This window comes from Mastigoproctus giganteus, chromosome 2, assembly GCF_048544385.1.
Source record: "Mastigoproctus giganteus isolate SK-2022 chromosome 2, ASM4854438v1, whole genome shotgun sequence".
Classification (NCBI taxonomy): domain Eukaryota; kingdom Metazoa; phylum Arthropoda; class Arachnida; order Uropygi; family Thelyphonidae; genus Mastigoproctus; species Mastigoproctus giganteus.
This window is the reverse complement of record NC_143576.1, coordinates 149630241-149702329: the sequence shown is the minus strand read 5'-3', so window position 1 is coordinate 149702329 and position 72089 is coordinate 149630241. Positions and strand designations below refer to the sequence as shown.

Below are 72089 nucleotides of genomic sequence, written 5' to 3'. Positions count from 1 at the left end.
ACCCCACGTAAAATATTTTTGGCACTTGACGCACATCGTTTATTCACCCTTTCTCTCTTGTTCTAGACACTGTACAACGTAAATATCATTGGTAACTCTAAAAATAGTCATCCAATAGGCAATTTCCATCGGCTGTCAGTAGCTCTATAATTATAATTATCCCATGGATATTTGCAGAGTTACTATAAATAAAACGTTATTGTATTACAGCAGCGCTGCCCATTTCATTTATGAATCAAATCACTAAGCGAACTAATCCACAGTTAGTGTTGGATACCAGATTTTTGAACCATCTCTTTCAATTTATATCTTTGGTAACTTAAGACAGCGCAAAAGCGTCTATTGTGTGTTGTTAAGACAAATAACGTTCACTCGTCACAGTCGCAGTGCAGAGATCACTGTACAGAGGAAATTAGCATTGCCATTATAATGCAATAACCTTTGATACACTATAGCGTACAGAGATACATGATGAGGAATGTTCGAATTCACGTAATATAATGAAATGTAAGCTGCTCTCTGACCTGTGGTCAGGGTCAGAGAGCAGCTTACAGGATTCCGCTAAGGATGTCGGCCATTTCGGAACATAAAGAGAAAATTTAACTAATGTGTGTGTGTGTGTGTGTGTGTGTGTGTGTGTGTGTGTGTGTGTGTGTGTGTGTGTGTGTGTGTGTGTGTAATAGCTAAAGCTATGAGGCATCAGTATATTGGTCGATTTATCTGTTTTTTTTGGAGAAAACCATTTAATCCTTGCCAGAGGCCGAATAACTCATTCCGTTGAGAAAAGCCTATAAAAGGTTTTCAAATCATTGATGTGATTCGAACTCAAGCCTTTTCCACTCTGTGTGTAGAGGATGGTGAGATGGTGATTATACTTGCTACCCGCGAGGTCATTGCTCATCTGGCGTGAATCATAGTACCATTACACAACATTCACGGACAGGTAACTCGCAATTGGTCAAAACCATCGTTCTCAAATTCTAAGAACAAAATATAAGTTTTGGACATAGAGTTCATCAAGTTTATCAGTTTTAGACATAGACTTGAAAACTACTGCTCTATACTGGAGTATAGACTCCAGTTTGTTATTGGAATAACTAATTGGAGAGCCATGAAATAGACATCCATTTCTACCACGTGCTACGTATGTTCATGTCAATGGGTTGGCATCCCATATACCTCTGGGTAACTACCCGTTCACTGCGCGGTGTTACTCAATTGAAAATAGATAACAGTATCCTTCTGTAATGGGGAAGCGTTACTTATTTGATGTATAAGAAGGAGAACTCATTGTGAAGGGTTTCACAAATTGAGATGTTACAACAATGATGTCAATGCACAAACTTCGGTTTGTTTTTCAACTAGGTAGTAATGATGCAAATGCACTGACTGATGTCATAGTTTGAAACTTTGAGCCCTAAAATATTTTCAGTATACGAGGTGTTAAAGTTATTGAAAACTCTGAATTGACGCTTCGCTGCAGCCTTTCTCAGTTATACGGTAAAGCAGCCATTTTTGCTTTATATAAAGAAAACTTAAAAAATCTTCGAAATAGCAAATACTCCAATCTTTTTTTACAGCTTCGTCAAAAGTTCGAAAAAAAGGTACGTTTTCTTAAAAGTTTTGAAAAAAATTAAAAGTTAAAATGTTCAAACTTAGTGCAGGAATCATATCAAATATGATTCCTGCTCCAGGAATCATATTTGGTATAAAAAGTTATTACAAACGTTGTAGAATCGCACTATCCATAAATGAACATTTTAACAACATAACAAACATTTACTTATAGTTTGATTTTGGCAGTGATCGTTATTTAGAGAAGAAAAGAAGATAAATGGGATCAGTTTATTTTTATTTTAACATTCCTCTTGCATTACCTCATCTACTGGATTAAATTTTTATATTTAAGTTCCACGTATATAAGAAGCGAATATAAAAAGCAGTCCGAACCTATTAAAGTCAATTACCCACGCACTGGAGCGACATGCACTTTTTTAAAGCCTACCATTTTATCTTAATGAAACGGCAGGCTTAATATTAGTAACAACTACAAGGACTAATAGCTGTCTTCTAGTTTTTCTATAAATATGTAATGGAAGCCCTTATTTGATTAGTGTTTTATGACATGCTTTGTAAAACTTATTGGGAAGTGGCTAGCTTCAAGAGAAGAGTTGGGAAATTCTCTTAACTCGAATATATCAGTTACTAAAATAAGTATATTTTCTCTACACTAAGGCACAAACGGAAATCTCTCGTAATTAAAATCAAACAGTAAGGAACTGAAAATTAAGAAGGGTATGTAAGAAGAAATATTTTAAAAATCTTTATTGTCTCTAATGATGGAAATTTTAAGCTAATTCATAAGAAAAAGTTCTGAGTATTCTAATGTAAATTTTGAAATAAAATTGAAATTGCATCGAAGGACATTTCAGCCCCTGCACTAGCATCTATGCAAATTTGTTCAGTGTACATTATACCAAAAGGTAGTCGGACAGGAGATAAACGTAAAAATTTTCGATTTTTAAACTTCGCTACGTTTCTTGCAAATATTTAATAGCTTGTAGTAATTCTTGCCTGCATTTGGCCAAAATAATCAAATATATATCACTATCGGTGCACCTTTGAAATTAATTTCAATTCGTAACACAATACGTCTATCTGTTAATAAAAATCTAGTTTTAAAAAGTTTTTTCTCCCTCAAACTCGGGTTTTTCTTCCAGCCACACAGAACATCGACCACAGAGCACATGCAATTTACCATCTCAAAGAAATCACGTGACTGCCTTAAAAATAACTTATTTTATTTGTCTTAATTTCGCTGTTCCTGAGATTAAACCCTCCCTTTATCTCTTCAGTGTCCTGAGGACAGTCTGCTGTTTACAAGAGCAATGTTGGTATCAGTTTCGTCCAGAAATTGTGTTTATCTCAATTAGAACCTTAAGTCATGTGTACCGACACGGCTTACGTATGCATTAGGGTTGCATCCGCTAAGTAATAGGAAGGGGTTCCCACGAGAGAAACAACGGAGCACTGCACTAAAGACCTGTCAATGAGTATAATTAAATAGTCATTTGCATAAATAGCTAAGAGAGGATAGATAGCAACAGTAGTTTAATCGTCCAGAATCAAGAAACGTACAGAAATCTCCAAGGATTCATAGTTTAAATATTGAATTTTTGTGAAGTATTAAATTGTAATGTATGGATCATCATACTTGCTGGAAGTAGTGAAAAATAGGTTGGGATGCAAAACGAAGTCATTATCAAAAATTGAGGCAAAGCAACTGAGTATCTTTTTAGTATAGAAAGTCAGGATTCGGGTAGAAAACGTGTATTAAATATTTATTCTACGGAATAACGATTTACCTCATTTAAATTTTGAAACTACTTTTCACACTTTAAACAGTGTTTATTTAGGAAAAAATCTTTCCAATGTTTTTTCAGCACTCCTCAGTGCTTTCACGTCTTCATTTCTTAGCTATCAGATAATGATAAGAGCATTATTTTCCTCGAGTTTTTCCACTTGTGACCCGTTAGATCATGGGGAATATGTAAGGTCAGTTAGGTTAGCACTCAAATTTCAGATATTCCAATTCCCCTCTTTGTAAAATCAAAAGTTTGGTGACATTTTTCGACATCATTTGCAGTGATGGACTCTACAGCCTTTTTCTTTGATTTTTTGTTTTTCCTCGTGTTGTATGCTTGCTTTTCTCTTCGCTCATTTACGGACAACTGAAACGATATTGAATCTGAGAAGAAATACTAAAAATAGCTATCTAGAAAATGCGGAAGAATACGAAGACTGAAATCGTTGAATAACAAATCTACGATTCTTAAATCAATGGACTAATGCGGAAATTCATCAAAGCTAATGCTTTGGCTAATGGCTTTTTGTTGCTTTTAGGAAGTATATTAAGATGAAAACAAGCAGCAATTCTCAAAGTTAAAGGTTCCAAACCATATTTTTAACTTGAATACAAATACTAATGAAAAAAAAAAAAAAAAAACATCCAGTAGGATATACTGCGATCCATTGTAAGGATTCAGATTTTTACAATGAGGTCTTATTTTTTAAGATGAATTTTCATATTCATCAATACAGTTGTTTCTTTTTTTTTTTTTAAGGATTCTGCCTGTTTCTTTTTTACAAGTAATTTGACCAATAAACTGTTTGTTTTTGAAATTCCTAATAGGGGTTCTTCAGGTCATCACAGTGAAAACGTGCCCACCTGCTCATCAAAAACATCCCAAAAATGGTCAAATCGTGATTTTAAATCCATCAGGAAACAAACTGAGATTATGAGACTGAATGATTCTGATCTTCTCCCTTTTCTCTTTTCTGTCTACGAACAATTTCCTTTTTATTAGGGACATTTTTTTTTGAAACTTCTAATTTATTTTTCGTTCCTTTATTAAAACGCAATTTGAAAGAAATAGAGAATGTGAGACTGATATAAGCTATCCATTGCTGTTTTAGACAGTTTCCTTGTCTCTCCTCTTTCCTATCAACAAACTGTTGGCTTTCTCTACTTTCTATAAGATGCCCTTTGATGGAGATTTCGGATTTTTTTTTCATCCCAAAGTTAAAACTACGTCATGGATAAAATGACAGACACTTTCAATAAAAAGCAATATACGTATCCATTAAGGACAGTGCTTTTATTTGGAGTAGGCAACTCATAGCAAATTGCCTACGCAATGTGAGATCGATGTACTAAGTGCTGAATATAGTTTTCTTCTTAAATATTGAAAACTGTTCCCTATTTCTTTTATTTAACAACTTTCTCTATTCACGAACATAAATGAAAACAAAAATTGGCATATCGCTTAAAAATTGATCCAATTTGGATCCGTGAGATCTCAGGTCAGAAAATAAGTCATCAGCAGAGAAATCTTCCATCAGCAGAGTACAGGATCTAGGCTTGAGTAATTTCATTTCATTTTTTTAATTAACATAGGAGTATATACAAATATACATACACCGATGAACCAAAACATTATGACCACCTACCTAAGATGATGTTGGTCCTTCACGTGCAGCCAAAACAGCCCGGACCCGGCGAGGCATGGACGCTAAAAGATTTCTAAATGTGTTTTGTGGTATCTGGTACCAACACCTAACCAGCAGATCCTTTAACTCCTGTAAGGTCCGTGATTGAGACGCCGCAGATCGAAGTTGATGTTCCAACACAAACCAGAGATGCTCGATGGGATTGATGTCGGAGGAATTTGGAGGCCAGGGAAATACCTAGAAGTCTTCCTCATGTTCCGCGAACTAGTCTCGAACAATCCAGGTGGTGTGGCATGGCGCATTATCCTGCTGAAAGACGGCACCGCCAGAGAGGAAGACCGTTGCCATGAAAGGGTGTACGTGGTCAGCAATGATGTTTAGGTAAGGGGTAAGGTATGTTGGTGTCTAGGGGCACCAGGGGTTTCCTCCATCTCCGCGTTGCTTTCATTGTAGGTGTATCAGTTCACTGGAAAGGCCAGAGATTTAAAAGTGTGTGCATTTTGTATATGTGTAGAGTTGTGTATCGTTGTTCATCTGGCCGTTTAGCCACTGGCCCCTACTGAGGCCCAACGTTGCCCGCACTTGGACTCGTCGTGGCAGACCAGGTATACAGTAGTTTGAAATTTTACTCTGGCAGGCCCTGCCACCTAGTTTCCTGTGATTAGGGGCTTTAAACAACTCGGTAAGGGTGAGCGCTGGAATTAGAAAAGCCAATTGAGGTTTATGTGGTTTAATTTGGACGAAATTAAGTTTTGCAGTTTGTGTGGGATTATACGCTGGCGTATTAGGCAGAGTAGGGGGAGACTGAAGGGTGGGGAGAAAGACAGGAGTATGGGGTTGATAGAGAAGGCGACTCCAGGAGGTTCAATGAGGGAGGTCCGTGCCCCACCAGGAGACGAATAAGGGTTGGCAGAGGAGGAGAGGAGATAAAACTGTCTCCTCCTCCCCGCTAGGGGAATCGGAGTAAAGGTACCAGGCAAGGCAACCCGGTACAAATCGCCATCAGGCATTGGCAGTAGAGAGCACGTGAAGAGTCCAAGCGATCTGAACCGGATCTTTGTTGGTGATCATGTTCAATGTATGAGTCAAATCCAGTCGTAATGTCATACATGAGGCAAGTCTCGCTCAGTGTGCATGTTATGAGGATGCTGCCTTGGGTCCTGGTGATGACTGGACCCTGGGTATCCCATCAGAACATCGAACAAAGCATGGTACCGCCGCCACCGACTTGTTTTCGTCCCACGGTCCATCCAGATGCCATCACTTCCCCAGGTAAACGATTCACACGTACCCGGCCGTCCACATGGTGCAACAGAAAACTTGATTCACCGGACCAGACGACCTTCTTCCAATCACTCAAGGTCCAGTTTCCATGCTCGCTTGCCCATTGGTGCTGTCGCAGGTGAACCCTGATTAGCATGAGCACTCGGAGCGGCCGGCGGCTACGCAGCCCCATTTTCAGCAGGTTCGATTTACTGTGTGTTGCGACACATTACTTCCGTCATCTGCATTCCAATTACCGGAAAGTTGTCACAGTCGCCCTTCTGTTGCCATGTACCATCCGGGAGAGCCTTCACTCACCTGGAGCATCGATGAGCCGTGGTCGTCTAACGCCTCGCCTGCGTCTGCCGGGGTAACACAGTGGTATCGTCACCGTCCTCCTCACACCAGGTAGATAGGCTCGGGTTCGAATCCCGTCGATGACGCGAATAACTGTAATGGGCTTTTTTCACTTCGTGGCTGAGTTAGTCGGTCTCAAGTGTGGTTAGCAAGGTTGTTTCCCCAGAAACTAGGGTTTTTCGTCCAACAAAACAGACAAATCGACAATAGAACACACGCAATTAACAGACATAAGAAATAAGAAACACAGCACGGCAGACCATAGTCAAAGAGAGGAATCTACACACCTTAGCACAACTTCTATGTGGCCAAATGGATTCGCCTGATATCTGGGATGTTTCTGCAAACCCTCGGACCTCACAAAGAACCCGGTGCAGTTCAAAGGCTTTTCTGAATTTACCACTTTTTTTTTTGTTTGTTTGTTATTTATTCATTTTATTGTTTATTATTTTATGTATTGATGTTTACCTTGTTATGTATTTGCGATCTGTTTTGATCACTTGCAATTCCAATGAATGTATTCACCTGGAATTTGCATAATGTACACCCTTCTAGCCGAACCAGTATGTTCCAGGGGCCCACTGATGTGAAAATAAAATAATATTAATAATAAAAAAAGATGAATTTAATTATTCGGGTGGCCTAAAAAAAAAAACCTCGCTAGCGATTCGTGGGTTTTCCCTCCTCATACCACTGGGAAGGTGACTCCTGGTCTTCTCCCCCCCCATCGCCGGCTCTTTTCCCCTCTGGTAGGGCATGGGCCTGTTCCAAAGATTTGAGTGTCATCTTCTCTATGCACCCCTTATCTCTGTCTTTTACCTCCAGCCTTCAGTCTCCCCACCCCCTATCTCTAACTTGCAACTACTAGTGTCCAAATCATCTCTAAATTGCTTGTGCCCTACACCCAAAAATTTAATAACAACAAATCGCATAACTAGTACTCCTTTTGGCTGACCCCTATTTTTTTTTTTAGGTCCTTGCCACTGAAATCTCAGGAAATTAGGTGGCAGGACCTGCCAGAGTAAATAACTATAATACTGTGTACCTGGTCTGCCTCCACGGGGCGGAGTGTGGACAACGTTAGTTCCCATTAGGGGGGGCTCAGTGGCTAAATGACGAGAGGAACAACGGTACACGACACTACATATGTACAAAATCCATACACTTTTAAACCTCTGGAATTGACAGTGTTCTGTTTCACACCCACAATGTATAGTACGCGGAAATGGGAGGAAACCCCTGGTACCGTTTGACACTAAACACACTGTACACTCTACTCTCTCCTCATACCACTTTCGGTATGTACTAACCACGGCTGACCGTGAGCATCCCACCAGCCGTGCCGTTTCGTATATTCTCTGATCAGTCTGCTCGGTAGCACAGTGGTATTGTCACCGTCCTCCCCACGCCGGGTGGAAAAGGTCCGGATTCAAATCCCATCGATGACGCAAGAAACTTTAATGGGCTTTTTCACTCTGTGGCTGAGTTAGTCGGTCTCAGGCATAGATAGCAAGGTTTTTCCATCAGAAACTGGTTTTTTTTTGTCCAGCAAAACAGACAAATCGACCAGGCAACACACGCAATTTACAGACATAATACATAAACGGGTATATGTAAACATTTACAGCAGGTCCTAATATAATAATATGATTTTTATGTGCGCCACCTTAACAAAGCAACAGCAAAGTGGTACCCATCCTCAGCATGAGGAGGTGAGCCTGTATTAACCTAATTGTCCAAAATGGAACAGCCCCACACCCACCGATGGCAGTGCTAAATCGGTGGGTGCCTTTTTTTTCTCTTGTTGCTCAAACTAGAAAAAAAACAGAAAAAGAAAGAAAGAAATGTCACTGAAGGCTTCGTGAATTTCAGTGCTACTAAGGATAATCCTGAAAGGAAAGCAGGATGCGAGAAGAAAGCATCCATTCATAATGATTCTTTGTTGGAACTCGTCGTGAAAGATGTCAGTCACTACCTTCTTCTGTTGAAAACATCAACAGAAAGTGTTGAAAATGGAGACAGTTTCAATCAAAACTTTTACGTTATCAGGCGAGAACTGCGGAACTTTTTCCAGTAGGGAATTTCTAAAGTCACAATAATAAGGACAGTGAAAGACAACGTTCGCCCAGTCTTCTCGCTGCTGTCAAAGGCAAGTGTCATTATTTTCTAAACCGAACTGAAAAAGTTTCGATTTGATGGAACCGTGACCCGTGATGAGAAGAGACTTGTAGATATTTGGAGAGAACCAAAATGAAATTCGTCGATCAGAAGCAAACGGTGTATTATCGATAAACTTGTATGTGATTATACCCTTGACTGGCGTGGTCCAACGATCTTGCCAGATGTTGACAAGTTCCAACCAGTTACGACGTTTTTCTACTTTATATAATTTAAAGAGTTTGCAGTAATACCAGTAAATCCCATTGGCAATGCGTGCTTGAGATGATAACAGAACGATCTAAATAAAAGATGAAGATTTAACGGCAATGTCCCACCTATTACTTGTAGGGCATCCTTAGAAACTGTCCCGCAGGCACGTAGCATACAAAGCGGTATTCAACACTGAAGAGAGTACAGGTTAAGTCGAAATTTTACACTTTTAGCACTCTAAAACCATATAGGAGAACCATAAGTGACAATTGGTAGATTGGAAGAAACACATTTTGTAGCAGAGCAAGAGCGTCTTCCTGCTAAAATCTCAGTTAGATTTCTAAATTCTCACTATAGGCTTCCGTAATGAAGATGATTAGATAAAATACAAAATGTACTTTGTTCTTCCCTGGAACAACCAGTTCAACAATATTGAATTAGTTACAACTGATGTCTTAGACCCAAGAAAAGGTGTCTATTAAATATACGTTTATTACTCGCGATTAACTTTAAGAACAATAAAGATCTGTACATGTGTATGTGTACCCGGTCTATGGTAGCTCCCAGAAATAACCTACCTCCACCTAGTATGACTATGCTGATATACAGCACTCTGTAAAATGGGACTGACGTGTAAAAATCTGTACAATAAGGATTTATCAATTTGTACAATAATAAAAGTATTTTAGGCACATTCGCATCCAGTAAAACGTCTATTGCTTCACAATTTCCGCCGTCTGTTTGTCCTGAAGTCCTCACGTAAGATCTTTTCACCCGGTAGATGGATTTTTATGAATTTCTGTTGGTCTTTTAGAAAGATTTCTTGAGCCATTCCAAATGTCAATAAGCTCGAACATAAAGAAATTTAGCAATGCTTTAAAAAAAAAAACTTATTCCAAGTATTTCTTTATACAAATGGAAGTATGTTTAGGTTACTCGGCATTACTCAATGTGGAAAAGTTAGAAGAACACAAAAAAAAATTTCTGTTGATGTCTGTATATGTTTTGTTCTTCCTTTGGAAGGGTTCCAGGATCAAATCCAATTATTTTCAGCCCCTGTTTTTGGTCACTAGGAACTTTTAAGACATTCAATAAAGCCATTCAATAACGCCCTAAAATGTGAAGCAATACTGTTTTTCAGTTATGCTTCATCTCTATTATCGTTTCTATACTCAGTAATACCAAATTTGAATAAATACATTTGGAGGCTGTTACTGTACACGCTACCAATATGTTCTACCGAAAGAGGTAGTCAGTTTTCGGTTGCATGTTTCCTTTATCTGCTAAGGCCGATTTACAAATTTGCTTGCCAAACAACAGCCAGAAGTAGATGTACGAATTATAAGCTTTTCAAGGATAATGAAATATGATTCCAGTTATTTTTAAATAAAGTTTCCGAAAGTGAAAAAAAAAATCAGAATATCTTAAATTAAAAGTTCTAATAACACGATTAAAAAACAGAAATCATTTAAGACACTTGGAAGGAGGAGAACCTGTTTTTCTCGTAGATCTGAAAGGATAATTAAATGGGATTTCATTTAATTGTCTGTTCAGACCTTCAACTCGGAGGAATCCATATCACCTACAGTCGATTTATTTTGGAATCGACTATAAATGACTTCTCTCTTCAGCTCTAACGGTGGCAGATCGAGGTATTGGTTGCTGTCTTTATGGCCTGGAGCTACAGCACAAGTGCTGCGAGAAGCAGATAAATTTCAGGAAATACCTTCGAATATTTGCTCGAAGATAGATGGAAAAAGGATTAACCAATTAATATATTGTCACAAGTGTGCAAACTATTCCCAAAGAAAAAAATAAGCTAAGATAAACTAAAGATAAGCTATCACTCTTTTGTTTGTCTAAAATTCCTCCCTCTTTCTAGCGAAGAGATTAAATCACGCGGATTCAGGAAAATTAATGCGGGCAGCCTTCACTATATTAAAACTAAAATAACCGGATGTATCCTAATCTAAGAAAAAAAAAAAAACAGAAATTACACAATTTAAAACGAGGCTACAAAACCTACTTGAGATTAGAGTAAGTTCGTTTTTTTAATCTCATCTGAAACAAATTAAGTTATATTGCGAAACCATCAGAATGAATGATCGCATGAAAAAAGTGTCTGTTTAAAGTACGGTTAGATGGTGATGAGGCGATATTTATAATGACTAACCGGGGGTATAATCTCATACAAGAAAATGTAATTACTTCCACGATCGTAGTGCATTCGCCATTTGGTATCCAGCAACGAGGTGCAGCGGAGACGCTTATTTGAGAGAAAAACGCCAGTGATGACATTCGGGTAGTTCAAGATACTGAACACAGAATAGCTATGAATACTGGTTACGTAATAATCTTGGAAACTAAGATTTCTACTTCCTAACTTTACAATTTATTGGCGAATACGGGCAAAGAGCATCGGTTTCCGACGGAAACGAGAATAAATAAGTTTAATCTAAATTCGCTCTTCTTTGCGCCGCAGAAACTTGATTACAGATTTCCTTTCCATCCATTCCTTGGTATGCACATGGCACACTGGGAAATTCGTTGTGCATTGCCACAACGGCCAACACGCTTGCGGCATTGGAAAGAGGATCGCTGCTTCGAACTCCATTCCTAAAAACAGATGGAATTTCCTGTTTAGTAGAAAAGGACAGAACGTAACCGAGTCTCACTGTATTTGAGCTCTTTTATTGTTATTCTTTGGTTTTCACTTGACAGCTGCACACGATCGTTGATAGCTAAGTAAACTGTGATACGGTTATTGAAGGCTTGGAATTGGTATACATTTGCGTTGTACATCTACAAAGGCGCCGCTGTAACCGAATTTAAGTATTACGTACGCCGAATAATGCCACAAAATATAGAAAAATTATTTTACATCAGTATAGTGGTAAAGTCATGTAACCTTATTGGTCCAAGTACACACAAAAATATTACTTACATTTTTCTTCTGCAAGCAGATTGAACTTACTGATATTTTATAGTATACGTATCATATTGTATGGTTGTGTTTCTAGGTTGACAGCAGATAGCTTTTAGTGTGGTTTGAGATAGACAATATAGTTTTTTTTATGAAAACCCCGAACATGAGAGGCATTAGAATATATAGTACTTAGTACCGTGCATGGGTTGGAGGTTGAGAAGATGAAAGAAGATATTTGTTTGCATTAGACTTGATCTTCTGTAGATTGTAATTTTCAGGAAATACGTAGGAAGGAAGGTTGTTCCAGAAAACGGAAGTTGAATGAATAAACGAGAAAGAAGAAATGTTGATTCTGTGAGTTGGAAGTTGGACAATAAAAGGATGTTGACTGATTGTGGCACTTCTTTCAAATGTTTTGAAAGAGAGAGCGGGAATTATAGAAGCCAATTCAGAAGAACAGTGCCAGTGGAAGTTTCATTTGTATATGTAAGGGTGGCACCTACAATGTCAGTTGAGACCCGCCTCGTATAGCTGTGAAGAACAGAATCAACTGTAAAGGGACTGAAATGTGTTTATGTAGGTTTGTGTGTGTGTGTTCTGTTCTGGCCTCTTGGCTACCCAGAAGCATCAATCACCTGGACAGATAATTCTGGGTGCTTGTCCGCACAACGCAAACGTGGATCAGTCCAAAAAAACCTACTGTCTCAAGAGAGCCTCTGGCCCACCTAATGTTGCCAGAAGGTTGGCCAGATCCTCTGGGGGTCCATTCCAGAAAGAAGAGGAGAAGAGAAAAAAAAAAACACTCGTGATGCAGGTTAGGAAGAAAAAAAATTAAAGTACGAGTACCCAAGGCAGAGAACGTGAAGAAAAAAATAAAAATAATAAAAAATGAAATAAATGACTAAATAAAAATAATAAATAAATTGGCTGCACTAGGTAAGAATTCCAGGCAGATCGCGTGAAATAAAAAAAAAAAAAAGGTGGGGGCCGGCGAATATAGGTTCTTAAGTCACTGAAGAGATATCGTTAAGTGCAGTAACAACAATGTAGCTTTGCTTCCAGCGCTCAAAGACTTGGGCTTCATAGGATTGGAATGTCTTCAGATTGTAAGGTGTCTGGAGTAGAGGCTCTGGTCGATGTTGCGAGATACCTGGCATAGCCTGCAGCAGGGGTCCTTTTCAAGTAGTCGTACAATCTGCATTCGAAGAGAAGAGAATAGAAGTTTCCAGTTTTCTGGGCTGCAGCAGAAACAGCGATCAATTTTGAATAGAGTCTAGAATCTTGAAAAAAAGTTTCGTGGCGCCGCCCCAGATATGGGAACAATACTCCATGGTACGGCGGATATACGATTTGTACAGAGTTAACAGCTGTTTGGAAGATAAGTAATGCCGAGTCCGGAACAGAAAACCCAGGTTTTTAGATGCAGAAGAATTATGTGTAATGTGCTTATGCCAAGAGTGATTAGAAATCAGGGTAATCCTCAAGAGAGATATATCATTTTGCCTAGAAATCGGAGTGTTATCGAAGATAAATATAGGAGCAGAAGAATTCTTTTTTGGAAGATATAAGACAAGACTGAGTTTTAGAAGGAATGAAATCAACTTAGTTATCTTTGTCCCACTGGATAATTACTGGGGATCGGCAGTTAAGGAATTGGTAGTGGATATTCGAGAAGTTGAAGCTGTTTGAGCAGAGCAAGGTTTCTCAAACTGGAAGATAGAATGTAATGTGCTATCATCAGCTAAACTATGGATAGGATTTTTGGTCAATGGAAGAAGGTCATTGATATAAAAGAGGAAAATAGTGAGAGAAAGAACTGAACCTTGGGGGACACTAGCATTAGTGGAGAAGTTAGAACACAAAACCATCTACCATCATACACAGTGAGAGAGAAAACAGGGATATTCAATTACAAAAAAAAACAGTTGGTTAACCCTAAGATGGAAGCTTATTTAGAAGACCTTTTTTTGTCAAACACGATCAAATGCCTTTGAAATGTTAAGAGAAACTGCTTGAGTTTCAAAAACTTTCCTTTAAATTTGACCACAGATGGGTAACGTAAGCCAGAATATCACCAGTGGATCGAGTGGTAAGGGAATCAATACTGGTAATCGTTGATCAGATGGACGGTTTCTAGATAGTTTAAGAATTGGCGTTTAATTGATTTTTCCATTACTTTAGGAAGAGTAGGAGTATTTGCAGTGGGACGATAATTGGATGGGAGAGCTCTGTTACCCTTTTTAGGAACTCGCTAGATATGAGCAAATTTCCAAGTAGAAGGAAAAACACCTGTAGAATAAGAAAGGGAAAAAAAAGCGACACAGACATTAGTAATTTCAGGATCACAGGTTTTGAAGAAACAGCAAGAGAATGAGCAAGCTAAGTTACCAAACTTGTTTAACATGTGATTATAGTAGAGGGTTGCCATATGGTATGTCAGTATCACCTTCATTGCGACCACGGTGAGGTATTCATCCACTGCAATTCCAAGAGTGAATGAGGAAAAGCTCTTAGCTGAGAGCTCTCGAGGACAGCTTCGGCGAGTTCGAATACCGTGAGCGAAGCGAAGAATTCTTATAGAATTTCTTCACAACGTAGCTGAGTTAGTCAATCTCCAGAGAGGGACGGGTGGCATGGTTTTTTCTTCCCGGCGTCTCGGCGGGCTTTTTGTCCTGAAAATAGGAAAATTCGACCGCAAAATTCGCGCTGTTTGCAGACATATATGCTGATTCCTCATGGCCTTAGTTGCTGTGCTGCTTAACACACACACACACACATAGCTGACAAAACGAGTAGTCAATAATTTGATCTGAACCTAATCTTAGACCGATTTCAACAATCGCAGGATAAATATTTCTGAGATATGGTCAAACAGGGACCTATAGATTTGTGCGTCATTTTCCATGCACTGTCCACAAATGAAAAGGTACCTGTCCGCTTCACTCATTATGCACATGACATTGTCATTTATTGGTAATGCTCATGTCAACGCAAACTGCTGTTATTCTGATTATGAATGAAGGTAGTACACAATACTTCTGTTATGCAGCCACCTTACGATCCCACCAAGAACTATATTTCGTGATCCCAAGCTGTTCCAGCCTTATACTGTAACCTCTTATGCGGGGCAGAGTCAAATGTTTTGTTAAATTCCAAATGAATGATGTCGAAATTATTCCTTGTTTCCAATATATGAGTGACTCTATAAAAAAGAGCTAATAAAGTCGATTTTATCTTTACAAAACAGTGCAGTGTTTTCTTCTGAATTCCATTTCTAACTAATTGGCCATATATTCATTATTACTGCCTCCATAATTTCCCTACGATTGAAATCCGATAGACAGTTCTTTAGTTACCAAATTCGCTCTTAGAACAGCTTTTATGCAGTATATCGGCTATGCTTTTAAATTATTTTATTGGAGTCATCAAGAATTTCTTCTATATACCCATATATGTATTGTGTCTGTGAATTGCGTATGTCCTCTGGTCGATATGCCTGTTTTGCTGGACGAAAAAAACCCAGGTTCTTGGGGGGAGGGACCTTGCTGAGACCGACTACCTCAGCTACTGGGTGCAAAAAGCCCATTAAAGTTCCTCACGTCATCGGCGAGATTCGAACCTGGGCTTTCCACCCGGTGTTCAGAGGATGGTAACGATACCACTGTGCGCAGACATCGGCTGGGCTTTGGCGCTTTTCCGAACCAACGTTTCTCACCAGGTTCTAATGATTCTCTCTTATAATTATCCTTAATGGCTCGATCCATTCTTGTCGCCCCATTAATCAAACTTCACCAGAAAAATTCCAAACTTTTAACTTAACACTGAACTGAAACAAACCCATAGGGTAGGATACACTGCTGGCATTCTAGGTGCGGGATTCACAAACTTCAGGCTAACCCAACATGGGTAGGGTCCCTGCTGGCACCATGATGCCGGATTGTTAGCACGCCTCGGAGTGTGGGATTTGCAAAGCTCAGGGCCAAAGGCGCTCACACAGGTGCATCAGCTCCTGTGACTTTACAATTTTTACCCTAATCCTTCATCTAGTCTAAACTTGAGTGAATCAACTCTTATTTGTCTATCCACCCACACTCTTTCCCCTTTAATTCTTTCTTCTTCTACTGTACCCCATTCTTCATGCTCTTCTATTTTTTTCTTCTTTTTATTATTATTATTTTTTTAATTTGGTCTCTGTCAGGAAGCTCAGGCAACCCTGGCGGAGACCAGCTAGAGTATGATGGGCAGCCTGGCTCGCCTTCCAGTGGTGGTGGCGGGCAACGCGGGATCCTGTTAGGAGCCCTGCGACCAAGCAGCCAGAGACACAACAACAAAACATAATACTACTCTGACAGAAACCAGACATTACACTTATTCTGGCTTTTACAGAGATTCTGTACTACCTCACAAAGTACTATGGCACAGATATGGGAAACCACCGGTGGCTTCCCACCATATAGTTTACTAAACTATACGTTTTACTTTCTTTCAATAAAAACATTCCTCTCACAAGGATCGGGATAAATGAGAATTAATTAAACCTTAAGTGATATACTTTGCCCCAAAATTCCTGTACTCCTGAAAAGCGTTTGTACGAAGCAACAAAAATATTGTATATTATGGTGGGTGTTGAATAACAACAACAAAATCGAGACTTTTCAATGTCAGTAACAGAAGATTTTAATTACAAACTCGACAGCTGTTTCTGATTAAACTGATATTTTTAAGTTCAGTTAATAGATTTTATAAAGTTAATAAATTCTTACGTGTTTATAGGACGAAGACAGGAGGCAATTTTGGGGGAATATTTCCCACTATGATCGATTTGATGTCTCCGCTAAGGGTAGCATAGGTCCACCTCCTGGAGACTCAGGATTTTATCCAGAAAACATGCAGACTGACCATAGAATAGATGCAATTTACGAAGAACGTACTGATGACCCATGGCTCAAAATCAAAAGAATATATGGTTAGGAGATATTGGTCCAGTATCGTGAAATTGCAAGAGAAAGGATAGAAGGAGAGCAATAATATAAGAGTACGATGTGATTTGAAAATTGTATTCCATAATAAATCATTTTAACCATAATAAAAACGCGACAGTAATTCAATCAACATAAGGACAGGAACATCTATAAATTTTGTTTTATAAAGCAGTTTAATATTTTTGAAAATAGTTATGAAAGGAGCATTTTTGAAAATGTTATGAAAGGAGTATTTTTGAAAATATATCAAAGGAATATTTTTGAAAATATATCAAAGGAATATTTTTGAAAACATTTGTGAGAGGAATCTGGGATTCTTATTCCACCAAACTCCAATAATGTTCCTCTTTCTATAAGCTATAAGTAAAACTATTCAGAAGCTACGAGAGTAGGTGTAAGTAATAGAACATATTCTTTCTTCATGTACGACGAATTTGAGAAGATATTAATCAGTCGGTTTCAATATACGTACACTTGTGGTTAAAGTTTACAAGAAGCAAAGTCAATGGCAATTTATCAAACGTTTGTTTAATGCAATGGATCTCTTCGCCCATGACGTCAATTCGTGAATGTAATTAATGAGATTGCTTTCGAAATGCTCTGCTACACTTGGCTCAGTGAATAATGCAACCAACTGGCATTCATGAATATTCTGTCCCGTGTTTAGCTGGTCATGTGTATTTCACTGTCCTCTTACATTTTTAAATGGAAACAGGATCAAAGAGTGACTAAACAAACCAATCTTCTAAAAATCTTCTGCTTCTTTTGCTATCTGATGACATCATTATATTATTCCACGACATGCACGTAAATATGAGTTTCGTATCTTTTTTTTCTAGTTGTAGATATTAAATTCTACAATGTAAGGTTTACAGTGATTCCTTAACAGACTGACAAGGAGCTTCAGCGTACAAACCACATTCCTATCCACACCAACGAAAGGACACCATCTGCCGTCAACCTGAGAATATGGAAAGGTACTACCTACTTTGTAAGCGATCCAAACGATAAGAACTATAAAAATAATAAAATAGCTGGGCCCCCAAACTGGACAGGGTGTCAAAATTTATACTACTCCTCCTGCATTAACTGCCTGGACGCAATTTTTCTACAAAACCCACCACTGGGTGGGTTTATTTGAATTTGCGTGACATTACTTTTATAAAGTAAAAGAACACGTTACTTCGCATTATATGATAAAGTATTTTAATTAATAAAGTAAAAATTAAACATATGCTTGATGAAGACTAACACTGGCAATTTCTGTTAAAAGTTAAATGGAAATTCCATCAATTTATGATTAAAACTATGTAATACACGGAAACAATACATTTTAAAAAATTCAAGTATTTTAAATTTAATAACCGAGATATAAAATCATAAATTTGCGTATTAAGATTATTTCTATATATTTGTATATATTTTTTTCATATTAAGATTATAACTACATTTGCATATTAAATTATAACGATACATATAATTTAATAAATATTGTTAAACACAATTTTTTGCAGTTATATTAAATGACTTTTAAAAGCAAACTATCTGCTTCCAAATAAACTAATTTATTATTTATTTACATCAAAAATGCCCTCGCAGGGAACAAGTGGTTTTCGTCTTTTTGCATGTAGGCAAGTGGAAAAGGCTTGGGTTCGAATTTCGTCTCGTTAGAAGGAGGAATTTTTATTAGTTTTTTCTCAACTTGGCCAAGTTAGTCGGTGTCAGACGAAGGGTACATACTGTAGTTTCTTCTTCCGGAAACTCGCAAGGATGGGTTTTGCCAAGCAAACAGGAAAATAAACCAAAGAATACAACTCAATTACAATACAATATACTGAATTCTCATAGCTTTAGTTACTTTTGTGCTAAACCCACAGCCGATATCATAAACACAGTTATTTTAATAAACTACTTCGTTGTCTAGATCTCTCAGTTGCTTTTTTAAATTACTCTGAGCTCTAATGCTAGCCGCTATTTAAATAAACGAAATTACAGACGCTTCTACGTTTATTAGTTGGTATTTGTTTAATGCTTTTCAAGGCACTCTGGATTCTAAAAATAACGAAAGAGAAAAGCAGTATAATATCAAAATATCGCATGAAAGGAAGCTGCGTGTTTTGCTTTCCATATAATCTCCAGCCAACGTTTGATAATTCACTGAAAATCAATTTTCAAATGGGAATTACGACTGGGGAAGTAGCTGCTCGATTGAATAGAAGCAGTGTTAGCTCACAAATTCAGTCTGCTTGAAATTCCAGAATAGAAGCTGATGGTAACTCTCGGGATATACCCAAATTAACTGCGTGCAATATCGCAAACCGATTCAAAGCTGTTGTGAAACTTCACTGAAAGGGAGAGAAGCGATCACCTTAGTCTGCTACACTGAATTAATGCTATTACATCATCGTTGCTCCCCCACGAGGCGTGCTTTCGACGTATTACCTTCTCATCTGTACTATTCATGGTTTCGGAGAGCCACGTTGCATAGTTTACATTCTAAGGTGCCATAAAGTTGTCCACTTCCCTTAAAATCAGCCTGCAGTGTGATGAGAATCCTGTGATGTCAGGCATACCCTGATGAGGCATTACCCTCACAATAACATCAGGCTTAGTCGTGACTAATGTTCGACTCCACCAAATAGTTTCTAGAAGCGAGACTGTGATGCACATAACCAGCAATGTTTTACTTGTTAGAGCACCAGATAACCTCACCACAGGGACCGACGAAAGGAAAACCATTACGAGTAATACAATAGATAATATCGAGTAGGAACTAGTTAATTTATTGTATTGAGAAGTAAGAAAAAAAGCAAAATCGAATATTTTTGAAATTACTTATGGGGTTACTATTTCTAAACAATCTTGTTCATCATATGACTGTTCCTATGTTATGGATTTGTTACGTTAGCTTTTAGAGCCCTCGTTAATCGGGACAAGGACACAAGCAATTAATGGTCTAGCTGTTGTATTGGATATTTTAAAATATTTCTCATAAACTGCAACGAAACTGAAAAAAAATATATATTCCTTGAGATGAACATGTTCCTACTGTCACACTTCCAGCTTTAACGTCAATAATCCAATCTGTATTTGTTTGTATCAAAGACTAATTACCATAATTATGGTATTCATTGACCAAATATAACTAAATAATAAAAGAAATACGTCGTTTTCGGACATCTGTTCCCAAGATTCTGTCTCGTAGTTACACAAACAAAAAAAAGTGAATTTGAACCGTCGTACATGTTTATTAGCTGAAAAGTGACAAAATATACGCAGCAAAAGATATTGTGCTAGTTATATAAACTTTAAATAAATGTTTATTGAGAAAACTTTATTAACCCCACTTATAGCTAGTTAACACAGAAACAGATATTAAACGAAAATTGCTTGTTTGGTAGTTTTCTATTAACTACCTTGGACATAGTGAACCGGCTCATATAGTATCAGACGTGACCTCTATTAATTTGTGCCTTACAGTCTCCGTCCTTCCTCACCATTGGAACTTTTGTTGACTTTTTCTCCCACGGCAGCGGGACTAGACTATCTTACAAGAGGTTTTCACGCCCCAAGAAATCGAGCTTTTATCCATCCAAAAAAACAAAAAAAACTATTATTTTTAGGCCGCCCGAATAATTAAATTCATCTGTTATGCAGTGTCTTATGTCTGTTAATTGCGTGTGTTCTCTGGTCGATTTGTCTGTTTTGCTGGACGAAAAACCCCTCTTTCTGGGGGGGGGGGGAAACTTTGCTATCTACGCCTGAGACCGACTAACACAGCCACAGAGTGATCATTAAAGTTCCTCGCGTCATCGACGGGATTCCAACCCGGGCCTTTTCCACCTTGTGTGGAGAAGACGGTGACGATACTACTGTGCTACGCGCGCAGACTTCAGAATACCCGCAATTTACAGACACGATACACCAAAGTTTCAATAATCGTGGGTAGCGCAGTTGGTAGGATCTCCGTCCTCCCCACACTAGGTGGAAAAGACGTGAGTTCGAGTGGAATTTTTATGGGTTTTTTCCACAACATGGCTGAGTTAGTCGGTCTGAGGAGAAGGTAGCATGGTTTTTCTCCAGGAAACACGGGTTTTTCGACTACCAAACAGAAAATCGACTTCAGAACACATGCAATTTACTGACAATATGCATGCACGTAGCAACATGGCCTTAGTCGTTGATACTCCTAAAAACAAAAATTGCATGCTTTGTTTTTAGGGGCAAGAAATCAACGTAGAGTAACATCAATATATTGTACATAGCGTTGGTGGAGGGGGTACCACCGGTCGTTTCTGACAACTGCGCCATAAGTACTCTTGTGAAGTATACATTACTCTGTAAAAGCAAGACTGAAGTATTATGTATGGTATGCGAGTAGTATTATGTTCGATTCTGTCGTTGTGCTGAGTGTGGTCGCCTTTTGGCATTGGAGTAGTCAAAAACCACTGGATCTTACCCAATACGAGGACAGGATTAGCAGCATCCTCTCCAGGGTATACCAGGGTTAGTGTGGTCAGGTGAAATTCTACCCAGCCATGTGGCTTCGTTAACAGAGAGATCCTATCCCCCCACTTTTGTGGAGGAAACTCTACTCCCTCCACCTAAGATCGTTTAAGTACAGTCCCTAATAAAAGAAAATAATTGTTTTACTGATTGCTGATCAATATATACTCCAGCAAACTGAAAAGCGTATAAATCAATTGTTAATTTAACTGACCATTGCGATTATACAGTAATGTGTAATTCTGTAACAGCGTAATGTAAAAAATGGAAATATGTGTGAGCAATACGTTTCAAACTAAATCAGTTAACACGCTTACACCAATGAGGTTCCCGAAGCTTGAAATATAGAATAGAATATAGTATATAATCATAAATTATGAAAATCTGCCTACAAGGCAACTTATGGGGCAATTCAATATTATTATATTTTTAAAATGTGGAAGAAATTAATTTCAAATAAACGTTCGAGTTCTACAACTTCAGATCGAATGACATGACGGATAACTTATTGAAATCAGATTAGAAAGTTGGAGTAAGCTTCAGTTCATTACAAGATCAAATATCTAGAGAGTAATAATAATATGATTTTTAGCTATTAATTAGAGCAGTAATGCTTTAGCCCAGTTTAAGTTTTATATTGCTTTAAAGGTGTGTCAATTCAGTTATTTTTACTTGATAACATATTTAGCATTTTTGTACTCTTATCACTATCATTACGAAATTTATATTGCTTTCATCCAGTAGTTCTCGTCCTCACTGGTAGCCAGCGGATATAATCACATTCCTTCCCATATTACGTGAAAAATGTACGGGTTCGAATCCCGTCAATAACGCAAGGAATTTTTATAGGATTTTTCACTCCGTGGCTGAGTTAGTCAGTTTCAGGCGAGGGTTGCATGATTTATTTCTCGCGAAAACTTCGGTTTCTTCTCCAGCAAACAGTAAACCGACCGAAAAATGCATGCAATTACAGACTACATACTGTGCCTCATATCCTTAGTTGCTTTGGCGCTTAACGCACCACACACACACACACACATTGCTCTACATCACTGGAAAACTACGTTATCTGTAAATGTGCGTCCTCGCACGGGAAATAGCCTAAGAACTCGCGGTTTCAAGTTTGGCTCATCTTTCTAATTGCATTAACAGAAACTGGCTTTCAGCATAATGAGCTCAACTATTACACTCCCGTAGTTGTATTATTATTATCTCTTTCTTCTAGTAATGTTTTTTTTTTTTTTTACAATCCCGAGATGGTAAAAAAAAAAACATTACTGAAGGTTGTTATGTTGGTTACTATTATTGGTCAAGGAACTTTTTGACTGTCATATAGGTGTTCAGAATTACGGCTTTTTGGAGTTCCCAGTAAGTGGTCTCTGAGAGCCCTGTTTCTTCTAGGCAATGTTGGAGGCCTTTTGGAACCATGCCTGTGGTTGATACGATGATTAGGATGGTCATTAATAGTTCTACATGCCACATACCTTTGACTTCTTGTCTTAGATCTGAGTACTTCCTGATATTTTCCTCGTAGGTTTTCTGGAGATCGCTGGTGTTGGGCACCGCAATGTCGATCAGGTAGGTAGCCATTTCCTTCTTGTCGATGAGAGTCATGTCTGGTCAGTTGTGCGGCATCGTCTTGTCTGTTATTATGCCGCGGTCCCAGCATAGTTTGTCAGTAGGGTTCTCCAGTACGGTCTGAGGTTCGTCTTATAATACGGTACCCTTTCTTTGATCAAGTGATAACACTGCATCCCGCGGTGATGTGTTCAATTGTTTCTGGGACCAGGTACATCATCGACATGTGTCATCAGTCACTACAATGTCTTTCGTCCTGCCCAATGACAGATGACCCACGTTGACGATTATTATTGTTGCAAGAGACCCTTACAAAGAGCACACTGGTCTCGCTAGCTGCTGTGGTAATTTAAAAACTGTACTGTGATGACGTTATGGAAGCTGAACTGACTTATAATACACTTGAACTGTTACATTTTATAACTAACAGAGAGCATTTTCAAATGGACAGATGCCACCTGGGGTGGGGACTATGTGTTTCCGAAATCGCTTCTGCATCACATATATACCAAATATTGTCCAAATGCAGAACTAGTTGTTTCTTCGTATTTGCCTGAACAGACTAAGTTTAATTTGGGTAATCTTATATGTTAGCAACAGAAAATGCACGCTTAACATGTTGGCAGGGTTATGTGTCTTCTTCATGATTCATTCCGATGACAATAAAATAGCTCAGCATATAAAATAAAATGAAATTGAATTTTACTTCCAGCTTATATTATGGATTTAATAATCGCTTCCCCTCGATTTAATTTAAAAGCTTATCTTTTTCTTGTACTACATACATTCAACATTTTAACATAAAGAAATGAAGTAAAGAAATTAAATTCTGTTATTTAATTTTTCTTGTCTCTAACTGCAAGAAATGCATCGCATATTTTATCAGCGTGTGGTAGCGGAAATTAAAATCTAAAAACAAATAGGAAAATATGTGAGTGTGTGTAGCAAGACAGTGTTTACCTCATGATATTTTATACTGTTTAACTAATTTATACATGCCATTTAATCATTAAAATGAGGTTATAAATTAACGTCGTTTATTTTATTTTCAACTAAGTGGAAGCAATTACAAAACAGAAAGTTTTAAATCACTCCAAGTTCCACCAAGACAAACTCTCTTTATTTCTTTTTCGGTATTAAGAAATCTATGTTGTGGTCGTTTATGCACTTCCAGCCCATACACTTTTCTTTTATGATTCATTAGTGAAAGCTGTTATTCCTCTTTCCATGGGAAACTGTTTCCGACCAGCATGAGACCAAAGACATTGCAGCCACAGCCAGCCGATATGTTCGTCTTATTGACGTTATAATCCAACTTTTTATGTGTTAATACTTCGAACGGCAGATGATAAAGACACAGCACAAGGTGCGCGCAGTATCGAGACGGTGAGAAAGAGTTCTAAAATGTGGGCGAGAACATAACGGGTCTCTAGAGTTTGCGATAGGATAAAATAATTTACTTATCTTATTTTAGTGCTGTCGTACGTCTAGACAAACATTGCAGGTCCGATATAAGCTTTAAAAGCATCCGAAAAGGAATAAAGCGCATATTATCTTCACCATGTCCATCTGCCAGTCCGACTGCATTTATTAACTGGAATTCTAGTGGACGAATTTTCGTGAAATATTGCAATCGTTAACTGTATTCCGCAAGCGCAGGCTTGAACCACGGTATATTGAAAGAGCTCTTGACCACTCGCCTACCTAAGGTCATTGTGAACTATTACATTTTGATCTTCTAAAAAATTTGTCCACGTTTCTCAGATCTCATTAAAATTGGACCAAAGGAAATTTGGCACTTTTCATAAATATCTCCAATTATCATATATGCAAAGTTAACATTGCATTTACACCTAAATTACAGCTTATGTTATGTTAGTCCCTGGGAAATTTTCTAGCCCAATTTCGATACCATGTCATTTTCTTCCACTACTCAGACCACCAAAAATCTATATATCTGTATGTATAAATGAAATTTTTTTTTTTTATTTAAACCCCAAACACGAGAGGTATTAGAACCTATAGTACTTAGTACCGTGCTTGGGTTGGAGGTTGAGAAGATGAAAGAAGATATTTGTTGACATTGGATTTGAACTTCTGTAGATTGTAATTTTCAGAAAATACGTATGAAGGAAGGTTGTTCCAGAAAGCGGCAGTTGAATGAATAAACGAGGAAGATGAAAAGTTGATTCTGTGAGTTTGCAGTTGGACAGTAAATGGATGTTAGCTGGTGGCGGCACGTGTTCGGACTGTTTTGAAAGAGAGGGCGGGAATTATAGAAACCAATTCAGAAGAACAGTGCCCATGGAAGTATCTGTAGAAGAGGCATGCAGCAGAAACAGTACGTCTACGAGACAGCGAGTGGAGAGACTCTCTCTGTTAGAGAGGAATCGTTAATTAACCTAACTGCCCTTTTCTGAAAGGAATCAAGAAGCCTGAGAGAGGTTTTGGGGGCACCATCACAGTTGTGGAAACAATATTCCATAGTAGGGCGGATTTGCGATTTGTACAGAGTGAACAGCTGTTTAGAAGAAAAGTAACGCCGAGAGCGAAAGAGAAAACCAAGTTTTTTAGATGCAGAGGAAGCAATATTTGTAATCTGCTTATGCCAAGAGAGATTAGAAGTCACGGTAATCCCCAAAAGAGATATATCATTTGGCCTAGAAATCGAAGTATCACCAAAGATAAGCATAGGAGCAGAAGAATCCTTTTTGCGAGATATAAGACAGGATTGAGTTTTAGAAGGATTGAAATCAACTAAGTTGTCTTTGCTCCACTGGAGAATTACCCGGAGATTGGCAATTAAGGAATTGTTAGCAGATTTTCGAGAAGTCGGAGCTGATTAAGCAGGGCAAGATTTCTCAAAATGGAAAGTGGAATGCAATGTGCTATCATCGGCAAAACTATGAATAGGATTTCCAGTCCATGGAAGAAGGTCATTAATATACAAGAGGAAAAGAGTGGGGGAAAGAACTGTACCTTGGGGAACACCGGCATTAGTGGAGAAGTTAGAAGACAGAGAGCCATCTACCATCACCCTCAGTGAGCGATCAGAGAGAAAAGTACTAACCGTAACCGGCTAGTACTAACCGACAGATTCCTGCCAAAGCAAATGCTGCCCTCACTGCAAGCCATCGACGGGGACCTCCAAGAAGTGGTCAATAATAAAAAATACAGGAAGGGTATCCTCGTCGAACTGAAAATGTAAAACTGTGCTTTGTTAATAATCTGATTTATCTTTTTTTCTCATGTGTATCTCTTTTGTAAATATGTTTTGTTAACCCCTGGCACCACCATGCCGTGACGGGACTAATTGTATGTCTATCATTGCTGCAATTAAAGATTCTACTCTATTCTATTAAAACTGAATAACCAATTACAAAAAACCAGTTGTCAAATTATAAGATGGAAGCTTGTTTATAAGACCTTTATGCCAAACAAAATCGAAAGCCTTCGAGATGTCAAGAGTAACTGCTTGTGTTTCACCGAACTTTTCCATTGAATTAGTCCATTAATAGGAAACATAAGCCAGAATATCACCAGTGGATCGACACTGACGGAATCCATACTGCCGATCGTTGATCAAACGGAAGGTTTTTAGGTAGTTTAAGAGTTGGCGGTTAATTGATTTCTTCATTACTTTAGAAAGAGTATAAGTAATTTAAATGGGACGATAATTGGATGGGAGCGATTTGTCACCCTTTTTAGGAACTGGCTGTATATGAGAAATAAAAAGTGAAAAAAGGCGGCAAAGAACAGGAGTAAGTTCAGGAGTACAGGTTTTGAGAACAAGTGGAGAAATACTATCGGAACCTGAAGTTTTCTTAGCATTAAGATTCGTTAAAATCCTTCTGACATCCTTTTGACGGAAGACCACAGGAGGCATTGAATGGATCCTGTTGGGAATGGTGGGAGGTGTTTTACCAAGATCACTAATACATGAGTTGGAAGAAAAATGGCATGCTAGCAGGTCAGCTTTATCCTTGGCAGAAGTGACAACAGAACCATCTGGTTTGGACAGAGGTGGGAGCAGAGATGGGCAAAAGTTGCGGCCAATAGCTTTGGCGAGAGACCAGAATGCTCGGCTACCATTAGGGCAAGAAGCAAGTTTTCTACTCTTAGCCTGCTCAAACTGTATTTTGGACTGATGAATAACTACTTTACAATTGTTGCAAGCTTTAGTGTAGGCAGAAAATGAAACTGATGAATTAGAAACAAGCCAATTACTATATGCAACGTTCTTCTCTTGAACAGCCTTAGCATATTTATTGTAAAGCCACGGTTTAGATAAAGGACGAGATTTCAAAGTGGGGGGGTGGGATAAAGAATTCCATTCCTACAAGAATAATTTCACTGACACGATTTGAGCAAACGTTGACATCAGAAGTTTTGAAACAGTGATCTGAACAAGGAAAAGAAGAAAAGAAATCTCGCAGGTCATCCCATTTTGCATTCTTGTAATACCAGACAATACGAGGTTGGGAATAGCCATGAGATGAACGCTCCATTGGAGAAGAGACAATCACCAAGTTGTGATCTGATGTACCTAGAGGACCACTCACTTCAACAGTGTACTTGGAAGGGTTGTTTGAAGAAAAAGATCAAGCGTGTTGGCTGTATGGTTAGGATTGTCCGGTATTCTTGTAGGTAAATGAACAATCTGTGCAAGGTCATTAGTAATTGCAAAAGACGCAGCATCTCGACCAGCTGGATCGGTGTTACTAGAAAACGGAAGCCAGTTGGAATTGTGAACATTAAAATCACCAAGGAAAATTACCTCACTGTTATTAAAGTTGGACTGGAGAAAGTTAAGTTGCAAAGAGAGGAAGTCAAAGAGCTCCAAGTGATTAGTGGAGTTGGGAGAACGGTAGAGACAACAGATGAATTTGACACATTGAGGCAGAGAGATTTTAATTCAGAGAAGATCGAAAAGAGGAGATTCCAAATTACCAAGTCTCTGACAGGGAATATCGGAAAGGACATATGCACAAGTACCAGCTTTGAGGCGAAAGGAATCATACAGCGAATAATTTGGGCAACTGAGATGAGCAGTAGTTGAATCAACCGATAAGTGATATTCTGTCAGAAAACGTACATGGGGTTTGGCAGACTGCAAGTGGAAATGGACATCGATGAGATTAGAAGTGAGACCGCGTATATTTGTGAAATGAATTAGGAAGTGTTTCGGAGGTTTAAATCTTTTCGCAGATAAGCTTACTCTATTAGTTTGACAATTCGTGGTGTATTCAATAGTGATAAAAAGTGAGTGGGACATGCTGTATGAAGTAATGAAATTTTTGGATATGACGTACACATGATAAGAATATACCCAGATCCTTGACATGACGTGGCCTCGACAATGTCCCCCGCATACACAATACTCGGACTCCCTCCAGTCACTATCTGGCAGATTAGAGGTAGCAAGATTGTACGCTAGCTGATCAGAAGCCTCCTAAAGAGTTACCAATAGGTTCGGTTCGGTGTACTACCGGCTGGCCTGCAAACACCGTTTTAGAGCTGTACCCTCGAAATGTAAGGAAGATTGGATCTCGCGACGATGTTCATCATAACCTCAAAAGTCATCAATCATACTGCATGATGGAAGAGATGGGGAAGGGTTGACCGGAACTTAGCTCTAGAGACTAAACATGGGTTCCACCACTTTAAGCCTTCAATAAGCAAAGTGGTGGTATTGCACCGGTTGATGAGAGTCATCTACCACCAAGTACTGCCTGGTATCACAGAGGGGCAAACATTCCTCCATGTGGTGTGGGCGCCACACCTCGACCCCTGCTTACGTTGTTGCACGTCTGGTTGATCACCCACCGTGTGTTTGTGCGTGGAGGTTATTCCCAGGATTACTAACAGTCCCACCATCGTGAAGGTGCAAGCAGAGGATTTGGCTATCACAGACCGTCCGGGTTTCGCCGAAATTGGGTCCACTTGACTTGAGTGTCATCTGAATATCAAAATGAAATTTGTTTGGAGATTTTTGGGCATTACTTTAAATGAAAAGTCGAAGAGACACCAGTTTTCGGCAAGCCCTTCTAGAGATCATTATTCATTGATCCATGGAAGGGCTTACCTCAATTTCAGAGTCTCACAGTTTCGCTTACGGAGGCTTTTCTATAATTCGTAACCACAATTTCATACCTTTTCAAGATTTTAGGACTCATTTAGATATTCTTACCTGCCTTTCTGCCAGATTTCATATCGATAGTCTATTTCCTTTGTGCACTTACTTTCGAGCGCCCTTGATTTTTGTTATGCGGCAGTCAAATCCTCAGTTGGCATCTTCACAATGTAGGACTTAACCAGGGACATATCTCCATATGCAAGGTGTAAAAGCAATGAGCCTTTTGTACTGGGAGCAATGTTCATGGCTGATGCCACCACATGAATTGAAGGTAAAACCCGTCCTTATCGACCATAGCAACAGACTCTGCACAACAATCAGGTTCATACAAATACAAATACATGTACAACGTCTTCCCATCAATCTAATGCTAAACTGAAATCCCAAGAGATTCCTCAAGGATAAGAAGAGTGAAATGATTCTTTGGCTTGCTCTGACTCCAATCCAAGAAATACAAGGTGCTCGTTGTAACTGACTATATGAAACTTTTATTTTATTTGTATTTTAGTTTTTTTTTTCTGCAATTCTTAACTTTTTTTGTTTATTATCTATCTGTCTTATGTCATTTTCAGTCCCTTGTCCTTTGGTATTAAAAAGGCAAGAGACTGAAATGTTGTTTTTCTTGGTTGATTAAAGTCGTATGCTCAGATCGTATCGATGAAATTATTCTTTGTAGTGGTGAAATCTTTTATTCTTTATTCTACTCTAAACGCTTATTCTCTATTATCCAAATCACTATTTTCAATTTCTGCCTATAGTAAAGTGCGCAACATTTGTAAACAGGTTATTAATGAATTCAAAATCTATTTTAAAATAAATAAATAAGAGTATAACCATTTCTTCTCTCGAAAATGTAAGTGGCGCCTTGTGGTCTCTTGCCAAAGCTGTTGACCCAAACTTTTGTCCATCTTTGTTACTTCCGAATATTACGTCGTCAGCTACAGATAAATTACCATTTTAACTTCTAATTCTTACATAAATGATCTTGGTAAATCTTCTCTTGCCATACCGATCTTATCTCATTCAATATCCTTATTTACTGTGGAAAGGCATTAAAAGAATCCTGAGCAGTCGTGATAGTAAGAGGTTTCCTGGTCCTTGTGACATTCTTAAGCTTGTTCTTAAAACCTATACAACATAAAAAATAATTAAGATTTTAAGTTGCAGGTTATCTGAGTGGTAGCTCACATATCTGAAACGTTGTTTTGTATATAAATTGCGTTTCTTCTTTAGTCGGTTTGCCTTTTTCATGGACGAAAAACTCGAAATTCAGGAGGAATAAAAACTTGCTGACCTCTCCGGAACGAACTAACTCGGCCATAATGTGAAAACATCTGTGAAAATTCTTCGCATCGTTGACGAGATTCAAATACGATGTGGAACGGCGGTGATAATAATCACTGCGCAAAATCAACCTTTGGAACAGTCAACTCCTGTTTGTGTAGCATTTGCTGCCACCTTATTCCACTTGTGTTTATTCATCAGCATGAAAACTTGCTCATATTCCACCAATTTCTAAAATGGGTGAAAAATCCCTCCATCCAATCCAATTATTGTTCGAATGAATTTACCTGCACCGGCTCCCCCAAAGTATGGGAAAATCCATCGAATGCTAACTGTTCAAAGCCCATTATGGTTTCTGTCGGTGTTAATTCACTAGATATCTTGGTTTACGTTCCTCATCTTTGGAAAAATTCTAAGATAAAATGTTCACAGAAATGCAGAGAAACTAAGCAGTTGTTCTCAAAATAACTAAGGCATTAGATAGTTCTTAGCAGAAAGTTCTTCTAAAGAAAGTTCCGTCTTATGGTTTATCTTCGTTCTTTTTTTTTAAATGGGCAGGCAGTTTTCGCGTTGACCACTCACTGCATGTGATAGTAAATGGCTCTGTCATTTAACTTCTCAACTAGAGCTGAAGTTCCCCACGGTTCTGTATTTCATCTACTCTTTCCCTCCTGTGTATTAATACGATCTTCATCCATTGATTGGATAAAGATCGCATTAATGATTGGATGCAATACGATCCATTTATTGGAGAACCTGTCCATAGTGTTGGTAATAATAGTTCACTGCAATCCATGTTCCACTTTGACGGTTCTGCTCTGCAAAACAGCTACAAGTTCTAGATTAAATTTATATCACTAGTTCATTAAATATGGATTTCCAGGTAATCATTCACTGGAGATAAGAAAGGGCACTTAATTTCATTCCGTCCAAAAGCTAGTGTTAAATTCTGGCGAAAAAGACCTTATTGCTCCAATGGTCATATCCAACAAAATTGAGATTTTTATACAAGGTCACATATCCTTACTGGTAATGATCCTGATTTATTTCGGTCCTGGCGTTACTTTTTCCAGAAGTCTATTGAAACTGTCAAAATCACAAATCCGCTTTGCATGGAATGCTGTTCCTGCACCTGTTGTAATGCCCGTTCTCTTTAAATCATAATTCCATCAAAAAGAGTGCAGTCGTTATGGTTTCTTACTTCACTCCCAATCACAGAGGTGTTCAGTTTCTGCCTTTTCTATAGGTATTTATGCAAGTACTGTTCTCCTGAACTGGCATCTGTAAATTCACCTCATTGTTCCCTCTTCATTATTCCAGTCCTAAAATATGCCTCATCCATTCGAAATTCAACTTCAGACTCACTGAGATAACTTCTTCTCTGCCTAATTTATCCACTATACGTCTCTTCTTTTGGAAAAAAAAAAAAAAGATTCTTCCTGTGAACTTCCTGAAAATTACGATGTTCAAAAATCCAAGTCAAGCGTCTTCTGTATCACCTTCTAACTGAAACATAATATTAGAGTACCATAGGTTCCAATACCTTTCGTGGTTCTGGTCACCATAAAATAGCACTGCTACGCAAATCCCATATCTTGGCTATCAATCACTCGAACATCTTGAAGTTCTGGTAAAACAGTTCATAACAACAGTAGAGAAATTTTTAACTGCTCAGTCATGTTGTTTATTAATAGAATGCGCCCAAAATTTGACCAAGCGCGTACCTTATTAATTTAGTTATTCTTTATGCAACAAAGTTCAACCATAGTTTGAATGAGTGTCAGCGAAAGCAAAATCTTAAATATAGAAAACCTTTAAAAACATGAATAATCATCTTAATAAATAATAATGAAAAATTAGAATGGTACACTTGTGTGAATGAAGGGGACTTACAGATTAAATTCTTGTTCGTGAGATGTACTGACGGGTTGAGAACTTATCACGCAGCCTTTTCGTGCAGCTGTATCAAGTTATAATCAATTGCCTGCAACATGCAAAACTTTCTTCAACACAAATCACGTGAAGTAAATGAAAATGGAGACAGAACGTAGGATGATAATAAAATAAGAAATTCAAGTGTGCTTTATTTGCTCCTTTATCTATAAGGTTAGGTCTGTGGGTGTTAAGAGCAAAGGTATGAGCATATTGTATCTATAACTGAGTGCATTCTTCGGTCGGTTTGCTGTTTTCTGGATAAAAAAACCGAGTTTCCAGAAGAAAAACATGCTTCAAAATGCATACATAAGTAACAATCTTTGTTACTTACGTATGTGTTTATTAAAAGGCTCTCTGCTGTACTCTATGATTCGTGAGCAGTGTTGCGCATGCTTTTAACTGTACTCATGAAGTTCACTTTGATGCAAGCTGGAAATATAGCTGGATATTTGAATTTATATTTATTTTATATAGAACACTTAGTCGCTGTGTTTTATGTCATCATAAGTCCAAAATTTTGTCATTTTAAAGCCTAAATGTTATTGTTCTTTCATGAAAAAGTGATTTTGATTTTGAAGAGCGTTACTCAGTCTGAAGAAAATGAAAAAAAAAATAGTTAATGTACGCAATGTGCTAAAGAGCAGGCGCATTCGATATTTTTCATAAATTAATTGACTTTTTTTCTTATTTTATTATTGATAGAAGTGAAAAGCAAATGTAGTTATCGCTTTATCAAATAATCACTAAGATTATACATTTTTAGAACTAATAAATCTCAATAATTTTACGTTCTCGTTCACTTTAGTTACAGCTGTATAATATTTATTAATACGCTTTTATTTTTAAGTCTCTTCTGTGTCTATATACGAGTATCTCTTCACAACATTACGTTCAAGGGTCTTAGCGTGCAGAGACTGTTTAAAGCTAGCAAAAGAATTTATTTTCGTTTAGTGGCATGGAGCACAAGTATATCAATAAAATGGAAATTAGTGAAATAAGGAATATTTCAACTTGCTTGGAGTGTAATCTGCCTTTAATAGATTATTCTCAGACATTTTGTGATACTTCCTGTACCACTTCTTGCTGACTTTACACTAATTGAAGAAGTAATACAGGAAATGCCACAAAACGTCTGACAATAATATGCAATTGTTTTTTTTTTGGATGGGACAGATATTTTTAACAAGCTAAAATACAAACTTTCATGAAAATCCGTCCACTGGGAGTCGTTCTGTGACTTGAGGACTGAGACACGACGGACATGGGTGAAGAAAATAAGCATCTAGGATATATATGTGCAAACGCGCCAAAAAAGTAGTGGGATCCATTAGGTTTAACAATACTATGGAAGAAGGAAGGAAGGAAGCTTCTAGAGTGAACTTCTGCCCTGCATCTTTTTATCAAGAGAAAATTGCAGCCTGAAGAAAGACATGTCTGGAAACAGGAGGCACTCAGGATAAGAAGAGACCTGAGAGACTTTTAACAAGAAGTGATCATCTGCACGAATGGCTATTCAAGAAACCGTACAGCAAAGTGCAGGGAAGTGAATAGGACAAAGTGCATGTGAAATTGGGATTTCAAAAAATCAACTACGCATCACAGCTTACACACAACGGATCATCCTTCCAAAAGCTTCCAACGTACGTGTACAAGCCGTTTATAATCATACAGTTCACATCTCTGAATGGTTTCTTCTGACATGGAGAGGAACTGGTACCCAAGAATTTATCTTTATGATTGTCTCTAATTTATGATCAGGTAGCGCTTATTTTGAATGGTTGCATTAGCTGGCACATCAGCCTCTATTGGAACATCACGGACGTTTTTGTAGTGGAAGAGGAATCAGCAAACGATTTAATCGAAGGAGAGACTTCTGTTAAATCCATTCCCATTTCCACTATGATCCTGCCATTTTTGGCTGTGGTTATTTATTGAATATTTTGCGGATATTACCTTTTTCTGTCTTTCATTTTACACGTGTGTACTCTTAATTCTGCTCTAGTGTATTCAACGGAGACTTCAGTTGCCAGTTTCTCTCTGCATGAACTGGGGTCAATAAAAATATATGATAGATTCCGACAATAAAAGATATGTATAAGATATCCAGACAATTCTGTAGTATTATTAAACTTCGACTTACTATATTACAGTATTAATTAAAGGGCAATAGAAATTAATCAAGATCGGAAATATTAGAAACATTATATATATAAAAAAAAAAAATAGTGGTAATTTTTTTCTATTGATATAAATTCTGAAAGTTGTATCTTTTGCCGAAAACTCTTTAAGTAAACGATAAAGCTGTTAGGGGCTCTCGATTTTTTATAGTATTATAAATTCAACGTATGCCTCTTAATTTAATATGTTATAATTTATTTTTGGACCAGAATACACAAACGTGTATCAATCTTGATTTCGATAATTAAAATGCAGGAAATAAATTTTATATTAACATTTACATGGATTCTTAAATAACAGCAACATAGATTTTAAGCGCATCACCAACTTGGCCATATAATGCAAATTTCATGTGTTCTGTGGTCGATTTCCTGTTTGCTGGACAAAAAACCCGAGACCTGCTCTCGCCTGAGACCGACTAACTTAGCCACGTTGTGAAAAAGACTTTAAAAATTCCTCGCGTCATTGACAGAATTCGAACTCAAGTCTTTTCCACCCGGTGTGGAAAGAACGGTGATTATACCAACTGCTATCCAGGAGGACTTCATTAGTATTCACTTAGGCTTGTGAAAGAAGTTTCACTTGAATTTTGGGGGTTTTCAGTTAGCCTCCAAATGCTGGAAATGAGGATATAATGGAATTGCCTTACTTTATGCATAGTATCGTATATTCATCCCGTTACCTAGCAGAAAAGGACGCTGCATGCAATACAAGACAGTTCTCAGCATTACCGTATATGTTATGCGTAATCCTATCTTCCGAAACACGCCAGTAAAAATATGCATGGTTGGTTTATTGCTGGTCCAAAAACTACAGAGCTTGGTCTGATGTCCCACAGTTCGCAATGCAAATTTGCTATTTACGAAGATCGTCATAAGCAAATGATGCCAAAACCACATACTTAATTTTACTCTCAACCCATATCGATCATCTGCATCAGTATTTACTTGCTTCACGAAGCGGAAATGTATCCACAGTACGCAAGTTCTTGCTTTATTACCTGGCTGACATGATTAAGCGAAATTCTTCTTATTTTATAGAATCCTTTGCTGTCTGCCTCCTTTAGCAACTTTACAGAAGAGATATACTATTTTATTTTATTCTATTGCGCGAATTTTATAGCTTTTGTCAATTTTATAGCTTCGTTAATAATAAATCAACAAAACTGTTGAATAATGTAACAGCTGTCTGTAGTGTAGTGCATTCCTCCGAATTGATTACGTTGATTTATTTCTATAAATCGCCTTGTTATGGTCGTAATTTATTCAGAAAACCTCTAAACACTTTCGAAGTTATTTTAAGTTATTTGAGGAGGGATTACGAAAATCCATGCTCCGTATGGGACTTAAAACCACGACCTGTCTGTTGAGGAAAAGGAAATTCTGGAGATTTGAGACTAGTTCTCTTCTGAGCACGAACTCGAAATAAATATGAAAAATATACGATTAAGTGATTCAGATTTTTGAAAACAGAAGGAAGTAACGTATGCAATAATTGAGAAATAACGGGCTAAGAAAATCTGAGACATAAAATAATTCATTTTAAATAATGAGCATTCATTCACACGTAAACCGAAAACATTATACTAGTATTTAATTTCTGAAAAACTTTCCCATTACGATGTAGTGACCATCAACTTCATATATTGTCCCAAGTAAGCTTCAATCACCTTTGAGCATAAAAATTACACAAATATTATAATCGTCGTCTCTTCCCAACCATGTGGAAAATGCCTGGGTTCGAATTCCGTCAAATGACGCGAGGAACTGTACGGGCTTTTTTTTTTTTCTTTCACTCTGTGGCTGTGTTACTTGGTTTCTAGCGAAAGTCTCTTATCATAGAAACAACTGGACTGAGTTAGTCGGTTTCCTTTGTGCTACAGATGGTGACAGGACGAATCTGAGATCCTGATATTTGAGATATATGTGTCTGTAGGATTCATCCACCAAGTCTGCGATAGCATCTTCGCCTCCAAACAATAGACGATCCCCCTAGGATTGTAGGAAACTATCCCCCTATCCTTGGGGTATAGTTCCTACTTATGGAGATTCTGCCCATTGTAAACGAAATTATGATGACCTGATCAAGGACAAGACGTGGAGACGTCAGCTGTTGACTTCCGTGTTTTCCTGAACTCTATAGACCTCAGAATGTATTTATATTTGTTTTCCTTTTGTATTTAGTATTATAAGTGTGTTCCCCTGATGTTGCCTTCTCTGTGGTGGTAACGTTGTATATATTTCTATACACTAAAGATGAAACGATGGTTTTTTCTCCCGGAAACTTACTTTTTCGTCCAGAAAACAGGCAAATCGAATATACGGAATTACAGACACAATATATTGAGAACTCATATACTAAATTACTTTAGCGCTTAATGAACATACAGTCGGCCTGGAGTATAAACAGAAAATTTTATTTTACATTTTTAAGCTTTGTCATGAAAGAAAATTACAGAAGAAATGAACAAAAAAGGGAGTTAAAGGAAATTACTGCTTTATGAAATGTAGAAAAATATTCAGTTGAAGTCTGACGTTCTTATTTGACTATTATCACTGATTAGATGATTGAATTCATTGGCTCCGCTCGAGAGAGAGAGAGAGAGAGAGAGAGAGAGAGAGAGAGAGAGAGAGAGAGAGAGAGAGAGAGAGAGCTGTAATATGACATTCGAGCAGCGTGTACGCGAGTTGTTTGATGCGCTCTTAACATAATAAATATGATGGTAACCTAAAGCCAAAATTTGCAGAAATCAGTGACGTTTGGCTTCGTGTGATCAGGGACTGATCACACGAATCTCAAATTGTGTTGCGAATTTTAATCAATTATTTTTAAAAGGAAATGGGAAACAACGGGGGGTCCTCCAATGAACGTCTAAGCTGTGTAAGAAAGAACTGAAAGGCTGTGCTCTCAGTGATATGAATTGTGGAAAGAACATCCTTTAACTCCTGGAAAAAAGAGACCTGCAAGGTGCGAAAATATTTATGCAGTGGACGATTTTAGTAAAGAATGTATAAGTAAGGCGGTTGGTATATGAACAATATTCGTTTTTGTATAATAGATTTAATTATAGAAAAAAATATTTAATTTAAAGTCAATCGTTCATTAAGTTTTAACGGGAACTGGATTTGTGTGGCGAAAGCATATTAGCTGTAAAATACTCGTTGATCGAGCTAACGCTCATGTTCCCAGGATATCTCCTGTATATATACAACAAATTAAACGAAATCTCGACAGACAGTTCGTGTTCCCTTATATATGTGGATGAAACTCGAATATTTATGAGTCCTCATTCCAAGGAAAGTTCGCATGATGATTCTGGAAAACTAGCCTTAAGGCAAACTAGCAATGGAGGATGGAATAGCGGTGCTAGCTTTCTGTTTTCTTATAAAACTAAACAAAGAGATTACCACACTTCAATGATCGCCGAAAATTTCTATCGATATGTTGTCAGCCAAATCATACCAAATAATCCAAGCAGAAACATTATTTATTGTTTTGGCCAACGCTCCTTATCATTCGCAGCAAACAGATGAAAGCAGCAACAAGTTCTTAGAAAAAAGAAAAGATTGCATCGTTGCTTTACAGTCATAGTATTGCTTATCTTCTCAATGCTCAAAAAAGAGATTTTCTTTTTCTACCGCATGAAAATAAATTTGAAACAAAAAAGGGGTACGTTGTTGATTAACTATTAAAAAAACATGGTCATTTAGTTTTAAGCTTACCATCATACTACTCTGACCTGCGTTCAATCAAACTTTGAACAGCAGAAGCATGTTATCACAATGATGTTTGGAGATATGAGTCTTACAATGAGAATAATTTAAAAAATTACTTAAAAGAAACTCTGGAACACAGACCGGATAACAGATTGGCTGAATGTGTCAGCCACATTAGAGACGAGTAACATAATTATTAGATTAATATTCTGTGATTGAGGATAAGCAGTTTGATATAAATTGGTTTTTTTCAGTATAGGGATATCGTATCATTTAGAATTTAAAGTTGTTTTTTTATTATTAAACATTAAATGTTAATGGATATTATAATTTGTTAAAATTAAATTATCAGTTTGTATACTCGTCATTTCTCATATCTCTTTCGTCTCAGCTATAAAAAACTTATTTTATGTCACTATCCTCCCATACCTGCTGGAAAAATCATGAGTTCGAATCCTGTGAATGGTGCGATGCATTTTTAAAAGCCTTTTCACACCATGGCTGAGTTAGTCAGCCTCAGGCGTGGGATGCAAGATTTTCTTCCGGAGACTCGGGTTTTGCGTCTAGCAAAGAGCAATCCGACCGAAAGATACATGCAATTACACTTGCAGACACAATATACTGATGAATCATAGCCGTATTTTCTTTGGCGCTTAACACTAACCCCAAACGAATTTAAGCATAACATAAGTACAACAGTTGCAGTATAGAGATACATTTTTTTATCATGAAGAAAAGCTCTACCGCCTCACTTTTTAATGAAAAGTCTGATGATAACGGATAAGGTACCCGGCCTTGCACGGATTGCCAATAATCAAAATTATGTAAGTTTATGGGAATTTTCTTATTTGGCTATTAAATGACACTGGTCAATTTGAGCCACAGGACAACTTTAAAGTTATGGAAGTTAAACATTCAAATGTACTAACACTTTTATTATAAATATAGTGTTTATTATTCTGCATTTTATTGCAGCATTGCGTAATATATTTGATATACTTTAGAGCTTCCGTGTATAAAAAATGTGGGGACACGATGTAGAGGATGATTTTTTCATTGCCAAACTGGTGCAGTCAGCATAGAGTAAAGAATAAGCCTTGCAGATTGAGGGTATGAACTTTGAATATTTGTTACCATGCTTGTTGATATTCAAGAGAAAACATACGCAAACAGGGAGATATACTTGTTTAAATTGAAACACAGATCAGAGCAGATGAGTAGAATGCGTGAAATGTACCCATCCTGAATCTCCATGGCCATTCATGATGGAGGTTTCAATGGTATCGGGTATACGCTTCGTGAGAGGCAGTCGTCTTCTAGTGTAAGGTTTTCGGACGAGATCTACATTCCTATGAAGCATGATGGGAGCCCAAAATGTGAATTTCAGTTTATGGAGGGACACACTTGGTAGATTTAGAGAGTTGGGAGGAATCTTTAGGATAGTTGACTGCCTTATTGGATTTCAGTACAGTGACAAAATACACGAAATTTTGTATATTTCGAAACAAATGAATATTTTTGATATGGTATTATTAAATCTTTTTTTTTGTGGCAGGCTGTCTCTTTTGGCAACGCTACTTGTGGTCATGGAAGTAATTGCAAGTGTCGATTGATTATCCGATAAAGTGGCTTCATTTCCCACCTTGAGTAGGCTTTTCAGGTGAGGTCTAGACTTTTAGGAAGCGGGATAGGAGCCCAGAAACTGAGATTCAGTATAATTTAGGCAGACGCATGGTAGCCATAGAGAGAGTTGAGAGATTCTTCAGGGTAGTTGATTGCCTCATTTGCACTTTTATTGACAATTGAGGAATATTTTTGTTTTGGATATCGGCAAATTCTACAGCAAGCACAGTACCTGTTGGCGACTCACAAATTTGTTGTTAGGCTGAATTGTGAATGTTTTTTTGTTTTTTTTTTCAATTATGTGTTTAACGCTTGTTTTTTTCAACAAAGAAATTAAAGCTGTGAGGTCTCAGTATAGTATGCTTACAACTGTAGATTTCCTGTCACCTCTGCAGATAAAAGGTCCACTAGGTGATAGTGATCGGTATGTAGTAAAAAGGCTTTGGCTTTCATAGAGGTAACTACAATGGTTTCTTACAGTTTTTAAATTTTATGTAGTAGGACCAACTGATGAAGTTACCATATGGGAGGCTCTTGTGGACTGGAGATGAGAAAATGTATCCCAAATTCCCAAAAGTGATCAAAGGGAGACATAAGTAATTACAGACCCGCTAGCTTGATTTCTGTTACAAAAAAGATAATGGAGTCACTGGTTAAAGAAGTAATGCAAGGTCATCAGGATAGGAATGCAGTTATACTGCAGTCACAGCATCTCTTCAGGGACGATCATGTCTGATCAATCTGATTGGATATTATGGCACTAACAAAAGAACTGGTCGAAAAAAATTTGACATAATATACTTCGATTTCAGTAAAGCCCTTGATACTATTGCACATAAAAGAATGCGTACAAATTGGAGCAATGTGACATTACGGGTAAGTCGCTGCTACGGATAAAGGGACAGTCGAGAGGGAGAAGACGCAGAGTGGTTATCAATGGACACTGCTGTTCTTGTACTACTGTTATTAGCATAGTCCGCATTGTTCAGTTCTAGGCCCATTGTTGTTTTATATATTTATTAATGATACTGATGAAGGCATATCAGGCTTGATGTCTAAGTCTGAAAATGATACGAAAGTTATCAAGGTAGTTAATCACATTATTCAGGGTATGCTACTGCAACAAGAAACATCAGGCAGAAGGGCTGGGAAGCGGCAATTGAAATTAACATTGATACGTCATATGAGGAGCAGTAATCCCAGATTAATGCTGTGTGGTATCACACTCATAGCAACGGGAAATGAAAACAAAAGTGATATGAAGTTCTCTAAGCAGTGCAGACAGGCTGCAAGGACAGCTAATGGGGATTTGTTAATGATATACAGCAATATTGCCAGTAGGAAGAAGGCGAAGATTATCTCATTGTATAAGGTAATGTTTAGGCAATATTTAGGAAGGATGTCGATCTGATAGAACAGGTGAATATATGAGAGTAGAAGGGTACTTTTACCAGAAAAGATTTCACTTTTGCAATTGTCAGCGTGTGGAGACTAGCAGTTTGCGAGGAGGCCTGATTGAGGTGTTTATGTCCTTGAATGGATTGGATTAGCTCAGTTCTATTGGAATTCTTCCACTTGCTCGGACTACACACTTGGGGTAAAATTTAAATAGGGAAATGAAGGTTACTTGTTGGATGCGCGGAAATTTTCTTTCAGACAGAGGGTGGTTGATTGTTGTAAAAAAATCCCATGCGGTGTTCAAAAGGTGTGTAGTTTGAATAAATTCAACGAGGAACTATAAACCTATTAGAGAGGATAAACAGGTGAAAAGGGATATATGGCTTTTTTTGGCTGATGCTGTATAAGCTTGCTTGATTTCTTGCACCATTTATCACTACTTCTGCTAATACTTCTTTGAAGTGTAATGTACAATGGGTGTAATCTACTGGATCCAGAATGACTTCCACATACAAAAAATAAATGTTCTTATGCACGTTTTATATTATTGTAGAACCTTTGTTCTAGTGTTCTGATATAATTGGAGTGAGTAGTCTTTATGAAGAAATTGGCGTTAGTCACAATCTAGAACGCTAAATTCAGTATTAGACATGTTGCCACAAGATACTCGAAGGCCTCCTCGCATGTTCTTTAACAACTATACCAAAGCGACAGGCGGTGTCTCTTCGTATATCTTCACGGTAGCAGACCTTGCAGTATGTACTTTTGCCACAGTGGGCATGACCAACGAATGAAATAAATTGAAACAATGTGCTGGTTTGATTTTATGCTTGAGTGGACCAAACAATTGTCCAAACTTAGTTGTAGATCCAACCTCGCAATGGTAGCATGTAGCCTGAGAGGCCCTGTAGAATATTTATTTATAGCTTTTGCGGTAGTACAGTTGATACAAACACTGTCCTTCCCACACAAGGTGAAAAAGACCGAAATTCGAATCCCTTTTATGGGCCTTTTTCACATTGTAGGTGAGTTAGTAAGTTTCAGGCGAGAAAAGGTACAGTTTTTTTTTCTTCCACGGAAACTGGGGCCACTTAGTGACCCCAGTTTCCGTGGGTCCCAGTGCACAACGGAACAACTTGGTCTAAGTGGCCACTTAGACCATGTTGGTCCGTTGTGCACTATCTGTACAAGTTCAAAGGCCTAGTTTCAAGTTGTTCAGGCAGAAATACCCGTAATAACTCACAGGGTAAACCATTCCCTCCTTGCCGGAATAAACACAGTCCCGGTTGAAGAGAATTTAGAAATTTCTCCAGTTATCGAAGGAACTCGAAGCTAGACCTCTCCAAACGAAATGGTTAAACTGTCACAGAGGAATACATTTACAAGTAGCAATTTTCATGTAGTGATTATCACAAAAACCTTGGAAAACAAAATAAGATGAATAATTTCATGTTACTATATATATTATAAGAAAAATGAGTACATACATACATTAATTTCAAAGTTCTTTGCATTATTATTGGAGTACTTTATTTTTCAGGATTGTTTGTTTGTTTGGGGATTTATTAGGCGCATCGGCAACTATGGCCATAGTGCGCCACTTTCAGCATTACTCCAACATTTTTGTTAAATTAATGTCGAAATTCTGTGCGATGAATAACCCCCCCCCCACAAACTTTAATTTCGCAGAGATTAATAGCTTCACATTTCTTTTTCAATTTACCAATATTTTTCTAAAATTTTAACTATAATTAATAATTTTTTCCCATTATAACTAACAAGTATATTAGTTGCCAAAAAAACACAATATTTACAAAATTATGAAATATTATGAAAAAAAATAATAAACATATAAAATTAATAAGAACTGAATTTCTCACTGGAAGCACAATTAAAAACTGAATACTTTTTAAAATATTAAATTGAGGGCCTGTCAGACTATGCGATACCACTCGTTTGGTAAAATAAAATTAAAATCCGGGTTATACTACTGTCCGGTTAAGCGGGATTCGGATTATCGAGATTTTTTCATACAGTACAGTCATAAAAGTCTTCATTAAGTTCTCTTAATTTCCATATATTTATTTGTACATCCGCACCCAACTAAATAGTCAGAGTGTAAATATATAAACGTACGAAACGTACTCTGGCCACCATAAAATACGAATTCAATTAAGAACTTTAGCGTGCACACGTCCTAACGAATACAAGATACTACGAAAAACTAAAGGCATAGAAAATGAACTCACGTTTCAATCACGAAGGCTGGAAATTTGATAATCCTGTGCAGGATAATATTTCTTCATTATCTGCACGAAACAGAGTGAGGCAGTAGTAAGTTTAAGAAGTGCACAAGACACCAGGACAAGTATTGTTTTACCATATTTAATCACGATAATATCGATACATATTGCGATCATCGATGGGAGGAGAGAAAAGGAGCGATCGTTATTACAACACATATGCACGCACTCACGGAAGGTGAAGGTTCCAAGTTGGAGTTCAATATCCGAACATAATTCGCAGTTTGGTGTGTCTCATATTGGTCGTGGGAACCACAACAACCGTGTATATGTATATATATGTATTATAGATAGATAGAGAGAAAGAAATCAGTGGACACATACAGTCAATATACACGAAGCTTCCTTAGTCTGATATGTAACATTAAATTAGGATTCTCCCACTAATCGGCACGCAACGTTCATAGAACCGTGAAAGTTTATGTAAGTGCACTTAAACATTGGTAAACTTTAATATCCATTGAGTGTTTCTCCTTTTTGAAATCGTAGAGCTACAGGAACTCTTCGTTGACAAGTTGCTTCAGATCGAGACAGTTGGCGGGAGCTCTAATTGGCGAAAGGGGATACTGAGAAAACGCGGTGGGCCACATCGAGGTGTCGGGAGTAATACTTGGCGTGCGAGGTTCGGGGGTCACAATGTCCACGTGTAGTCTATCAATACGCTGTAAACTGCGACTGGTTTCGTCGGTTCCGGGGCTGTCGTGGTCGGAGAATCTGCGACAGCAGAGGATATGACTGAAGGCTTCCTTAAAGTCTTTGTTGAGGAATGCGTAGATGCACGGGTTAAAGGAAGAGTTGAAGTAGCCGAGCCACGTCAGGCCACTCCTGACTTCGTACGCCAGGTAACACTCGGTGCAGTACGCCAAGATAACGTACATCAGAAAGAAGGGTAGCCAACATGCACAGAAGACTCCCATTACAATGCCCAGCGTGCGAATCGCCTTCGTATCGGTAACTATTTGGCGGGAACGTTTTCGAATACTGCGACGTACTCCGTGCGACGCTCCTTGCAGGGAACGCTCCAGTTGCCTAATCTCTCTTGCCTGGTGCTCCGCTACCATCAGGATGCGATAATATACATAAAACATAACGGGCAGCGGAAGGTAGAACGAGGTCATGGACGACACGACGGCATAAATGCGATTGACTTTCAGAGAGCATTCGGAGCTTTCTTCGAAGAGCGACATGCTTCCGTCGCTGTACCATCCCATGAATATAGGGATGAACGAAATAGCTGCGCTACACAACCACACGGTGGCGATCACTATGGCTATTCGTCGTTTCGAGACGAAGGAGCGGTATCGTAGTGGACGAGTGATCGCCCAGAACCGGTCGAGGGCAATGACGCATAAGTGGAGTATGGATGCGGTGCAACACATCACGTCGCAGGATATCCACAGGTGACACGCTATGGAGCCGAATCGCCACCGGCGTTCCAGATCGTAGAGGACAAGGAATGGCATTACAAGCAACGCTACCGTGATATCTGCCGTAGCCAAACTTGCAAGAAGTAGATTTGTTACCGACCTTAACCTCCGAAATTTCGTCACCACCGTGAGCACCAGGACGTTTCCGACCAGAGTCGTAATTATCAAGATGCCACAAATGACTACACCCACTAACCTGAATGCCCATTCCGTTTCGTCCATTTCAGTCCATTCCTGACCTTCGATATCCGTGTCGCTGCCGAGTTTGACCTCCCTCTCCATGGTCTCGTTGACATGGCTTTTTGGTTCTTGTTCACTGATTAAATTTCCGTAATAAGAGACGCAACCCTCGGCAACTGCACACAGAGAAGTCGTCATTCTTTTGACACTTGACTCGTAATGAGCGGGCCGCACCAAACGACACACCTTTTAGCGCACCATGGAAACTGTGTTACTGTACCTCTCGCGGCAGGTGATCATCTGCTTCAGCTCCGCACGAGAACAGAGCACAGATGCGGGTTGCTATAGCAACAAAGTCATGCTCGTACTTCTCGCTTTCTAGTAGTTTAGAGAATGTATCACTATTTCAAAATACCCACTTTTTTTTACCAGAATCTTCGACTCCCCTTCCTTGGTGTGTTTGTGTGCTCACTGCCATCTATCTCAAATTTTCTTTATCACAAAAGAATGTCTTCGCAAATGAAGTTTCTGTAAATCAGAAAAGCAGAGACGTGCGCAGACGCATGTTTACTGCACGTAGTATCAACTTCTTGCTAGAAATATTCCTCTATAGCATATCAAAACAGGAAAGAGACATCGCTGGAATATGCACAGAATACTGGGTGATACGAATATTTTGAATATTTTTGAAAATAAATAAACAACAAAATAAAGTTCTGAATAGTAAATAACTTAGAATTTGATTTGTTCTTTCCTATAAAAATCGTTTAAGAGGTGGACTTAAAGAATAAGATTAAGGAAGCGACCAGTTCTATTTGTTGGTGTTTGATACAATCTGTACAGAACTGCAGCGCACAACGAATACCAAAAAACTGCATTGGAAGTTACAACGCTGAATTTCCTTTGAGGCATTTGCAGTTGCCATTCCATTATATGATGAACGGTGCAAGAATATAAACATCATGCATATTTTGCTTATTTGCATCGTAAGACTGAATCAAATGATCTGTATACAGAAAGCAGTCGGAGTTTAAAAGAAATATTGCCAAGTAAAGATGTTTTGAAATGCATCTTGAATGAATAATCAAATGCAATATCGGTATTGAACTAACTACAGTTAGGTTGTTTTAGATTTTAGTAAAGGAAACTAAAGACATTCGGAGAAAATGCACTGTCTGTTAATTGCATGTATTCGAAACAAGTAAATCCATCATTCCTATAGTGGGGCCCTCCCGGGTAGCACAATTGGTAGAATCGTCCTCCCCTACACAGGGTGGAAAAGACCTAAGTTCGAGTTGTGTCGATAACGTGAGGAATTTTAATGGGCCTTTTTCACAACGTGGCTGAGTTAGTCGGTCACAGGCGAGGTTAGCATTGTTTTTTTCTCCAGGAAATTTGAGTGTTTCGTAAAGTAAACGGAAAATCGACCACAGAAAACACGCAATTTGCAGACAATGTTCAGTTTTAAGCGGCACGGGGGGGGGGGTCTTCCCCAACTCTGCGTAGTAATTCTGTGATGCATACAGTTCACTGTAAAGGCCGGAATGTGTAAGTGTAGGGTTTATGAAGCGTAGTGTTTGGCTGTGTTGTTCTTCTGGCATTTAGCCACGGGACCCCTATTTGAACCTCACGTTGCCGGTTACTCACCAAGTGGAGGTAGGACGGGCAGCAGAGGAGAGGCAAAGATACCCTGGCAGAGCGCGTCACGGAGTTGCCTAAGATTTCCATGGCTGGTTCTAAAAAATATATATATATATAGTAGAACATGGGGATATTGTGCAAGAAGGAAGCAAAGCTGGAAGAAAATGAAGCAGCTATATAGAAGGCAGTTTACGCGGGTATTGTCACCGTCCTCCCCACACCGGGTGGAAAAGGCTCGGGGTTCGAATCCCGTCGATGATGCGAGGAACTTTAATGGGCTTTTTTTCACTTCGTGGTTGAGTTGGTCGGTCTCAGGCGTAGATGTCAAAGTTTTTCTCCCAGAAACTGGGGCTTTCACTTTCAGCAAAACAGGCAAATCGACTAGAAAACACGCAATTTATAGACACAAATACGGGTATATGTAAGAAATTACCGGGTGACCCTAATATAATAGTTTGGGTTTTTGTAGAGAACTGAACTTTGCTCCACTGAACCCGAGTTCAGTGGAGCAAAGTTGTTCCACCAGGCGAAAGATGGGAGAGGGGAACAAGCCCCAGGAAAGGGAAGAAGGTCACACGGCAAGGGAGCCGGGTGATGATCGGAAAAGTAATAACAATAGTCAAAGACTACTAGAATCCGACTCTGTCCACGGACATGGTTAGCAAATCGTATCCCGATAAGATCGGAGTTAGCAGAAATATTGAAAGTTTGAACTGCAGAGTAGAACCCGTGGATCATAAAGTAGGGGTATTCAGCTGGCTAAAGCTAAAGTATAGACGTCATCATGGTTCCCAGTTTGAGTAGACTGGAGAGTCTTCCGTTTGCAGAACAGATGTTTCCAAAATTTGGTGAAGAAATGAGTACTATTCTTGGCGCCTCCGTAGCCAGGTGGGAAGGAGCAGCAGTGCGTAGCACACTCTTCTTGATTAGACCGGGGTTCGAGCCCTTCACCACCAAATACGGAGGATGCGGAAAGGTCAGGGAATGACCACCGCATATCCTGGAGCAATATGGCCTTAATTGCTAATGCTCCTAAAAACCAAATAACAAATAACAACAGTACTATTCTTCTGTAATGAACAAGTGTTTATCTTCCTCTGGTAAGTCTTGGAATCCTAGTGTAAAAATGTTACTAAGGTCCTTATAGAGTGAGCAGGTGTATAGTAGATGAATTCAGTTCTGAATCCGTTAATATCAATAGGCGTTGTCTGTTATGCCCATGGAAGTCAATGTATGATTGATGGAACCAATTGTTAGATATGTTGCGTAAAGACTTGGGGGGAAGCAGGATGGAGCTTTGGGGAAAAAAGAAGCGATACGTAGGGAAGAAACTATTTTTGTTAATTATACCCTTGTCAGTGTCTGTCTATCTGGCCTGCCAGGTCTGTAGAGGATTGGTTGCAATTAGTTTATTCTCCGTATCACTGAGAGTTTTGGCGGTATACCCAAGGATGGAGAGTAGCAAACCCCTGGACGGGCAGTAATTGAGTCCTCAACGGATGACTACTAGATCGAACGGAAGGACACTCGCGAGGAACGTAATTTACAGCCAATATACACGGAGAAGTAGGATTTTTAGGTGCATCAGCGACTAAAACCCCTACTACAACATCATGTAGTGGATTTTGCCAAATGAAAAATCCAAGTTTACGGTGAATTAAACAAGAGTGTCATGCAATGCTCACCGATTAATTCAACTATCTTACGAAACGTATTAAAATAACAAAAGGGAAGAGGGAGCGGAAGTATAAGAAGAGGTGGATTAAAGCTTCGTTGATTTTCACAAAAAAAAACATTTAGTAGAATATATGTGGGGTAGGGATATTGGTCCAGGAAACACAAATACAAGGGATAAATGAATGATGATGATGAGGAAGGGATTCCGTAAGTTTGTAAATATCTGTAAGTGCTTCTTCCAGTCATCTTCATTGCTAATACCAAGGCCACCCTAACCCCCGACTTACAATCATTTCCGCCACCTTGGTGCTTGGCCTGTTGCTGAGCAGGAGAAACCGAGGTGGAAGTCTTGAGGACGACAGCAAAATGTTTCTTCTCCTTCCTGGTTTCTACTTCTTGATTCCCAGAAGATAAACACTGACATGGGGGGGGGGACTCTTTCTCTCAAGACGAGATCGGTTACCCCTCCAGTTAGGCCTGCTTTCGAAACATCCATCCACGTCAACGTATGACCATTTTCATTCAACTAGCAAAGTAAATTCTTTTTAGGAAATTCCCAAACCCCAAATGTATTAGACTATAATACATAGTACCGTGAGCGAGTGGAAAGTTGGGAAGGCAGAAGAAGACGCTTGTTGATATTAAACTTGAATTTATGGAGATTTCGATTTTCAGGAAATACACATGAATTAAATTTTTTCTAGAAAACTGAAGTAGAAAGGATAAATGAAAAGAAGAAAAGTTAGTTCAATGTATATACATATGTTACGACTGTTTGGGAGAGAGAGAGAGAGAGAGAGAGAGAGAGAGAGAGAGAGAGAGAGAGAGAGAGAGAGAGAGAGAGAGAGAGAGAGAGGTAATTATAGAATTATAGAAGCCAATTCAGAAGAATACTGTCCATAGAACAGAACGTCTAGGAAACAGACAAGTGGATAGACTTTGTAAGAGGTGGGTCATTAATAATCTAACTGTCCTCTTTTGAATGGAGTCTAGAAGACTGAGAAAAAATTTAAGTTCGCCCCCCCGATATGGGAAAAATATTGTATGGTAGAGCAGATTTGAGATTTGCAAAGTGAATAGTTGTTTAGAAGAACAATTTCTCTTTCGCTCTCTAACGGCAAGAGCGAAAGAGAAATTCCAAGTTTCTAGATGCCGATGAAGCAATATTTGTGAGGTTCTTGTACCAAGAGACATTAGAAGTCAGAGTAATCCCTAATAGAAATGATTTTGCCTAGAAACCTGACCATCATTGAAGATAAGCATAGAAGCTGTAGACACCCTTTTGCCAGATATAAGAGAGGACTTAGTTTTAGAAAAATTGACATTAACTAAGCTATTGCCCATTTGGAGATTTTAGGTGGAGGATTAAGGATTTATTCCTAGAAATATAATTTCACTGTCGCGGCATGAGCATCAGAAGATTCAAAACAGTAATCCAGCTAAGGGAAAAAAAAGAAATCTCGATAATTATCCCATTTCGAATTCTTGTAATGCCAAACAACAAGTGGCTGAGAATAGCTACTAGAGAAAGGCGCCATTGCAGAAGAAACCATCAACAAGTTATGATCTGAGGTGCCTAGATTATTCCTCACCTCGACTTTTTTTAAGGGTTTTTAGTGAGAAAATATCGAAAGCGCTGGGTTCGTGTTTAGGATTGTCTGGTATTCTGGTTGGTGCTTACAAGGGACAAAGTGCGTTGGTGCTGTAGTGTGGATTCATCCTAACGCTCTCCAACTAACTCTGAATCGCATAAGTTGAAATCATAGACAGGCCTCAAATAATAATAATAATAATAATAATAATAATAATAATAATATAATGCATTGCGTTGCTAACTGATTGGAATTTTAACTTGTTGTAAACAAGTGTTAATGGGGCTAACGCAGCCTCTTTAACACTGAGTTCAAGATTGGGGATATTGTTTTGCAAAAAAAAAAAAAAAAAAAAAAAAAAGCTAAAAGAGTATAGGAATTCGACAGAGTGAGTGCAATTGCACTACCTAGAGATAATGATCGGCACTGATCGTGCCTTGAGTTTATTCGTTTGAAAGTGGACCTAAGCATTGCCAATAAATTCAGTCCCACCGTATTAAAACAGCATTTCCTGTAACCCCTCAACAAACGCTCTTTGATAATCATTCCAATATCCTACACTAAATATTTTGGCAATCTCTGACTTCATCTAGATACAATGCAATTATTCATTCCATATATCCTCCGGCTGCGAAAATTTGGATTAAAATTACCTGCAAGTCGCGGAGGTTGGCAGATTCAAGGAGGAATTTGATGGACACTTTTTTAAGACAACAGTAATATTAGAGATTCATTTTTTAATTGATACACAATGCGCTTGCTTCCTTGCGTTATTATGTCCTTTTAATATTAATACCAATACTAAACTGCCTTCACCAAGACCATGACTTCTCAACGTGGCCATCTCACTAATCGACTTCTGTGAAAATCATAATGACGAACTTGAATTTTTAACTCCTGACAACTCTTTGTCGAATTTATTCTGGTTCTTACAGTAACCTTGTTGGATCTACGAGATCCAGAGAAATTGCATGTCCATTACTTTTAAACTGTAAATAACATCACGCTCAGTTATTCAAGAAAGACCTAATCTAGATGATTTCTGTCTGCTGAATTTCCCCACTCGATTCTGTTCAATAGTGTTTTTCTCACCTTAGTCAGTAAGCTGTTTTCTTGAGATTATAAAGTATAAAGAGTATAAAGGTGTATAAATCCTTATAAATATATACAGATTTATACACTTTTATATATATTTCCTCTGACACGAGTACGTTTTTGAAATACTGAAACCAACTGATGGGTAGGTTTGCAAAAGCTGAATGTGAGAAATCGCTAGCGAAGATAGCTGAGAATGTTGAAAAGGGAATCTATTCATATATAAATGCAAAAAAATAAAGAGTAAATTCAGTAAGTCCCTTGCAAGACCAAAATGATGGGTTAATCGACAATCCAGCTGAAAGGGCGGCAGAGTCGAACACGTAATTTTTAACCATCTTTACTAATGAAACCACATTATTACCTCTAAAAGATAATGATGCGACCGTGCCGGAAATATCGTATCCAAGTCTGTAGTTTTCATCTAAAAAAAGACGCAGAATTTATGAAGAAAATTCAAAGGGCGATTAGATGAGTGGAGCGTAGAAATCACTATGCCTATGAGGAGCGGTTTAGAATATGTGGTCTACTGAGCTTTGTAAACAGATATCTCAGATATAGAAAGATATCTGATGTAGTGCATAAGGGCCTGGATGAAATAATAAAATTAATGGGATAGGAATATTTTCAGTGATAATGATGAGACAAAAACCGCAGCTCGCAATTATAAAATTTGGGTAGTAAAAGGAGACTTCATCTTATGACGTTTACGGTAGGACAGAGTGTTGGGAAATGTTCAAATAAATTGGTTCCAGTAGTGCCCAAGATTGAAAGTTTGGAAAATATTTTTTTTTACAATAGTACACTGGTGTGCAAAATTTAAGTGGCTTTGATATGGGAAAAGCATATGAGTGGCCTTGATATGGGAAAAGCATACCAAAGGAACCTCGTGAGGTACAGAAACAATGAAGGAAACAACACCGACACAACAACGGAAGCAAAATGGTACCGAGGGACTTTTTTCAAAAATGGCAACATAGCACTGGCTGCCACGATACAGATGCATCACTTGCTAAGATGGAACAAAGGGAAGAGGTGGTCCACAATAGGAGATATGGCCACCCCTAATATCGATGCAGGCTTTGCACTGCCTGTCCGTACTTAGAACAATGTTGTTGATAAGTTCTTGCGGTAACATCGTCCATTTCCCTGTCAGCGCCATCATCAACTGGTGAACATTTTCTGGTGGGTGTGGACGTTCTGGGCAGACGCCTAGCGTCTGCCCAGAACGTCCCATATGCGTTCGATGGGATTTAGACCGGTGGAACCAGTAGGCTAATCTATACGAACAATGTCCTCACTTTCCAAAAGCATATCAACAGCTGCAGTGCGATGGGGTGTGGCGTTATCATCCATAAACAAGAACTCGGGGCCAATGGCACCTCGGAATAGACGCACATGGGAAAGGATTGCACCGGTTACAGTACCGCCTTCCAGTATCTGGAGTTCTGCATGTCCATTCAAGATAACGCCCTCCAGACGAGAACACCTCAACCGCCATATCGATCCCTTTCAGTGATGTTTGCGGGGTGATACCGCGTGCCAACCTCTTGCCAGATTAGCTGACGTCCAGAATCGCTGCTGAGACTCAATCTACTCTCATCAGTAAAGAGTATCTTAAATAAAGATTTTGTGGTTGTAACCTTTAGAAATAGTGTTAGTCCTTAAGTTTTGCACACCAGTGTAATAATATGAGATTTTTACATCAGGTACAGAATAGTTAATTTCCTTGAATCAATATGCGATTAAAATACTAATATATTTAATAGTTAATATTTGATTAAATATAACAATCGCATTTTACTTCATCGGGAATTAATACAATGTACTTTCACTTAAACGCTTGTATAATCGTGATAATCATGATTTTAATACAGATGTATGATAATTACTCTAACTGCGAGTGAGACTCGCCCTTGTGGTATCACAGATGGTAGAATCGCCATCTTCCCCATACCGCGTGGGAAAGACTTCAATTAAGAACATCTTAGATCAAATCGGCCTTGAAGACAATTTGTAGATGATACAGCGATCTCTTAGTTTGACTTGACTCTACTGTAACCAGCCCGACAGATGACCACTCCTCAGTCTGAGAATAAATAATCACAAACATCAAATTACATCTAGAAAGAGTTCGCTTCCCATTGAGACAGGAGGAATTTTAATGTGCCTTTTTCACAACTTTGCTAAGTTAGTCGATCTCAGGCGAGGGTAGCTTGGTTTTTTCCTCCCGGAAACTCGGTTTTTTCCTCCAGAAAACAGAAACTCGACCACCATAGTACACATGCAATTTATAGACAGTATATACGGAGCAACATTGCCTTAGTTGCTGATGCTCCTAAAACCCAACTACGACAAAAACAACCAAAGAGAATCAGAAATTGAGGGACACAAATCGTTACAACCAGGAACATCATTCTTTAAAGTGCAAGATGTTCTTTGGTGTTCAAAACGGATGGCGTAGTCTTCTTTATATCCAAAAGGAAAATTTTCATTGAGCTGTTGCAAAAGCAAGGTTCTAAGTATATTGCTCGACAAAATTAATAGAACAAAATGTTTTTCATTAATATTTTGTGAACAGTGTCGCTGAAATAGAATATCTGATATAATAGGCATCTTGGCATGTGAATTCCGAGTATCTAATAGATATTGATCTAACACCAAACAGAGCCGCACGTTTTGCAAATTATTCATGCCAATAAAAACACTGGTTGCGACCACATCACTTCTTTCCCGTTTTGTTCAGTGAGACAGCAAGCTTGCTCAATGGGATAGCGACATATCCAGTACTTAGGATGACAAATTATCGTCATTTAGATGATTCTTTGAGATGGTGGGCCGTTGGACGACTTGAAGTCGAGCAGTTGCCACCGGTAGTAGCATTGGCTTAATATGTCACGCTGTGTCGTCTCGGCACTACGGAAGCAGTTTTGTCTGCGCGGTAGCACAGTGGTATCGTCACTGTCCTCCCCACACCGGGTGGAAAAGGCCCGGGTTCGAATCCCGTCAATGACGCGGGGAACTTTAATGGGTTTTTTCACTCAGTGGCTGAGTTAGTCAGTCTTAGCAAAGTGCCCCCTCCCCAGAAACTGAGTTTTTTTCGTCCAGCAAAACAGAAAAACCAACCAGAAAATGCAAGCAATTTACAGACATAAAATATAAACGGGTATATGTAAGAAATTACGGGGGGTCCTAATATAATAATTTTATTTGATTTGATCCCATTAACCCCAAATCACCGCAGACCTCGTCGAAACTGGTCCCATGAAAATGTGACTTTAAGCCCTGGTAAAAGGAGTACAGTTCTGTTTTAGCCTAAAAACAGATTATATAGCCGCTATTTGTTCTGGAGACTACGAGGAATGCAGTACTATTGCTCCAACATCAGAGAAAAGGACAATTACGGTGGAGGCGGAGTTCTCATGTGGTGCGGAATAATGATCTACGCCACACCCCTTCATCTTTAGATAGGGGTACCATAACTGTGCAGAGGTGCCGACAACAGATCCTGGAATCCTGTCTGCGACGTTTTTAGGAGTGCAGTTGGCTCAGAGTTTCTCTTCACGCGCCGCAACAACGCCATTACACATAGAGCTCAAGTGGTGGAGGAATATCTTGAAACGGAAGATATCCAACGACTGCCGTGACCAGCACTATTCACGTAACTTAAATCCAATCGAACATGTGTGGGACCGCTTTGGGCGTCGCATTGCATGCCGACGCCAGCAGCTCGGTCACTTGGTCAGATAATGTCTGCACTTTTGGAAGAATGGGATTTGTTTACACAGAATCTTATAGTAACTCTTATATTGAGAATGGTTCACGGCTATCAGGCCTGTTTAGCGGTTGGAAGCATCATGCGCGGTACTGATATCATGTGACCATATTTTCGAGTATCTTATATCAACTTCTATAATGTGATCTTTTTGGTAATTCTAATACAACCCCTGTAAATGTCCCTTATACCTGTCCGAAATTTCCACTCACTTCCCGAATACCACTTTGAATGTAACCAAACCCTTCCACTTGGCCAATTGGTAGTGTTTTATTTCTGATAAGGGTTTTTGTATTTTCTGAACCATGTCTGGCAAGTTTACTTGTGTCAAGAGCTTTAAGTTCTTAGAATAAGATTATACCCGTAATATTTGTTATGTTGTTAATCAATTAAAATATTATGACAGTGAAAAGAATATCAGAGTGGGTGTGCGTTTGTGACAAGCCTACAAGTACACGTATGGTAAAGGTCTAATTTTCTAGAGGCAGGAATGAAAGAAACTTGAACTTTATTGTGATATTATAGTACAGTTGAACTCATCTCTGGAACGTTGAATCTGCCAGACTTCGCTTATAAATCCAGATGCATGACTTCCATCTATCTGTTTTCCTCAGAAGATATATGGATCATTCTGGAAACCACAAAACGATTACCAAGAGATAAAGAATTTCTACTGGATTTGAGGATAATCTGACTGGTTTGTAAGGACAATCATTTATATATGGACAGAAATGTTTAATGATTAACTGAGGAACAGCCGACCGGGCTAGCCAGGTGGGTAAAGTGCCTGCCTGACAAACTAAAGGTCGCGGGTTCGAATCCCGCCTCCGGCTTGGATCAAAGTACTGCAAAAACCTTGGGAGGTGCATTATGGCCACAGAAGCCGATGCGCCAACAACTACCAAAAAAATTGAGGAACAGTTTATACTCCTGCAGTAACAGTTGCAGGTAATCGGTTGATTGCAGAACTAAATCATTTGTTGAGAAGAGGATGTGCGCAAATGCGTATTTTTTTCCATCAAACAAATCTTGAGCTTTCTTCTTATTAAGGTTTCAGTAAACGTTCATCCAGCTGCTGTTAAATATTCAAATCACCACACATTTGCAAGAAAATGCACCAGTTCTTCAGGATAAGTTTAATTTTGTAATTATAGGTTCTTTTCAGGTCCAGCAGGCCAGTATTAATAGATTATATTTGAGCTACTAAATTTGAACAAGAACACAACAAAAAATATCTTAGGACCACCCACGTCAGAAATTATAAGCCCGTGTGTATTATGTCCATAAATTTCGTGTGTTCTTTGGTCTGTTTTTGGATGCAGAAATTCCTATGCTAAACCAGAGTTTTTTTTTTTTTGAAGAAACCTTGCTGTCCTGAGACCGACTAATTCAGTCACGTAGGGAAAATGGCCCGTAAAAGTTCCTCGTCATTGATGGAATTAGAACTAGGCTGTTTTCCACCCACTGTGAAGAGGACGGTGATTATAACCAATGGACTACCCGCGCAGATATTAAATTTGAATAGGTCACACCACGCGTATATGTTCGATATCGATTTATTTATGATTTATACAGTTTTATGTTTCTCAGTCTATGAGCTAAGGTGCCATAGATACAGACACACACATACATGTTACAGATAAATAACACTTAACTCACCACACACTTTACGGATAAATAACATTATATTTTTGAAGATAAGCTCGCGTTATAAATAAATAAAATTGAATATTTGAGCACACGCACTCCCACATTCATCCACGCACATTCTTTTATTATTATAGATTACTAACTCTAACTTCGATTTTAAACCAATATTTACTACCATCCTATGATATTTGCGAGTATTTTCAATGATTTTTCTTATTTTAGCTCATTTATTTATGAGTTTCTTCACCTTTTTGTATCCTTTGATTTTACTCTTAAATGTATATATATATATATATAATATTACAGATAATAGAAAGAATAAGCAAATAAATTCAACAATAATACCATCAGGGACCTAAGATAACGCAAAAAAAAAAAAAAAAAAAAAAAAAAAATTATCGCTTTTTACCGACAATCTAGATGACGTCAACTGGGGCCAACCACCCAGAATGAAGGCAAAAAACGACAAGAGGTTCTCTGTTTCTGTGATGATTAATATATGCTAAGTAATTTAAATCTAAACCAAATGTAAACCACTATAGGCCTAAAGTAAATCGAATATAAAACGAAAGATGATAATAAAAATTTTAGCAATATTAGAATCAAAGGTAGGAAATATAAGTAAAATATAAATGTAAGCATATATTAATCATCGTTGACCCGACAGAGAACGTAAATTAATAACGTAAATTTATGTATATTTTTGATACTAGTGACTGTTTTGTATTGGTTCTCATTAATTCTCAGAATTCTCACCATTATCTAGGGTCTGCGTTATCTGTGGATGAAAAGTTTGTAAATAAATAAATAAATTATAGTGGTTACGATTTCTTGATCAGGTTAGATCCAAAACCAACGTTCTGAAATTTGATGTACCCAGTCGATCATAGAGTAATAAGTGATTTAGATGAAATAGTACATTTATTTATTTAGTTTCTATTAAAACTTTAGTCACATGGATAAAACTCTCTGTTATCCAGTTTTTAATTCGGCGATAAATTGTTTTTTTGTTTCACTTTCTTTCAACCTACATCTTCTTATTTGTTGTCGTTTCATTCTTTTATTTTTATATCCATTCCATAGAAAATCATTACTCCTCGGAGTTCTTAATCCTGCTTTCCTAAGTACAAAAGATTAAAGAGAATTAATAGAACTGAGGATGAGGAGTTCCAAATCACGAGGGATAGAGTAGGCTACGAAGGTAGGATTTGTACAAGATTACGTAATGGAAGTTTCTTTCTAATTAGAAAACAGGGCAGAAGTGACCATAGACGAAAGAATGGGTCGGTCGACACTATCAAAAATCTTCAACTGTTTTCAGAAAAGATGCCTTAGCTTACAGTGTTTTCCGAGCTTCTCCGTCTTTATTACACTTCAGTTAAACTTCGGCGATATTTCAATGGAAATCCATAGAAGTCTGCTCTATCAACTCCATTTACTCTTGCGAGGCATCTTTTGTCTATCTTCTGCCTAGTCATACAGCCTCGCGTAGTTTCTGGCAAATAGAATGCCTTCTTCCTCCTTTTTGACGTTTCATTTCCTGCTTCTAACATAACACAAGAGGTTTTTTTTTTCCAGTCTTCATGCTTTTATAAGACACCAGTTTTCTTTAACTTTACTCAATTTCTAAAGGAGTGTCTCAGGTTTTTCGAATTCTTCTTATATCTAATAAATCCTTTTTTTATGTAATTAGATGCTGCCTGAGAAACTCGCTGTGTTTCCTGTTAGAAAAAAAAAAGTGAAGTTTCTTTTTATTATTTCCACACTAAAGCCGAAAGGGATGATGTCTAGTATAAAAGAATGGTACCAAAGGCTGGTTTTAGACAAATTATTATCTTTCAGGCTTTCAGTTGGATCCACAGTAATTTTTAATATTTATTGTGGATCGAATATTCTCAATTTTTCTCTATTTAATCTCGATCTGTATTATATTCATGCTCTACAACATGCACCAATAAGTTAGGAAGATGCAAATTGTGGAACAGGAAATGCTGCTAGACTTAATTCAATTATTTCTAAATTTAGATTTTCTTCAAGACACAATTAAAATTAGCACGTAATTCGCATGGTAAACACGCCTACACTTTGTAATTAGGATTATTTCTTTCCGATGTAATGTTATTAGGAGGCATAGAATCTATTTCGCTGATTAGATCGACTGTAAAAGATTATTGATTTTTAAAGAGTTCATGGGAATTCGTGGGTATCACAGTTGATATAATCATCGTTCTACAAGCACTGAGTTTAAAAGACCTGGGTTGGAATTCCGTTCATGAAGTGAAAAATTTTATGGGCTTTTTCATAACGTAGCTGAGATAGTCAGTCTCAAGTGAGCGTTGAATGGTTTTATCTTTAGAAGCTCGGATCTTTCGTCCAGCGCAAAATAATACCAATCCCATAATGGAACGAAATTAATAGACACAAAGTCTTGATGGCTTTTGATAGACACAAAGCCTTAGTTGCTTTTGATCTTAACATTCGCACTCATACTGATAAATTAAGGTTCAGGTGTTGGGTTTGTGCGGTTTGTATTTTATAGACAAGTTTGCATGGATTTTAAAAAAAAAGAAATCCGAGTTTCCTGTTATTTAAGAATAAAAATGTATCGTGGAACTTTTTAAGTGATATCTTCACTGTGGATCTAGTTCACATAAAACGTCATTGCAAATTCCAATTATTATTATTTATTGTTGTTGTACGTAGCGTTCTCTTTATTGGCTGGAATTAAAACTAAAAATTTGTGTTTCATTAAGAACTGCAGTAAAGTTAAAAAATATACAACTGCTATTTTTACTTAACGCGTATAATTGCTGAAACATAATTAGTAAAAATGACTAGTCATTATTTGCAGCTATTCATAAGAAGATTACCTATAAAGGATTAACAAATAAACATTTTAGTAAATTAAATGTAAATTAGAAGAAAAGACAAGGTTATTACTTTAATGCTCATTAATTAAGAAACTATAATTTTCCGTAAAATTAATGTTATTTTGAAAAAAAGAAGAAAGAATTCGACAGAGTAATTTTTATTCTGAAAAAAAAAAAAAAAAATACCATTATCAGAGTTAATGTCATCAACTACAGTGGAAGGCATAATCACAATCAAGGGGGCGAACGTCTAGAAATTATTGTACAAAATTAGAAATTCTGGCAATTTTAAAGTGGACAAATATACACTCAGTAATCACTGAAATGCGAGCACTCCATTTGTAATGAATTGTACCATATAGCACGCAGCATAAGAAGCAAAACAGCTTCGCACTTCATAAATCGCTAGAGCAATGGTAATTTTCATTTGGTCGTCAAGGCAAAGTAGCAGTTATGGAATGGAGGAAAGATATCACGGAGTTCCAAAAGGGTATAATTGTGGGAGCTCGTACGTCGGGTGCTTTCAAATCGGAAACAGCACATCTTGTCGGTTGCTCACGGCCCGCTGTGGTTAAGGTGTACAAAGAATGGTGTCGAAGTTCAAACCACCTCCCGCTGACAGAACTGTAAAGAATTATGCAAGGTGGATGTTTTGTGAGTGAAGGGTGCAGCATTTTAAGGACTCAACGATAGTTCACTACGGGACAGTTAACATTGTAATACAATATGGGAAATGCACGAACAATATCTCAATGACGATGAGCCGCACACTCAGACCTATGGGGTCCCACAGTAGACACAAGAGAAACCCTCTCCTCACCCTGATCATCGTCGACAGCGAATGAATTCTGTAGTGTCAACGACACGCTGGTTGGACAACGTGTAAAGTGTAAAGAAACGGGCGGGCTGGTCGGATGACTCCAAATATCTGGTGTGCAGACACAGAAAAAGGCGCAGTGACTAGAAGATTTCTCCCCACTGTCACCAAGCTGTACGCTAAGGCGTCAGCATGGTCCCCCCCCGGTCGGAATACCACCTTCCTCCGTACAGGACACGGCCCGTTTAAAGCTAAGCGTTACCAACTTGGCATCATAAATAACGCGGACTGTCCCTGTGGCAACCCGGAGTCTTGGAGACACTTAATGTGTCTAATTAAGTTACGGCAAGCAATCCAATATATACCAGACAACCAAGAACCCAGACTGTTAGACATTCAAGAGGACTACAAGGCACTCAGCCAATATGCCCAGGATCTATTTTCCAGAAGGAAAACAATGATAGCAATACACTAAAGGCAATCCGACTAGAAGGACTGCAGGAGGTCAAACAATTACGTGATATACAAAAAAAAAAAAAAAAAAAAACTCACCATACCGCAGAAAGACAAAACTTTAGGGTGATTTGGATGGCCTGCTGGCGACCCAAAACTGCACTCCCTTGTGCGGACCTGTTGTTTCCTATTTCCCGAGGAGGAAGGAGAATAATATTTGCTCTTCTCTCCTCCTCGTCTCCTCATATTTTCACTCTGGTGAGGCATGGGCATGCCCCATTGAAAATGGGGAGTCACCTTCCTATCCGACCCCTCTTCTTCCTATTTCATGCCCCCAGTCTTCACTCTCCTCTCCCAACAATTTTCTTGTATAGCGACTGCCCCACATGTCCAAATTTATAATTACGTCAAATTTTGCCCGACCTTTTACGCTCTCTAGAAATAGTTCTTTCAGCGTAAAACCCCACGCAGCGCTTTCAAAATGCAATTTTACCGAAATCAACTGCGATCGCTCCAACCTTTATCTTAGGTCTTAGTCACCGAAATTCAAGGAAAGTAAGTGGCAAGACCTGCCAGAGTATAATTAGTCTCTTGGTACACCCGGCCTGCGTCCCCGTCGCTAGGTATGGTAACGCTGGTTCCCACTAGGGGCCCGGCGGCCAACAGGCCGGATGAACAAACTACATACCACATGACCCATACATTATTTTTAAACCTCTGGCATAGACAGGGTACTGTCACTCGATACATAGCACATACGCGGAGATGGGAGAAATCCCTGGAGCCGTCTGACCCTCAACATACCTATACCTGGTGTGCAACGCGCTGATGGACACTTTCATATGAGGCGCAAGCAACACGATTCAATGGTTCCATCGTGCACGGTGTCCACTATCCAGGCAGATCGCCGTGGTTGCTTAATACGAGCCATGTTTTGCTGGCAATAAAAAAAAAAAAACTGGTGCGTACGGATCAAAGTTTCGCTGGTGAGGTCTATCGGTAGAGCTTGAACTAACGTTTAGGGCCGCCCTGCATGAGACATAATACCGACAGCTCTTAGGAGACCATATACACCCTGCCATGTTACCTTTTTCCAGGACAGAATCTGGATTTTCCAAGACGATAATGTTCCATGTCTTCGGCCCGCATCGTGCAAGAGTTGTTCGAGGCACAGTGAAGATATCACACATCGTTTCACCTCAATCCAACTGAACTTCTTGAGATATTTTGGAATGGGAATTGAAGGGTATGGACACGCAATCATCATCTATTCCAACACTGTGGAAAGCCTCGCAGGCAGCGTGGCTGCAGGTCCCTATGGAAGTCTTCAAATACCCAGTGGAATCAATGCCTAGGCGAATAGCGAATGTTATCCGTGCGAACGATAGCCCAACACAAAAAATAACACATTCAGGCCTGTAGAATAGTTATATGAATGAATATGAAGAGTATGCTCGTATATGAGAATGTATATAAACTTGGATACAAATCTTCTATATAAATGGATGTATATAAATCTAGAGAATGTTTATAACATTGTGTGTATAAATAAAAGCTCAACACGGTATTAGGTAGGTGGTCACAATTCATGATCACCGAGTGTATGTGCCTATGTTCGAACTGTGTTCAATATGTCATTAAAGTGTTCAACTTGCGTTAACCTTTGGATCGCATAAAGTAAACTCGATTACTTTAATACTGATGATGCTTTTATATGATCGTTTATTCTATACTACTTAATGTTTTCATAAATTAAGTCTAGTGTACCCAGACTGTCACAAATTTAAAAGAGAACGTGTGGGAACAATCATCATTTTAAACATTTACACTTCTAGAAAGTTGCCATTATTACTTACACTTCTGTTATATCATTGAAAGAGCATATATCATTGAAAGAGGACATAAAAATTGAACATAAGAGAAGAATGCCTATAATGGCTGCCAACCGTGGAACAATGGACAGTTAATTTTTTATTTGCAACAAGTTGAAAATCAATAGACGACCTTCCATTAATTTTAGGCCGGTCGTAATACCCCACAAAAGATAAATTAAGGAAAAATAACAAAAATCGAACTTTTTAAGGCAAAAGCTACACGTTGAATACATTTAGCGTATAACATAACCTTTATAACTTTCCAAAAAAACAGTAGCTGAGTAAATTTAATTTAATCTCCCAACGTGCTTCTCGAAAATTTCGCACTAAATGAAGACGTATTTGCGCAGTCGTAGTTATAAGCTAGTAGTGTGTTTTTATTTATTTTTTTACTATTCAGATAATTTTTTTTCTAAGGATAAAGCAATGTTCCTTATGATATTCTTTTTTGTTTTCATAAAAATGAAAAGCTGTAGTGTTTTCTAAAATAACTTTCTTTCAGCAGTTTTGAAATTGAGAAGAGTTTTGTTCATTATAATAATCTTGGCTAGCCTTAATTAGAAATACGAATAAAGCATGGTTTTTAAAGAAAAATGAAAGCAAGAACATTTAGCTAACAAGTCCTTATTGTTAAAAATTTGAATCGTGATATGATTCAAGGAGAGTCAGCCAATGAGAAAAAAAAAATAACCATGGATTTCAGCTATAAAATTCGTAATTAGAAATGAAATACGAGCGAGGAGCAGAGGAATTACCTTCTGGACTTGTTAACATCGTATTTTTCTCTTTTTCAAACTTTTTTTCCTTCTCATTTAACTTTCTGATTGCAATAGTGAATTGCAGAAAACAAAACGGAAGCTGATTTGATAAACTTGAAAGAAAAAATTCGAGTGTGATTCAAATAGTAAGCATAGGATCTGATAAACAAAAACAACTTTAATCCTAAGGAAAGTTTGATGCAGACCTGAAATATATTGTATATAAGCAAATGATGGAAGGTATATTGTGGTGTCGAAACCAATTCCGGAGTGGATTTAAGAAGTAAATTTTTTTTTGGATTCAGGCATGAACGAACATGAATGATTGGGACAGAGAGATATTCGCTTCAGTGTAATTCCAAATATTAACTCATTTTTGGTAGCGTAATATCGAGATAGATAGAGAGCAATCTTTTTTGAGAAAAATCTTGATCCATGTAATGTACTTTTCTTATGATCAAATGCAGTATGTAAGGGTACTCAATAAAATTGCACACAAGACGTTATCAAAGTTCTCAAAAATCAAAAAACTAAAAAAATACCTTTCGGATGCTTTTCCCATCTCGATAAGAAAACGTAGTTTAAAAATTCCAAACTCATTTAAAGAAAAGAAATGCCTTACATGTCTCATTTAACCAAATGGGATAAGCAATTTTTGTGGTAAAAAAATCCTGACTATCAAAGGAAGCACCGCTATTTTGAAAAAAAAAAGGAAACTAAAGAAATGAAATTAAATACTTTGCATTAATATCAATAAAATTTAAATTTAGTACTGTTTAAAGTGCATAGAAAAATATAGCCGATAAATCTGTGTCATTCAGATGGTAAGAGTATCTCTGCAACTAGACCATATATACCGACATTTGGGATCCGGTTTATCCCGAATGTTTACCATTTTGTACATCGTGTGTGTGTGTGTTTACTAGTCAATTTAACAGTTTGCAGATTAAAAAAAAAAAAAAGAAAACGGATTTCAGGAGGAGAAATAGGGAACCTTTGCCCATGTCCGATTATTTCTCTCGATCCCATTTGAAAAGTCCAAAAGCTCCTTTCATCATCTATGGGAATGGGATGCTCTCCAGTTTGGTGGAAAGAAATCGAACACAGCCAGATCTTTTCAAACTCGTGACGAGCAGTAACGTTATCTATTATGACATTTGATATTCAATAATGGTAAAATATCTACCGATTACTCGCAGCAAGAAATAAGAAAATGATTAGTTTTCTTACTGAGTGATTAATCCCGCTTATCGATACTTCTGCAGTTCTCTTCTCAGACCTATATGAGGTCACTTAATCTATTTAGGGAAAAAAACCTGAAATAATCCTGGAGCTCCAATGCTTCCAGAAGAGATCAAATATTTCGATTCTAAGTTTAGACTCTCATAAAAATTCATCCACTACCTTCTTCGACGGTCGTGTGTCCAAAAGTACTAAACTGAGGCCACGCTATTAATACAAGTATTTTTTAGAATCTAAAAAAAAATGTTGGCGGGACAGTTAAACTTAAGGCAGTAGTCTTTTTTTTAAATTAAAATTAATCTGTAATCGAGACTGAGACTCAAACGAAATGATGGAGGACAGGAAGATAAAGCAGTACCGAGAAAAAAATAATGAACGTAGGAAATAAATCGTTAACTCATTAGTATTGATAAGAAGTGAGATGCCTCGAGGACCACAGATGGGCTTTCTGGTTGAGATAGTCTTTTTGCTGGGCAAAAAGAAATTAGAAACAGCTAGATTATCTAATCTTAAATCAAGTTTAAAAAAAAAAACTAAATAATAGCATGCTGTTTAAAATTGAAAATCTTCCGAAATCATAGAAATGTATTCAAATTAGCAAATATAAACTATCCCCTCCGTTCCTTGAAAGTTTTCTGCATATTTGAGGGTTCGTCATTTGTATTATATGTAAAGATACAGATATTGAAAGAGTGAGAGATCATATCCGTTTTTCACATGTATGTGATTAATTAAAGGACTCATTCATCATAGCGATCCAAGTTCAGTAATGTTTGTTTTCCAGTGTGAGTAATAATTCCAGCAGGCAATGGCAGTTAGGTGCTAAATGCTAACTGTTGTGGGTATTCAGCCAAAATTGCATATTTAATTGGAATGCCCTCACGCCGCTGACTCTATTAATAACATCATAAACAGCTGAGCTAACATCATCAGATAGAGAGAGAATTGATGCTCACCCAGTCCATTATTTGTGAACTAAAGGAACGGCATTATCCATAAAAAGACTGGATGAAAAACTAACTCTGGAAATTGTTGGCTCTATTGTGTTTATCATAAATCTAGGAAATGGTCTTTTAAATGGAAACACTAGTGGTGCGTCCAGAAAGTACAAATAAGGTGGAGATGCAGGTTTGATACATGACTAAGGGTATAATATATGATGGCTATAATATAGATATATTATACTGTGACATGTCCAATAGGGGTTATAACCCTAATAACTTCCGCCTTCTCCTTGACGCATAACTGAACGGAAACATACAAAAATGTATCATATATTGGTATATACAGTATGTAATTGAGAGGGTATTCATCTTATTTCCAGAAATGGCAAAGAGATATCGGTATAACGGGTTGCAGCTACCACTCTGATTCCAACTTCAGACGAGAGCAAAAGGGAAAACTTACCAGCAAACAGGAATCGACCGACAGTTCATCCGTCGGCTAACGTTATTCGATATACCGTGCGTTCCACGAGATGCAATATCATGAAAGTGGCATTTCATCATCCTGATGGATCCCTCTATTTGTTTGACAGTCAAATATCAGAACATTGTTGTCCAAGGTATTTTGGGATGCTACAGATAACGCAGGTTTCAGAAAGGGAATACATATATATAATATATATAATTTTAACTGTTTCCAACTACATGTACTATATATAGTACATGTAGTTGGAAACAGTTAAAATTATATACTGTTATAACCCAACAGAAAGTAAAGCTAGTTAAAACAAATGAAACGTATTAAATACAATATGTTTTACTTTATTAGAGAAATATAAATCAGAGAATTAATTATACAAGTGGTCTTTGTTCAGATACATCTTTACATAAGTGCAGCTTTCTGGGGGTGGAGCCAAGAGGCTTATGAATAAGGAGTTTTAAAATATTTATAATAAGAATACTACATGCTCTTATATATCACAGTAGTGGTATTCATTTTTGTAATACAAAAATACGTAAGACGTATAAAATTTTCAATTTATATCTATAGAAATTCTATGGATGGCTTAAGATTTATTGCATTTCTTTATAAAAGATCTATAAGAAGATGACTACGCAATGTCTATGTCAAGCAAATGCTTCGGAATACCGAATTCAACAGACTGAGCGAATATTGCTTGCAAGTGCTAAGAGCTTTCATTTAAATCTAATCTAAAGACGGTATCTAGAATCTAAAGGCTTTGAGGTTCCTGATGTCATGGCATAAAATATATATTCACTCTCAGCCAGGGTATCCAGACATCAAAAAACAAAAAAAATCATGGAAACCTCTTTGTCAAAACCAGCTCACGCGTGCACTGTTCAACAGCCCAGACTTATCGTTGACGTTTTATTTTTATTTCGCTTCTGGGCTTCTGTTCACAGTTGCCCGCAGTCTTCCTGTTCGTACCGGTTTTAGCATTTGTCTTTTTATGATATAGGGGTGGCAAGCAAGAAATAATTAAAACAATGAAATTCTGCATGTGTATTTAGGGTGCTGTCATACTATAACTTGGAAAATATTTTCTTTAGGGAGTACAGTGTGGGAATGGTTCGGGAAACAAAAACAGAACAGAATAAAGCTCAATAAAATCATTAATTACAACGTATATTTAATCATAACACTGTATAATAATGCCAGGGGTATTGCAAACAAATAATAAATAACACCACAAAACAACGTGTTAAACATTCTTATATAGATATCAATGAAGAACATTATAATACATTATAATGAACTAATGTTGTGGCTCTTTCTCGCAATGTGGTTGAGTCAATCGGTCTCCGGCGAGGAAAGCAGTTTTTTCCCTCCCAGGAGTTTTCGTCCAATGGATATTAGAACACACACATTTTACAGCCATGTTATATACGGCCCAATATAGCCTAAATTGCTGATGTGTCTAAATTTTGTTAATATATCTTGAAGCAGCTGAATAAAGTGACAAAACGAATTCGGTCTTTTTCCATCTTGAAAGTCCTCTCCCCCCCCCACCATGCCACATTCACCTTTCTTTCCTCGGTGGTAGCATTCATCATCACTTCTAGAAACCGAAATCCTGGTAGAATCAGGATTTGAGGATCTGTGATAGCCTCTCACAGCCTATTCGCAGCTCTCCCTCTCATGATGACACAAACGGACAACTTACAATAAATTTGCTATCTACTTCAAATATGACGCGTTCAGAATGTTTCCAGCCCGTACAACAGCAATAGTTAAGAAGCTTTCGATCAACTTCCAGCAGTTTTCCACGGATAAGCTCTATAGGGAAAGAAATCTTAGCGATCTGCTTTCATGCAGGTGAGATGCCCTTCTCGTTCATCATTCATAATGTTTCCACAGAGATCCCGAAACGACTGTACACTGACCACAAGTATAGACCTCTTGGCATTCAATAAAATATGGCAATGCCAGACTTAAAAATATGTGTGCACTTTTATTTCGATGCATTTATTCTAGTCGGCAGCACAGCTGACGTTGGGCATTACTGGTGGCATAACGGTTGATTGTACGAATGAGTTTAATTAATCTTCACGATTGTAGTATTCCTTTATTATCTTATTTGTACTTAAACTGTTTACCCTCTTGGCCAACTGGACTATCCAAAGATGGATATACTCTTTATTGCCAAAAGTAACCGAAGATCAGAGAATCCTTTTACTAATAAAATGTACAATAACGTGTCAGCCAGCCTTTGACTTCAATTACACACTGCATTCTTGTTGGTAGACGCTGAACACATTTTTGACAATAGGAAGAAAGTATTTATATGGAAAAATTTTAAATGTTCATGGAACTTAAGTAAAAAAAAGCAAGTGTTGTTATACCGCGTGATCAAAAGTTCCTGCAGCTTTTCAAGGTTAATATTTTGACAAAAAATGATGTGGACGCATTGAAGATGCAAAAAATTGTATAGATGTAGGTGCCCTCCGAAAGTATAAGTGGCACTCAGTTGATGCCTAGCAAGCGTGAGGTGAAAAATTGTAAAAGTGGCGACAAATGGCTGTTCTAATTACATTCAAGTATGTTTACTTCATGATGGCACAAACACTACACAAGTAGTCAGAGATATGCACGGCCTTCGCTAAAAATACAGCGAGTAAACGTGCAGCCCAGAAATAATTCCAAAAATTTAATCGGGCGATGAGTCGGATTGAAGCCAAACGTGCCAGGTGATGGTAGAAAGATTTGATGTGAGCGACGTAAACCATTTTAGCAGCCCAATTGATTTTACACCAAATTGATTACGTCAATTGGGTGTAAGATAGTTCGACGTACGACAGTTCAGTGGATGAAAATTTTGGGTATGCAATGACAATTCTGGGTATGGTGTATGAAACGATTTCGCGAACGACATTTCGCTGTATGTGACAATATGGAGTATGACATTGAAGTAGCTGCGACAGTTTGTTGAGTACAATTCGCTGTATCACATGCAGACCAGAAATTAAGAAATTCAATGAGGTTTTGGTCACTTATACAGGAGGAATGCAGAAACCAAAAAAGGAAAGAATATATTTTAATCAATTTATTTTGTATAAAAGTATTCAACCAGATCCTACTTGTAGGCAGGTTGGAAAGTTTGCATGTGCTTATTATCTTCAGCACGACTGTTCGTCCATATCGAAATAACTTTCTAAAATGGACGAAGGGACATGCTGAAGATGCCAAGCTGAAGCTCAATCAATCCATGTTGCTGTTCTAGGACCATGCAATGGTATTTGCAATATGCTCCCTCATGAGTAACACGGTTGGTATGATTACCATTCTCTCCATACCGGGTGGCGAAGACCTGAGTTCGATCCTGTCAATGATGCGAGGAAGTTTTATGTGCCTTTTTCACAATGTGGCTAAGTTTGAATTAGTATTAGTAATGGCCACATGGTGCTAGGAAGCCTATGGCTTAAGCTGCACCAGCAAAAAAAAAAAAAAAAAAAAAAAAAATGATAATAAATAAATAAATAATAATAATAATAATAAAATAACAAAAAATACATAATAAAGAAAAGAAAATAATAATAATAATTAATAAGAGAAAAGAAAATGGACAACTATGCATTTTCCTCCTCCCTTAGGTAATTATCCAGCTGACCTTTTGAATTTCCCCAGACTGTCAGTCTCTACCACCCATGTAGTTAGTCGGTCTCAGGAGAAGGCAGCATGGTCCCTCTCCCCAGAAACTTTGATTTTTCGTCCAGAAAACAGACCAGAGAATACACGCAATTTATAGACATAATAAATACGGTGCAGTATGGTCTAAGTAGCTGATGCACCACAAACCCTACAAAAACAACACAAAGTACAGTCATTGTTGGTTCTGGAAAGCTCTTTCTTTGGAGTCCCCAGATTTCTATTGGTGGCTACTATAGAAATCCACAGATTTCTATAATAGCCACCAGTTGTCTTTCAAACTGTCATTCGCCAAACTGTCTCGTACACCGAACTGGTACCGAATTGTCGCATATGGCGAATTGTCATTCACCAAACTGTTGTACAACGAATTGTCTTGCACTGAACTGACGTGGACCCGATAAATTAAGAGCTAGTTCGCTTCCTCGCGCATCATTATGGCATTTTATTACTAATTATATGTGATATTTATATATTTCAGTTGTGCGCATTTTCTGATATTCCTCTCTAAGAACTTAATCCGCTCTCATAAATATCTCGATTTAAGAAAATAAAAACAAATTGCCTACCATACATGCTGAATTGGAATAATCGAATCTCGGAAGAAAGGAACAATGTGGCTTATCTACATTTCTCCGAATAATTCCTTGCACGCGATTCCTTCTCTCTAATGAGATTTCTTTACTCAGTATAATCATTAGCTAACATCTGCTAGTAACTTTCGTAAAAAATCACGTTAACAGAATATGGAAATCGTTTCTTGTTCAGTTCCTAAAGTTGTTTACAGATGGAGCGGATCCGATAATCCACACTTCAAATGTAATGTCTTTCATAAAGCATTACCTCGAGCTGGCAATTTATTAAAGTTCACAGCGGTGGGAGATTCACAGAAGGATGCCAGAGAAACTTTTAAGTACATTTCGGTATCTTTAATCTTCAGAGAAATATCTAAAGAAAACTTTTCTAAACACTATAATCCGGTTATACCGTCCACTAAGTTTAGCAGTACATAAATATCTAAGGTGTGGGGTGTTGTTAAAAATTAAAGCATCCGTACAGTCTGCTCTCATAGTCCGGAGGCGGAAAAAGACAATACCGAAAGGGGTCGGTAATGCTCCATTGGTAACTGAGGTCAGAAGGATTTAGCTCCGGTTAACGCCTGGCTGTCAGTTGCACGTGTTCCTAGAGAACACGTTTACTTTGGCCTTAGGGTAGTTAAAGACAGGGAGGGAATAATGCTAAACTCAGAAACTCGTGTGTTTTCTTAACGAGTGATAATCGAAAGGTTTCCTTTTGAAAGTTGGAGCAAGAGCCAAGAAACAGATGAAGTTTCAAGGTAGGAAAAGAAAATTTTATTACGAAGATGGTTTGGAGTGAAATTGGGAAGGGCAATGGATAAAAGGAAAATAAACCCGGCAAAAAGATCTCTGAATCTAGAATGAACAGGGAAAATAAAGAGAAAAGAAACAAAAATAACGCATTACAAATATGACCAGTTTTTCTCTTGGCAGGCTGAAAAGAAAAACAAAATTTTTAAGGTATCACCACAGTGAAGAAAATTGTAGAAACCTTATTATGTACTCAAATAATTACTGCAAATTATTTAAACTATAAACGTGTCTTAAACCTTACCTTGTCATTACCACTATGAATAATCGCTTTGTGATTTTCTTGACCATTCTTATTTTAAAGACGATTTTATGATAATGTTCCCCGAAGTTTTAAATGTTGAGGGTTTCTGTATTTTGTGAATGCGCGGCTGAAAGTTATCTGATTGACACTACTTATACAATGTTATTCAGGTTTTAAGACATGTTTTAGTGTCATCGTGAACAGAGTCCGATCAAATGATCGGACTCTGCCCACCAAAATGATCAAATGATGTAGCCAGTGGGTCGTCACAGCTATAATAAGACCAGTGCCACTATGGGTTCAAATGTTTTAGACGTGTAGTATTTATCTGCGCATCTATATTTATATTAATGGACATTTATATTAATTTATACTAATCGACAACAAATTCATAAAATTTCAGAGTTCTACAGAGTTATTTGTAGTTCTACTATAAATTTAAGTTGGAGAGGAATTTATAAAAACCTTAAAAACATTCGTTATAATTCATATTAAATTAGGAATTTAATCCATCTAATTTACCTGATATTTAGCTGTGTTGCGGGAAGGCTGAAATGTTCATGCAGTTTCGCAGTGTTCTGAAAATCGTCTCCAGAATATATTCGTATCTTATATTTCCACTAGCAGCACAACAGAAACGTATCAGTACGACGACTAGCAAATAGACTGATTGCCCCATCAGCATTACGTTTATTCCTATGTACTCTCTCTCTGCACCAGTTTATTTGT

At 37.9% G+C, this 72089-nt stretch overlaps 1 protein-coding gene across 1 annotated transcript; it reads right to left on the bottom strand.

The window, feature by feature from the left end:
* Positions 1-43989: 43989 nt before the first annotated feature.
* On the bottom strand, positions 43990-45420 carry LOC150089655 (putative G protein-coupled receptor No18). The gene has a single exon (XM_090368715.1). It carries the CDS (start codon positions 45368-45370, stop codon positions 44057-44059), a length of 1314 nt encoding a protein of 437 aa, XP_090224841.1. The 5' UTR covers positions 45371-45420; the 3' UTR covers positions 43990-44056.
* Positions 45421-72089: the final 26669 nt, after the last annotated feature.

What these genes read in the sequence shown, in the direction of transcription:
- LOC150089655 (XM_090368715.1), bottom strand. Translation starts at nt 45,370, where the DNA reads ATGACGACTTCTCTGTGTGCAGTTGCCGAGGGTTGCGTCTCTTATTAC.